Below are 72,089 nucleotides of genomic sequence, written 5' to 3' on the forward strand. Positions count from 1 at the left end.
TTTGTGGATGATGTCTTGCCTCATTGTTTATTCTCTTTCTATGCTATTTTTTTCAGAAATTCTAAATTGGGAATCCAAGTAAAGCAAATTGGTGGTAGTGCTTATGCTACTCTTTAGTTGGAAATTATAAAGTCAAATATCTAATATCAAAGGTGATATCCTATGGAGTCTAGAGTTTACTTAAGACAATATGCACACAGGAAGAAAATAGTGGGTAATCACTGACATCACTGACCTTCAATAACCATGACTGTCTACCATTCACCCATTAGATATTTATTTAAGACTTATTGTGGAAGACAGTGTCCTTCCCATTTTTGTTGCAATTTAAAGGCAATGTCTCTTTCCCTTAAAAATGGAGACTACAAGATGCTTAGTTCCATGTCTCCCTTGAATATAGAACATGATAAAGTCCCAAGTCTGCAAGAGTTTGTGAGTATAAGTATTCTGGAAAAGATTTAAATCTGTAATGAAAAAGAATCACTTTCTCTCTGGCCATGGTTGTCTAGGGATATATTACCTGGAGCTGCAGCACCCATCTTGGGGTGATAAGGGGATAGTCATAGGATGGTAGAAATGCTCTGTGAATGGCAGAAGTGAAGCATGAACAGCCTAAGGTTTGGGGTGACATAAGTGAGTGGTTGAATTATTTGATCCTATATCTGTCTACCTTCATACTTCTTGTCGGGGAAGATTATAAATGTTCTTATTTAAAAAAAAAACTTAATAAACTGTGAATTACAGCTAAAGAATTTCTCAGATAACATTTTCTAATATATTTAATCCACTATATTAAAAAGCATGTGAAGTTTAAAACCAAACAACCAAACAAAAAGAATGACAAATCCTGAACTCAATAAAGGCATTTAACATTATTTGGGGCATTCTATTTCTAGAATTTATAATATGTCACTATAATTTTAACATTTAACCTGCCGTGGACAGATAACATAGCATTTTGTCAACCTGATCTTGCCATGTCTGACATAGACTGAATTGTGTCCCCTCCACCCCTACAATATGTTGAAATTCTAACCTCTAGTTCCTCAAAATGTGACCTTGTTTGGAGATTAAAGCATTTTCAGAGATAATCAAGTTGAACTGAAGTCACTGAGTGGACTCTAGTCCAGTGTGGTTGGTGTCCTTGTTTAACGGGGGAATATGGACAGAGACACTCAAGGAAGGAAGACAGTGTGAAAAATATGGGCAAAAGACAGTATGTACAAGCCAAAGAGAAAGATCTGGAGGAGACCCTTCCCTCACAACCTCAGAAGGAACCAACCCTGCTGTTTCCTTGATTTTGAACTTCCAGCCCCCAGAACTGTGGGACAAAAAATTTGTATTATTGAATCCACACCATTTGTGACTCTGTTAAAACAGCCCCAGAAAACTGATGTAAATGTCCAAATCTGAATTCCTCATATCCTCCCCAAACCACCTCCTTTAAGTATTCCCCATTCTAGTTAATTCTTTTCACTCAAATTCTTCCAAAGCTCTGGTAGAAAACATTGACTACTTTTCCCCTACTCTACTACAATCATGTTAGCACATGTTTCTGGATCTACTGTAAAAGTTATGGGACTCTCTGTTTCTCATTTTATCCACAGACACTACCATCATCAATGTCACTGTTATCTTTTTATTTGCTTATAGCCAAAACTGTCAAACGTGGTCTGACAGAATGTGGTCCCCTGGAGAAGGGAATGGCAAACCACTTCAGTATTCTTGCAATGAGAACCCCATGAACAGTATGAAAAGGCAAAATGATAGGATACTGAAAGAGGAACTCCCCAGGTCAGTAGGTGTCCAATATGCTACTGGAGATCAGTGGAGAAATAACTCCAGAAAGAATGAAGAGTGGAGCCAAAGCAAAAACAATACCCAGCTGTGGATGTGACTGGTGATAGAACCAAGGTCCGATGCTGTAAAGAGCAATGTTGCATAGGAACCTGGAAAGTCAGGCAATCAAGGCAGATTGGAAGGGGTCAAACAAGAGATGGCAAAAGTTAAGGTCAACATTCTAGGAATCAGCGAACTAAAATGGACTGGAATGGGTGAATTTAACTCAGATGACCATTATATCTACTACTGTGGGCAGGAATCCCTCAGAAGAAATGGAGTAGCCATCATGGTCAACAAAAGAGTCCAAAATGCAGTACTCGGATGCAGTCTCAAAAATGACAGAATGATCTGTTCATCTCCAAGGCGAACTATTCAATATCACAGTAATCCAAGTCTATGCCTCAACCAGTAATGCTGAAGAAGTTGAAGTTGAATGGTTCTATGAAGACCTACAAGACCTTTTAGAACTAACACCCCCAAAAGATATCCTTTTCATTATAGGGACTGGAATGCAAAAGTAGGAAGTCAAGAAACACCTGGAGTAACAGGCAAATCTGGCCTTGGAATATGGAATGAAGCAGGGCAAAGACTAATAGAGTTTTGCCAAAAAAATGCACTGGTCATAGAAAACACCCTATTCCAACAACACAAGAGAAGACTCTACACATGGACATCACCAGATGGTCAACACCAAAATCAGATTGATTATATTCTTTGCAGCCAAAGATGGAGAAGCTCTATACAGTCAACAAAAACAAGACCAGGACGTGATTGTGGCTCAGATCATGAACACCTTATTGCCAAATTCAGACTTAAATTGAAGAAAGTAGGGAAACAACTAGATCATTTAGGTATGACCTAAATCAAATCCCTTATGATTATACAGTGGAAGTGAGAAATAGATTTAAGGGCCTAGATCTGATAGATAGAGTGCCTGATGAAGTATGGGATGAGGTTCGTGACATTGTATGGGAGACAGGGATCAAGACCATCCCCATGGACAAGAAATGCAAAAAAGCAAAATGGCTGCCTGGGGAGGCCTTACAAATAGCTGTGAAAGAGGAGAAGCAAAAAGCAAAGGAGAAAAGGAAAGAATAACTATCTGAATGCAGAGTTCCAAAGAATAGCAAGAAGAGATAGGGAAGCCTTCCTCAGCAATCAATGCAAAGAAATAGAGGAGAAAGCCTTCCTTAGCAATCAATGCAAGGAAATAGAGGAAAAGAACAGAATGGGAAAGACTAGAGATCTCTTCAAGAAAATCAGAGATACCAAGGGAACATTTCATGCAAGGATGGGCTTGAAAACGGACAGAAATGGTCTGGACCTAACTGAAGCAGAAATATTAGGAAGAGGTGGCAAGAATACACAGAAGACCTGTTCAAAAAGGTTCTTCATGACCCAGATACTCATGATGGTGTGATCACTCACCGAAAGCCAGACATCCTGGAATGTGAAGTCAAGTGGGCCTTAGAAAGCATCATACAAACAAAGCTAGTGGAGGTGATGGAATTCCAGTAGAGCTATTTCAAATCCTGAAAGATGATGGTGTGAAAGTGCTGCACTCAATATCCCAGCAAATCTGGAAACCTCAGCAGTGGCCATAGGACTGGAAAAGGTCAGTTTTCATTCCAATCCCAAAGAAAGGCAATGCCAAAGAATGCTCAAAGTACCACACAATTGCACTTATCTCACATGCTAGTAAAGTAATGCTCAAAATTCTCCAAGCCAGGCTTTAGAAAAGGTTTTAGAAAAGGCAGAGGATCCAGAGATCAAATTGCCAACATCTGCTGGGTCATGGAAAAAGCAAGAGAGTTCCAGAAAAACATCTATTTCTGCTTTATTGACCATGCCAAAGCCTTTGACTGTGTGGATCACAAGAAACTGTGGAAAATTCTGAAAGAGATGGGAATACCAGACCACTTGACTTGCCTCTTGAGAAATTTGCATGCAGGCTAGGAAGCAACAGTTAGAACTGGACATGGAAGAACAGACTGGTTCCAAATAGGAAAACTCTGTATATTGTCACCCTGCTTTTTTAACTTCTATGTAGAGTACATCATGAGAAATGATGGGCTGGAGAAGCACAAACTAGAATCAAGATTCCAGAAGAAATATCAATCACCTCAGATATGCAGAAGACACCACCTTTTATGGCAGAAAGTGAAGAGGAACTAAAAAGCGTCTTAATGAAAGTGAAAGAAGAGTGTGAAAAAGTTGGTTTAAAGCTCAACATTCAGAAAATGAAGATCATGGCATCTGGTCCCATCACTTCATGGCAAATAAATGGGGAAACAGTGGCAACATTGTCAGATTTTATTTTTGGGCTCCAAAATCACTGCAGATGGTGACTGCAGCCATGAAATTAAAAGATGCTTACTCCTTGGAAGAAAAGCTATGACCAACCTAGATAGCATATTGAAAAGCAGAGACATTATTTTGCCAACAAAGGTCCATTTAGTCAAGACTATGGTTTTTCCAGGGGTCATGTATGGATGTGAGAGTTGGACTGTGAAGAAAGCTGAGTGCTGAAGAATTGATGCTTTTGAACTGTGGTGATGGAGAAGACTCTTGAGAGTCCCTTGGACTACAAGGAGATCCAACCAGTGCATTCTGAAGGAGAGCAGTCCTGGGATTTCTTTGGAGGGAATAAGGCTGAAGCTGAAACTCCAGCACTTTGGCCACCTCATGGGAAGAGTTGACTCATTGGGAAAGACTCTGATGCTGGGAGGTATTGGAGGCAGGAGGAGAAGGGGATGACAGAGGATGAGATGGCTGGATTTCATCACTGACTTGATGGACGTGAGTCTGAGTAAACTCCGGGAGTTGGTGATGGACAGGAAAGCCTGGCATGCTACAATTCCTGGGGTCACAAAGAGTCGGACGTGACTGAGTGACTGAACTGAACTGAAAACTGTAGAGCTCGTGTCTATTGACATCATTATAGTTCTTTTTTTGCTTGTTTGTTTTTAAATTAGAGTACACACTTTGATCTCATTAAATGATAACATTGGGGGACTTCCTTTGTGGTCCAGTGGTTAAGACTCTGTGCTTCCACGGCTGGGGGCGCACAGGTTTGATCCATGGTTGAGGAGCTAAGATCCACATGTCATGTAGTGTATACCAAAAATGGGTTATATCATGATTCTGTTCAAAACCTCCAGTGACTTCTCTAGGACACAGTTCAGTTCAGTCACCCAGTTGTGTCCAACTCTTTGTGACCCCAAGGACTGCAGCACGCCAGGCCTTCCTGTCCATCACCAACTCCTGAAGTTTACCCAAACTCATGTCCATTGAGTCGGCGGTGCTATCCAACCATCTAATCCTCTGTTGTCCCCTTCTCCTCATGTCCTCAATCTTTCCTAGCATCAGGGTCATTTCAAATGAATTAGTTCTTCGTATCAGGTGGCCAAAGTATTGGTGTTTCATCTTCAGCATCAGTCTTTCCAATGAATATTCAGGACTGATTTCCTTTAGAATGCACTGGTTGGACCTCCTTGTAGTCCAAGGGACTCTCAAGAGTCTTCTCCAACACCACAGTTCAAAAGCATCAATTCTTCGGCGCTCAGCCTTCTTCACAGTCCAACTCTCACATCCATACATGACCACTGGAAAAACCATAGTCTTGACTAGATGGACCTTTGTTGGCGAAGTAATGCCTCTGCTTTTCAATATGATATCTATGTTGGTCATAACTTTCCTTCCAAGGAGTAAGCGTCTTTTAATTTCATGGCTGCAGTCACTATCTGTAGTGATTTTGGAGCCCAAAAATATAAAGTCTGACACTGTTTCCACTGTTTCCCCATCTATTTCCCATGAAGTGATGGGACCAGATGCCATGATCTTTGTTTTCTGAATGTTGAGCTTTAAACCAACTTTCTAACTCCTCTTTCACTTTCATCAAAAGGCTTTTTAGTTCTTCACTCTCTGCCATAAGTGTGGTGTCACCTGCTTATCTGAGGTTGTTGATATTTCCTCTGGCAATCTTGATTCCAGCCTGGGCTTCATCCAGTCTAGTGTTTCTCATGATGTACTCTGCATATAAGTTAAATAAGCAGGGAGACAACATATAGCCTTGATGTACTCCTTTCCCAATTTGGAACCAGTCTGTTGTTCCATGTCCAGTTCTATCTTGATCTGCATACAGATTTCTCAGGAGGCAGGTCAGGTGGTCTGGTATTCCCATCTCTTTCAGAATTTTCCACAGTTTATTGTGATCCACACAGTCAAAGGCTTTGGCATAGTCAGTAAAGCCTAAGTAGATGCTTTTCTTGAACTCTGTTACTTATTCAATGATCCAACGGATGCTGGCAATTTGATCTCTGGTTCCTTTGCTTTTTCTAAATCCAGCTTGAACATCTGGAAGTTTACAGTTCACAAACTGCTGAAGCCTGGCTTGGAGAATTTTGAGCATTACTTTACTAGTGTGTGAGATGACTGCAATTGTGCAGTAGTTTCACCATTCTTTGGCATTGCCTTTCTTTGGGATTGGAATGAAAACTGACATTTTCCAGTCCTGTGGCCACTGTTGAGTTTTCCAAATTTGCTGGCATATTGAGTGCACCACTTTCACAGCCTCAGCTTTTAGGATTTCAAAGAGCTCAACTGGAATTCCATCACCTCCACTAGCTTTGTTCATAGTGATGCTTCCTTAGGCCCACTTGACTTTGCTTTCCAGGATGTCTGGCTCTAGCTGAGTGATCATAGCATCGTGATTATCTGGGTAATGAAGATTTTTTTGGTATAGTTCTGTGTATTCTTGTCACCTCTTCTTAATATCTTCTACTTCTGTTAAGTCCATACCATTTTTGTCCTTTATGGTGCCCATCGTAGCATGGAATGTTCCCTTTGTATCTCTAATTTTCTTGAAGAGATCTCTAGTCTTTCCCATTCTATCGTTTTCCTCTATGTCTTTGCATTGATCACTGAGGAAGGCTTTCTTATCTCTCCTTCCTATTTTTGGAATTCTGCATTCAAATGGGTATATCTTTATTTTTCTCCTTTGCTTTTTGCTTCTCTTTTTTTTTTCACAGCTATTCAGCCCTCTAGGACACAAGGGAAAGTCAAAGTTGCTACAAGAGCCCTACTTGATTTTGCCATAAGATCTCTTACTTTCATTTTATTACATTTTTATTCATCAAAAGCATAGTGGTATGCTGTCTACTCTTCAAACTTCCATGCATTTTCCACTATACTGCCTGGATAATTATTTCTTCTAGATATTTGCCAGGTTACTCTTTCAACTTCCTTAGCTATTTCATTTGACAAGATCTAATTTTCCTACTGAGATTTTCCTGTTTATTTAAATATGTAATTGTTCCCTTGTCTTAAATGCAGAATCACCTACTCCTTTCTTGAATTACTGTATTTGTTCCAATAGGATTTGTTACCATTTATCATATTATATTTTTCCTTATTTATTTTCATTGAAGTCTGTTTCTTTTAGTATAATGCAATCTTTTTGTTGACAAGGATTTTTGTCTCTTTTGCATACTGCTCTGTCTCTAGTAATGATAACAGTGCCTAAGATATATCAGTTAAGTTCAGTTCAGTTGCTTAGTCGTGTCAGACAATTTGAGACCCCATGAATTGCAGCATGCCAAGCCTCCCTGTCCATCACCAACATCTGGAATTCACTCAGATTCACATCCATCGAGTCAGCCATCTCATCCTCTGTTGTCCCTTCTCCTCCTGCCCCCAATCCCTCCCAGCATCAAAGTCTTTTCCAATGAGTCAACACTTCACACGAGGTGGCCAAAGTACTGGAGTTTCAGCTTCAGCATCATTCCCTCCAAAGAAATCCCAAGGCTGATCTCGTTCAGAATGGACTGGTTGGATCTCCTTGCAGTCCAAGGGACGCTCAAGAGTCTTCTCCAACACCACAGTTCAAAAGCATCAGTTCTTCAGAACTTAGCCTTCTTCACAGTCCAACTCTTACAACCATACATGACCAGTGGAAAAACCATAGCCTTGACTAGACAGACCTTAGTCAGCAAAGTAATGTCTCTGCTTTTGAATATGCTGTCTAGGTTGGTCATAACTTTTCTTCCAAGGAGTAAGTGTCATTTAATTTCATGGCTGCAGTCAGTATCTGCAGTGATTTTAGAGCCCCCCCAAAATAAACTCTGATACTGTTTCCACTGTTTCCCCATCTATTTCCCATGAAGCGATGGGACCAGATGCCATGATCTTCATTTTCTGAATGTTGAGCTTTAAGCCAACTTTTTCACTCTCCTCTTTCACTTTCATCAAGAGGCTTTTTAGTTCCTTTTCACTTTCTGCCATAAGGGTGGTGTCATCTGCATATCTGAGGTTATTAATATTTCTCCTGGTAATCTTGAATCCAGCTTGTGCTTCTTGCAGCCCAGCGTTTCTCATGATGTACTCTGCAGAGAAGTTAAATAAGCAGGGTGACAAAATACAACCGTGACGTACTCCTTTTCCTATTTGGAACCAGTCTGTTGTTCCATGTCCAGTTCTAACTGTTACTTCCTGACTGGCATACAGATTTCTCAAGAGGCAGGTCAGGTGGTCTGGTATTCCCATCTTTTTCAGAATTTTCCACAGTTTATTGTGATGCACACAGTCAAAGCCTTGGCTATAGTCAATAAAGCAGAAATAGATGTGTTTTTTTTGAATTATCTTGCTTTTTCCATGATCCAGAAGATGTTGGCAATTTGATTTCTTGTTCCTCTGCCTTTTCTAAAACCAGGTTGAACATCTGGAAGTTCACAGTTCATGTATTGCTGAAACCTGGCTTGGAGGATTTTGAGCATTCCTTTACTAGCATGTGCAATTAATGCAATTGTGCGGTAGTTTGAGCACTATTTGGCATTGCCTTTCTTTGGGATTGGAGTGAAAACTGACCTTTTCCAGTCCTGTGGCCACTGCTGAGTTTTCCAAATTTGCTGGGATATTGAGTGCAGCACTTTCACAGCATCATCTTTCAGGATTTGAAAGAGCTCTACTGGAATTCCATCACCTCCACTAGCTTTGTTCGTAGTGATGCTTTCTAACGCCCACTTGACTTCACATTTCAAGATGTCTCGCTCTAGATGAGTGATCACCCCATCGTGATTATCTGGGTCCTGAAGATCTTTTTGGTATAGTTCTTCTGTGTTTTCTTGCCACCTCTTCCTAATATTTCTGCTTCAGTTAGGTTCAGACCATTTCTGTCCTTTTTCGAGCCCATCTTTGCATGAAATGTTCCCTTGGTATCTCTGATTTTCTTGAAGAGATCTCTAGTCTTTCCTATTCTGTTGCTTTCCTCTATTTCTTTGCATTGATCACTGAAGAAGGCTTTCTTATCTCTTCTTGCTATTCTTTGGAACTCTTCATTCAGATGCTTATATCTTTCCTTTTCTCCTTTGCTTTTCGCCTCTCTTCTTTTCACAGCTATTTGTAAGGCCTCCCCAGAGAGCTATTTTGCTTTTTTGCATTTCTTTTCCATGGGGATGGTCTTGATCCCTGTCTCCTGTAGAATGCCACAAACCTCATTCCATAGTTCATCAGGCACTCTATCTATCAGATCCAGGCCCTTAATCTATTTCTCATTTTCACTGTATAGTCATAAGGGGTTTGATTTAGGTCATACCTGAATGGTCTAGTGGTTTCCTTACTTTCTTCAATTTAAGTCTGAATTTGTCAATAGGAGTTCATGATCTGAGCCACAGTCAGCTCCTGGTCTTGTTTTTATTGACTGTATAGAGTTTCTCCATCTTTGGCTGCAAAGAATATAATCAACCTGATTTTGGTGTTGACCATCTGGTGATGTCCATGTGTAGAGTCTTCTCTTGTGTTGTTGGAATAGGGTGTTTGCTATGGCCAGTGCATTTTCTTGGCAAAACTCTATTAGACTTGCCCTGCTTCATTCCACATTCCAAGGCCAGATTTGGCCGTTTCTCCAGGTGTTTCTTGACTTCTTACTTTTGCATTCCAGTCCCCTATAATGAAAAGGACATCTTTTTTGGGTTTTAGTTCTAAAAGATCTTGTAGGTCTTCATAAAACTGTTCAACTTCAGCTTCTTCAGCATTACCAGTTGGGGCATAGACTTGGATTACTGTGATATGGAATGGTTTCCCTTGGAGACGAACAGAGATCATTCTGCCATTTTTGAGATTGCTTCCAAGTACAGCATTTTGATCTCTTTTGTTGACCATGATGGCTTCTCCATTTCTTCTGAGGGATTCCTGCCCATAGTAGTAGATATAATGGTCACCTGAGTTAAATTCACCCATTCCAGTCCATTTTAGTTCGCTGATTCCTAGAATGTTGACGTTCACTCTTGCCATCTCTTGTTTGACCACTTCCTATCTGCCTTGATTCATGAACCTCACATTCCGGGTTCCTATGCCATATTGCTCTTACAGCATCGGACCTTGGTTTTATCACCAGTCACATCCACAGCTGGGTATTGTTTTTGCTTTGGCTCCATCCTTTCATTCTTTCTGGAGTTATTTCTCCACTGATCTCCAGTAGCATACTGGGTACCAACTGACCTGGGGAGTTCATCTTTCAGTATCCTATCATTTGCTCAAAAAAATATTTCTGTGATAAATAGAAGAATGCACCAAAACTCATTTTGCTACTATATCTTACAAACTCAGGAGATCGAGGGAATTTGAAATCATCAGAAAGTTCTTTTACTTTGTAGGATGTTACTCTTAGCTTTGAATATTAAAATTCCTCATGGTATATATATGAAGTTTTAATGCTAGTGAGTAAATTTTTGTGTTTACTATATGTAAATCTCTTTAATACAAGCTCACAGCACTAGTTTTAAGACTATGCACATATTAGGAGATTAGTAAAAATTTGTTTAGGGAGTGAATCAAAAGTACTGTACTTTATTAGCTTAAATATCATACTCCATGACTTTCAAAGTGAATGAACGAAGGAAATGTTATGGTTTTTGCTTTTTTTCCTCTTTTCTTGGTGCTTATTCATAGGACCATAGGGTTGAAAGTTATCTGAATAGAAGGCTACATTAGTAAACAGTTTCCAGTCTTTCACAGTACAAGTAGAAGACCTAAATATTATTGCTAAATAATTAGTTTTATCTCACTGGGAGGAGATAAAATAACTTTGCATATGTTTTTAGATTTTTGCCACAATAGATTTAGTTTGTAACCCCTATGAATGTGAATAGAAATTTCTTTCATTGGTTTCTGAAAAATACATTGTTTAGACATATGTAGGTATTAACTGTAAGCATTTTGCATGAAAATCACATGTATTTCTTTTTCATTTCTTATGCCTGACACTTCAGTTCTTAATTGTTAAGCCCTGTCATTTACCTGAAATCACCCATCAGAGGGAATTTCTTGAGGGAATTCTGACTATGATCATGAACTTAGGTTAATTTATACCCAAGCATCAAACGTAGGTAGATTTTTAGCCTTTCTTTCTTTTTTTTTTTAGGGTTTTCCAGCTAGGCCCAGAAAGTTTACAAGGGCTTACCTTTACTACTGAGTTTAAGTCTTGCCTTTAAAACAGACAAATAAACAAAATCTGTGTCTAGAATAAGTCATTCTTGCTAAAAGTAAATCTATTTTCTATCGTTTAGCCCTTAGTGGATATGGGTGGGCAATGTCACAGGAAGAATAAAAAGTATTTCAAAGTTATACAAAAGACACAAAAGCAAACTTTTAAATTACAAACTTCTGGCAAATAATAGCCATAAATATTCTTGTCAGAGATTTTTGTAATAAAAATATTATAATTATATTTTGAGTAAATCAATAAGGTCAAAGTGTAAAGAATCTACCTGCAGTGCAGGAGACCCAGATTCAATCCCTAGATCAGAAAGATCCCCTGGAGAAGGCGATGGCAAACTAATCCAGTATTCTTGCCTGGAGAATTCCATGGACAGAGGTACAGTCTATGGGTGGCCAAGAGTCAACACAACTGAGTGACTAACACATACCTAAAGTCATAAACAAAGCTAGTGAAAGTGATGGAATTCCAGTTGAGTTATTTCAAATCCTGAAAGATGATGCTGTGAAAGTGCTGCATTAAATATGCCAGCAAATTTGGAAACTCACTGTACTGGAAAGGGCAGTTTTCATTCCAATCCCAAAGAAAAGCAATGCCAAAGAATGCTCAAACTACTGCACAGTTGCACTCATCTCACATGCTAGTAAAGTAATGCTCAAAATTCTCCAAGCCAGGCTTCAGCAGTGTGTGAACCATGAAATTCCTGATGTTCAAGCTGCTTTTAGAAAAGGCAGAGGAACCAGAGATCAAATTGCCAACATCTGCTGGATCATGGATAAAGCAAGAGAGTTCCAGAAAAATATCTATTTCTGCTTTATTGACTATGCCAAAGCCTTTGACTGTGTGGATCACAATAAACTGTGGAAAATTCTGAAAGAGATGGGAATACCAGACCACCTGACCTGCCTCTTGAGAAATCTGTATGCAGGTCAGGAAGCAACAGTTAGAACTGGACATGGAACAACAGACTGGTTCCAAATAGGAAAAGGAGTATGTCAAGGCTGTATATTGTCACCCTGCTTATTTAACTTCTCTGCAGAGTACATCATGAGAAATGCTGGGCTGCAAGAAGCACAAGCTGGAATGAAGATTGCCAGGAGAAACATCAATAACCTCAGATATGCAGATGACACCACCCTTATGACAGAAAGTGAAGAGGAACTAAAAAGCCTCTTGATGAAAGTGAAAGAGGAGAGTGAAAATGTTGGCTTAAAGCTCAACATTCAAAAAACGAAGATCATGACATTTGGTCCCATCGCTTCATGGGAAATAGTTGGGGAAACAGTGGCAACAGTGGCAGACTTCATTTTTTTGTGTTCCAAAAATCACTGCAGATGGTGACTACAGCCATGAAATTAAAAGGCACTTACTCCTTGGAAGGAAAGTTATAACCAACCTAGATAGCATATTCAAAAGCAGAGACATTACTTTGCCGACTAAGGTCCATCTAGTCAAGACTATGGTATTTCCAGTGGTCATGTATGGATGTGAGAGTTGGACTGTGAAGAAGGCTGAGCACCGAAGAATTGATGCTTTTGAACTGTGGTGTTGGAGAAGACTCTTGAGAGTCCCTTGGACTGCAAGGAGATCTTCCAGTCCATTCTGAAGGAGATCAGCCCTGGGTGTTCTTTGGAAGGAATGATGCTGAAGCTGAAACTCCAATACTTTGGCTACCTCATGCGAAGAGTTGACTCATTGGAAAAGACTCAGATGATGGGAGGGATTGGAGGCAGGATGAGAAGGGGACGACAGAGGATGAAACGGCTGGATGGCATCACCGACTCAATGGACGTGAGTTTGAGTGAACTCCACGAGTTGGTGATGGACAGGGAGGCCTGGCGTGCTGCAATTCATTGGGTCGCAAAGAGTCGGACACAACTGAGCGACTGAACTGAACTGAACTGAATATTTAAGAAGATGTTTTTAGTAGAAATTTGTAATGAAGAGAAGGAGACAAGAAAAAGTAAAGAAAGCAGTTGAGCAGAGATGTGGTTTTAGCTGACATCTAGTCCCAGTCTGATCCCCTGGGGTGCTCTGGAGTGTGAATGACAACCAGTGAGCTTTTCCACCTTGAGGCAAGAAGACCACCTTTTGTACCTGTAGGCCATCACCAATATTGCAGACCCTAGGCAATTTCAGGTGAAGATGGCTCCCTTTAGCCATGAGCAGTTTCCCAGAGAATGATAAGGCCATAAGCCCTTATCACCAATACTCTTGGCAGCCAGAAGATGAGGGCACCAAACTAGTAAAAGGAATATGGCAAGGGGTAGATGGCGGGAGGTACTAGTAGGATCTAGTACACAGGCTGTTATGATATGGCTTCAATCTTATATGCAGTTTCCCCCTTATTAATGTTTTACTCTAATGAAAGAAGAGGGGATGACAGAGGATGAGATTATTGGATGACATCACTGACTCGATGGACATGAGTTTGAGCAGACTCTGGGAGCTGGTGATGGATAGGGAGGCCTGGTGTGCTGCAGTCCATGGGGTTGCAAAGTGTTGGACATGATTGAGTGACTGAACTGAATCGATGATTCATAAAACATTTGCTTCCCTCTCCTTCCCTTTTATAATATTAGGATTTAAGAATCGACCACTTCCTTAAACTTCTCTTCAGGAAGCTGGACAATCATTCATTATAAGATTCTCTAGACAACTGGTAAACCCACTCCAGTGTTCTTCCCTGGAGAATTCCAGGGACGGGGGAGCCTGGTGGGCTGCTATCTATGGGGTCACACAGATTCAGACATGACTGAAGTGACTTAGCAGTAGCAGCAGCAGACAACTGGTAAAACCAGTATACATTAACTAAACTACCCACGCATCTGGGTTATATCCTCTTGTTTGTAAACTTGACAACAATTCCCATCTCCTTTTTTCCTTATGGACAAAACTCATGTTCCATTATAGAGGCTGGGGATGCTAGATACTCTTTTTCCAACCTCTCCTGTTTCCAAGCTGTGTGTCTTTTCTCCTTTGCCTGGGTGTTTGTGAATTCCACTGATATTCTGCTCACTTGAATTTTACATAGACTAACAAGGAAAAAAGTATTCTCTTCCACTGCAAAGTTTCATATCCTCTACCCCTTGGTTTTGTGTTATGGAAGGGAAAGAAGAGGAATTAGAATGAGAGTAATGGATTATCATTAAGACTGCTTCTATTTCTGAATGTATGCCGTTACCTTAAACATATTTGGAAATAATTAACTAGATATTAAGTGTTTTTGATAGTTTCATCACATGTATATTTTTTGGGGTCCCTGGGGAATGACATAATTATATGTTAAACATGATTAACAGCATATCTCAAGAGATATATGAAAGAAAATCAACTACTCCAGAGGAAATTAAGATTAAGGATAATATGGGGGCATATTTACTGGGATTGTGATAATTTGTGTGTGTGTCTGTGTTGCCTTAGATGGAAGTGCTCCAGGCCAATTTGGTTTGAAATTTTCTTTTCAAAGGCCTTAGTTAATGTAGAACTTGGGGAGGGATGTGGAGATTGAGAGGAGGTATCTTTTGGGGCTCTTGTGTTCCATCTGACTTGGCCAGCACAGCTGACTTTTGCACTGCTCTGGAGATATATTTCTGAACCAGGAAGGGTTGCCTTATATAAGCTGAGTACTTGCCTTTCCCTCAAATCCCTTCAGAAGAAATAGCTGGAGGATGGGCTGGGGGGGTTCATTTTCTTCTCAAATATATAATTATTCATGCTTTATTTATAGTAACTCTGAAAACCTAATTTTTGGAGACTTAATGTCTGCATTGTGGCTATATAAATGACAAATGACCACAAGTTTAGCAGTTTCATGGTCATATGGTTTCTGTGAGTCAGAAGTTCAGGCACAGGTGGTCCTACTGGTTCCCTGCTTAGGGCCTTAGAATATGGTTGTGTCTCTGTCTCGAGGCTGTGGGGAGGGAATTCATTTCCAGGCTCATTGACTCCAGGTTATTGATTGAATTCAGTGCTATGCAGCTGTCAGCTGAAGGCTGTTCACAGCTTCTGAAGGCCATCTGCATTTGAAAGATTGTGGCCTCCTTCAAGCCAGCAGTGAAGGGTGAAGAAATCCTCTTCACATCTCTATAATTTCTCTGGCTCCCTTTCTGACTCATGTCATCTGCCTTTCTCTTCTGCAACATCTATCTCTTGACTCTAGCTAGAGAAATTTCTCCGCTTTTAAGGATTCGTGTGATTAGGTTAGACTCTCATGGATGTTGTAGTTTCATCTCCCTGTCTTAAGATGCATAACCTTAATTACAACTTGGAAGTCTCTTCAGAGAAGTACAACGATTAGAGCTGAGTAAGCATGAGATGGACAGAGGAGCCTGGTGGGCTACGATCCATGGGGTCACAAAGGTTGTATGTGACTGACCACACACACATGACCATGAGATGGTGTTCTGGGGGACATCTCCTTAAAATTCTGCCTACCACAGTGACATAGTTTGGAATTTAATTCGATGTGAATTTTAATGCTTATATATGGGCGAGCCATTATCCTTCCTCACTAATTCATGAATTTACTCATTTAGCAATTATCTCTGGAAATCCTGTGTATTATTTGCCAGGCACTGATCTGGGCACTGAGAATACAGTGAGGAGTAAGACTAGACCTGTATTATCATATGGTGGCCACTGATCACACATACAGCCAATGTACACTTGATTGTGGTTAACGAGACTGAGGAAATAAATGTGAACTTCAATTTATTGTCACTAATTTAAATTTGAATAGACTTATATGTCTGGTGGCTACCATGTCATCAGTACAGATAGGCTATTTCAATTATTGCAGAAAGTGCTATTGACAATGAAAAATTCCTGTTTTCTTGTTCTTTGTATTCTAGCGTGAAGCCAACAATCTTTTTTTAATCTGTAAAGGGCCTAATAGTATATATTTTAGGCTTTATGGACCAAACAGTTTCTTTTTCAGCTATTCAACTTTGCAATAGTACCTGAGAGCCGTCATAGACATCCACAGACATTCATGAATGAATGAGCATGGCTATATTTTTCAGTAAAATTTGATTGACAAGAGAAGATGGTGAGACAGATATGTCCAGTGGACTGTAGTTTGCCCACTCTGGTTTTAGTGGAAGATTCCTTATTCATTTACCTTCTGGCTATTGCTAGGTCTTCTCCACTTTTGCTCTGATCTTTACTTTTCTTACTAGACCAAGCATTTTAATATCATTTTGTTCAAAATTCTATGGGATTTTAGCCCGTATTAGTGTGGTAGGGCTTCTATAACAAAATACCAGAGACTGGGTGGTTTAAACAACAGAAATTTATTTTCTTAGTTCTGGAGACCAAGGTCAAGGTGTTGGCAGATTTGGTTTCATATGAATCCTCTCTCTGTGATATGCAGGTGGCGGGCTTCTTACTTTCTGTTCACATGGCTCTCCTGTGTGTGCTATATCTTGCTGTTTCTCTGCCAAAATTTCTCTTCTTATAAGGACACCAGTCAGATTGTTGCAGGGCCCACACTAATGGCTTCATTTTTAATGTCATTACTTCTTTAGAGGGCTTATCTCCAAATACAGTTACATTTGGAGCTTCTGAGAGTTAAGGCTTCAATATACAAATTTTGGGGGCTATAGTTCAGCCCATAACAAGCTTTAAATTTTAATATGGTGTTTTTCAAACTTGTCCAAAGTTAGGACCACTTGAGAGCTTAGGTACCCTTTAAGAGATTCATTGAGTAAATTTGCATATAGCCCAGGAGTTTAGATTTTTAACGTTCCTTGGATGAGCATGATGGTCAGCCAGGTTAGAAGCTGTGGTTTTATCATGTATTTCATTGATGCATACCAAGAAATCCACATCTACTTCTGTGATGCACCATATGATTCTTTAGAGGTATAGTGTTTATATCTTTATGCACCAGTTGTACAAATTAATTCAAATTAATTTTTCTCAAGTGTTTTTCTGACCTAAGACCAACCTAGATAGTATATTCAAAAGCAGAGACATTACTTTGCCGACTAAGGTCCGTCTAGTCAAGGCTATGGTTTTTCCAATAGTCATGTATGGATGTGAGAGTTGGACTGTGAAGAAGGCTGAGTGCTGAAGAATTGATGTGTTTGAACTGTGGTGCTGGAGAAGACTCTTGAGAGTCCCTTGGACTGCAAGGAGATCCAACCAGTTCATTCTGAAGGAGATCAACCCTGGGATTTCTTTGGAAGGAATGATGCTAAAGTTGAAGCTCCAATACTTTGGCCACCTCATGCGAAGAGTTGACTCATTGAAAAAGACTCTGATGCTGGGAGGGATTGGGGGCAGGAGGAGAAGCGGATGACTGAGGATGAGATGGCTGGATGGCATCACTGACTCGATGGATGTGAGTCTGAGTGAACTCTGGGAGATGGTGATGGACAGGGAGGCCTGGCGTGCTGCGATTCATGGGGTCACAAAGAGTCGGACATGACTGAGAGACTGAACTGAACTGAAGATAGTTTGAGCAAACCAGGTATATTGGAGAAAGAACAAACTCTTCAAGGGATGTTGCCAGTAGTACAGGATGAAGCAGATTCTTTCTATCTGCTTTTTGGCAAGTGATGCTGCTTTTGTGTATAAAAATGATTATGGTTGTTCAGACAAAAATACCCAATCTACATAATTTTAAAAAGGAAAAAATATTTAAAATTATAATGTACCCTTGCTTCTAAGCATCATTAAAAATTGTGAATAATTGAAACCCTTAGCATGCTATAAAGAGTGTAAGACCAAGTAAACCCAAGCCGTCTGTTCTGCCTCACTTCCTGCCATTCTTATGCAGGATTCAGTTCAGTTCAGTCACTCAGTCGTGTCCAACTCTTTGCGACCCCATGAACTGCAGCACGCCAGGCCTCCCTGCCCATCACCAACTCCTGGAGTCCACCCAAATCCATGTCCATTGAGTCGATGACGCCATGCAACCATCTCATCCTGCCCGCAAGAGAAAACCAAGAAAGACGGTAGGCACAGAGAGAGGGCATCAGAGGGCAGACAGACTGAAACCACAATCACAGACAACTAACCAATCTAATCACATGGACCAGAGCCTTGTCTAACTTGATGAAACTAAGCCATGCAGTGTGGGGCCACCCAAGACAGATGGGTCATGGTGGAGAGGTCTGACAGAATGTGTAATATGCAGGATTGCTAAGTTACAATCAAGCAGAGCTTCTCTCTATGCTCATGTGCATGATTTCCTCTCTATGGAAAGTTCTTTCCCTTACATTGTTCTTTTTTCAAAAGGTCTCTATGGTTTTGGTATCTTCTCTACATCACTAGGGGGTATTAGTTATTACCTCTGCTTATTTTTATCTTCTCTACATCACTAGGGAGTATTAGTTATTACCTCTGCTTATTTTTTTAATAGTCTAACACAGTAAATTTTCAGTATTAAACACACTGTTTATGTGTTTATGCTGCTCAACAGATCAAAGATGTCATCTGCCACCCCCTTATCTCCACATCAACTGTAGACATTGATAATCAGTTATGGCACTTTTTCCTGCTTGGTCTATGTGTGGACTCACTACACAGTTCAGCAAATTACTCTGGGGAACCACCACTAACTGACTATTTGGCTTGGGAGATTATAGTAGCCTCAAGACTTCTCCATCTATATGGCACCGTTGATAAAACATCTCCTTTCGAAGACAATGGGCTGCTTTTCTGGGTGCCTGATGTCCTCTGCTGGCATTCAGAAGTTGTTTTGTGGAATTTACTCAGCGTTGAAATGTTCTTTTGATGAATCTGTGGGGGAGAAAGTGATCTCCCTGTTCTATCGGCTTGGGAGATTATAAATGCTTGCAAGTCATTGAAATGTCTCTTAAGAACAGATTGCCAGCTGGTCAAAACCTGGCAAATGTTAATTGGGTCAATGTAAATAACCTAAAAGAAGACAAATGTAGCTTAGAATTACCATATGACCCAGAAATCCCACCACTAGGCATATAGCCTAAGAAAACATAATTCAAAAAAAACACATGTACCCCAATGTTCATTGCAACAATATTTACAATAATCAGGACATGGAAGCATACCAAATGTCCATCAACAAATGAATGAATAAAGTATGGTACATATGTGCAGTGGAAATTGGAATATTGCTTAGCCACAAAAACAAACACAATTGGGTCTTTTGTGGAGATGTGGATGGACCTAGAGTCTGTCATACAGAGTGAAGTAAGTCAGAAGTGTTATAAATATTAGTCACTCAGTCATGTTCAACTCTTTGCAACCCTATGAACTATAGCCTGCCAGACTCCTCTGTTCATGGAATTCTCCAGTCAAGAATACTGGAGTGGGTAGCCAATCCCTTCTCCAAGGGATCTTCCCTACCCAGGGATCAAACTCAGGTCTCCAGCATTGCAGGCTGATTCTTTACCATCTGGGCCACCAGGGAAGCCCTGAAGTAAGTCAGAAAGTGAAAAACCAATATTGTATATTAATGTATGTATGTGGAATTTAGAAAAATGGTACTGCTGCTGCTAAGTCGCTTCAGTCGTGTCTGACTCTGTACGACCCCATAGACGGCAGCCCACTAGGCTCCTCTGTCCACAGGATTCCCTAAGTAAGAATATTGGAGTGGGTTGCTGTTTCAGATGAGTCTATTTGCAGGGCAGGAATAGAGACAAAGACATAGAGGACAAATGTATACGCAGAGTATATGCAGAAGTATAGGATGAACTGGGAGATTGAAATTGACGTATGTGCACTGCCATGTTTAAAACACATAACTAGTGGGAACCTATTGTATAGTGCAGGGAGCTCAGCTCAGTGCTCTGTGGTAGCTTGGATGGGTGGGATGGGGGTGGGTAGGAAGGAGGGTCAGGAAGAAGGGGATATTTGTATACATATAGCTGATTTACTTTGTTATACAGCAGAAATGAACACAACATTGTAAAGGAACTATATATACCCTAATAAAATTTTTAATTAAATAAGTTACCGGAAAAACAAAATGTACACTAAAAAATTAAATTGTTTCTTTATAGATTCATATGAGTTATAAAGTATAATATGGAGTAAACTCATGTACCTGTCACGCAATTTAGGCCAATTGTAACATCTTGCAAAATTATGGTACAATATCACAACCAAGATGTTGACCTTACAGTTAAGATGCAGAACTTTTCTATCACACCAAACATACCTCATGTTGCCCTTTCATAGCCACTCATACCTTTCTTCCATTTCTACCCTTTTGTCCATCTGTAGCAACTATTGATCTGTTTTCCATTTCCATAGCATTTGTCATTTCAAGAATGTTTTATAAATTGAATATTACATTATATAACTTGGGATTTGCCTTTTTCACTCAGGATAATTCTCAGGAGATTCCTTCATGTTGTTCCTATGTCAACAGATTCTTTTTTGTTTGTGAGTAGTGTTCCATGGTATGGATGTACCACAGTTTGTTTAATCATTCACCCAACTCAACTTATGAGTTGTTTTCAATTTTGGCATATTAGGAAGAAAACTGCTATAAACAGTTGTTTACAGGCTCTTCCTTTCTCTAGGATAGATATGTAAAAGTGCAACTTGCTAGGTCATAAAGTAGTTGCATATGACAGATTTTTAAGAAACTGCTAAACTGTTTTCCAGAGGACTCCACTGTTTGACATCGCCATCAACAATGTATGGATACTGTTAGTTTCATCATACTCTTCTCAACATCTGGTATTGTCTATATTTTAAGTTTTAGCTATTCTGATGGGTGTGTAATTACATCCCACTGATGTTCTAATTTGCATTTCCCTCTTGAGAGTCCCTTGAACTACAAGGAGATCCAACCAGTCCATCCTAAAGGAGATCAGTCCTGGGTGTTCATTGGAAGAACTGATGCTGAAGCTGAAACTTCAATACTTTGGCCACCTCATGCAAAGAGTTGACTCATTGGAAAAGACCCTGATGCTGGGAGGGATTGGGGGCAGGAGGAGAAGGGGACGACAGAGGATGAGATGGCTGAATGGCATCACTGACTCGACAGACATGAATTTGGGTAAACTCCGGGAGTTGGTGATGGACAGGGAGGCTTGGAGTGCTGGATTCATGGAGTCGCAAAGAGTCGGACACGACTGAGTGACTGACCTGACCTGACCTGAACGGATAATAATATGGGAAATCTTCATATGCTTATTTGCATTCCGTATATCCTCTTCAATGAAAAGTTTCTTCATGTCTTTGACCATATTCTGATTGGATTGCTTGATTTCATTTCCTGTTGGGTTTTGAGAGTTCTTTATATATTTGAGCTATTATGATAACCAAGGTCTGTGTTTGGCAAATATTTTTCTCCCATCCTGTATCTTGTTTTTCAATCCCATTATCAGGGTCTTTCAAAGAGCAAATCTAGGAATACACGGAAATTCTCTCTTCTTGATGAAGAGAGTCTGGAAAAACCTTATAAGCTCACATTACACAGTGAAACCTCATAGGCATGAAGATTTCTGTTTTAGGTATTTTTAAATCACAAATACAATTTCCTTAATAATTACAAAAATTACTCAAATTACCTATTTCCTAGTGGGTGAGTTGAGATTGTTTTTGTTTTTTTTTGAGAAAGTGATCTGTTTCCTCTCAATTTTAAAATTCCTGTTTATAGAGTTGTTTGTGGTATTCTCAGTATCCTTTTGCTATCTTCAGGCTTGTGGCTGTTTCTCCTGTTTTATTTCTGTTATTGGCAACATGTGTGTTATCTCTCTTGCTTTTTTTTTTTTTTTCTTTGTCCGTCTTAATTTAGGCTTGGCAGTTTTACTAAACTTTTCAAAGAACCAACACTTTTTTCATTGATTTTCTATATTGGTTTTCTGCTTTCAATTTTATTGATTTTTACTGTTTATTATTTCGTTCCTTCTCTTTGCTTTTGGTTTTATGTGCTCTTCTGTTTTCTTGGTTTTTGAAATGAAAGCTTGAATGACTGATTTGAATTTTTTCCTGTTTTATAATTGCCTGTAGCACTACAAACTTCTCTCTTTGCTCAGCTTTATCTGTGTCCCACAGTTTTGATATGATACATTTTTACTTTCAATCAGTTAACTATACTTTTTGATTTGCTTTGAGAGTTCTCATTTGGTAATAGCTTACTGAAAAACATGTGTGTATTTGCAAAGTATTTGGAGTGTTTTGTTATCTTTCTGTTATTGATTTCTAGTTTCATCTCACATATTTGAAGAATATACTCCAAACATATAGGCTTCTCTAGTGGCTCAGATGATAAAGCATATGCCTGCAATGTCAGAGACCCAGGTTCAATCCCTTGGTTGGGAAGATCCCCTGGAGAAGGAAATGGCAATCCACTCCAGTACTCTTGCCTGGAAAATCCCATACCAGTTTCCTCTGGTAGGTTACAGTCCATGGGGTTGCAGAGAGTCAGACACGACTGAGCAACTTCACTTTCTTTTCACTTTATAGTCCAAACACAATGGAATTATTTTAAATTTATTGAGATTTGTTTTATGATCAGGATGCGGTCTATCTTGGTTTATGATCTGTAGGTGCTTGAGAAGAATGTGTATTCTGCTGTCAGATGGAGTGTTCTGCAACTGTTGACTAGATATGGTTGGTTGATGGTGTTCAAAGTTCTATATCCATACTGTCTTATTCTTTAGTAGTTCTGTCAATTGCTGAGAGAGAAGTGTTGATGTTTCCAAGTGTAAGATATGTCTATTTCTTCTTCCAATTTGATCAATTTTTGGTTCATAAATTTTGTATCTCTGGTATGGTTTATACTTATTTCACTGCTATGTCTTAGAGAGCTGATGCTTTTCTGATAATGATAGTGCATGATGGCATTATAATAATGTCACTTTGGTAATATTTATTACTCTAAAGTCCATCTGACATGGGTAGGCACAATTTTGCTTTCCTTCAATCAGTGTTGGCAGAGTGTATCATTTCCCACCCTTTAGCTTTCATCCAGCCTAAATTATTATATTTGAAATAAGGTTCTAGTAGATAGCACATAGTTGGATCATGTTTTATTTTTATATATTTACTTACTTATTTTGACCATGCCTTGTGGCATGTGGGGTCTTCTTTTCTCAACCACGAATGAACCCATGCTCCCGGTACTGAGAGTGTAGAGTTTTAACTACTGGACTGCCAAGGGAGTCATTGCATCATGTTTTAAAAATTGATCCACCAATCTGTTTTGTAGCTGGTGTATTTGGACTATTTACATTTCAAGTAATTAAAAATTAGGGCTTAAGTCTGCCATTTTATGTTTTTGCTTTCTATTTGTTTCTCCTGATTTTTTTCCCTCCATTTTTCTTGCCTTTTTGGTGAGCTACTTGAATATTTATACACACACACACACACACACACACACACACACACACACAGTATTTCTTAGTATATCTTTTTGTGTGTCTTTTATAATGGTGGTTCTCGGTATTATGTTTTATATGTAACTTACCCGTCTACTAGTGTCACCATATCATCGGTTCAAATGAAGTGTGCTAATCTTATCTCTTTATCTTCACCTATTTAAAATACAAATGTCATAAAAAACGTCCTTTTACATATATTTAGAAACACATCAGGGGCTTCCCTGATGACTCAGATGATAAAGAATCTGCCTGCAATGTGGGAAACCAGGGTTTGATTCCTGGGTCAGGAAGATCCCCTGAAGAAAGGAATAGCTACCCACTCCATTATTCTTGCCTGGAGAATTCCATTTACAAAGAAGCCTGGCAGGCTACAGTCCATGGGATTGCAGAGTTGGACACAACTGAGTGACTAACATACACAGATACATAGAAACACATCAGACAATTTTATAATTTTTGCTTCAATCATGAAACTTAGTTCAGAAGATTCAAGAGAGATGTATTTTTAAGGACAGCATATTCATATACACACCCACAATATGTAAATAAGGGAGTTTATTGTTATTCCGTTTATTATTATTGATAAGCATTGAACAAATACATTTTATTTGCAATAAGATCATTTAAAAACTTACTTTTTAAATTTTTAGGAGATAATCTGAGGAAACGGTAGTGAATTAAAGAAACCATTATAAACCTCTCACTGAGCATTTAAAACTTTATGCTGTGAGTCATCATCATGAGAACCTAATGGCCCCATTGTATGTATCACATATTATTAATTGCTTTGTGTCTACTTGCCCTTATGTTTTGTTGTGCTGACTCTAATGATTCCCTTGGAGAAGAAGTTTTTTCATACAAAAAGTGCTGCATAGAAACACTAAAACAAAAACAGGGCAAATCTTCATACATTCCATGAAGCAATGTTATAATCGCTTTCTCCAGTACACAAAATATATCTCAACTCACAAGTTCTGAATTCGTTATAGACAAAGGTTTTGCAACAGCAGCACTGTGAATATTTTGAGACATATGATTCTTTTGTGGGGGGACCTGTTCTGTGCACTGTAGCATGTTGAATGATACTCCTGACCTCTACGAACAGATGCCAGTGGGATCCCTGGCCGCACTCCACTTAACAACAAACAAACATTTCTCAAGATATTCCCAAGTGTCTTCTAGTGGGCAAACCTGCCCTTGATTAAGAGCTGTTGATGAAGGCCAAATGGGACATCTGAAGTTATCATTTTTTATCCCTGATCTCCTTTATACTCTCTTTTCAATGCAGTGGTAAGGCATTACTCATGACAGTCAGAGTGTCTTCTTATCCTCTTCCCTCCCTACCTACTGATAAACACAGGGAATTCATTTATTTGTTCATTGCTACACTCACTTGTACAAGTCTCACTATTTGGTCATGTGTTTGATTCAAACTGGCAGAGTTAATATCCTTTGGGGAGGCTGTTTTCATCAATGAAACACCGTGTTTATCTAATCATACCTACCAGAATAACTGGTCATCACTCGCAGACGGAGGTACCAGGCTGGGCTCTCTTTTTAAACTCAATATGTTTTAATTTATTCATAAAGTTGGTCCTGGAAATAGTCTCTATTCTAGGATCCTAGGATTTTTACAGTGAATTTTCAGTTCAGTTCAGTTCAGTGGTTCAGTCGTGTACGACTCTTTGTGACCCCATGAATCGCAGCACGCCAGGCATCCCTGTCCTTCATCAGCTCGCGGAGCTCACTCAGACTCACGCCCATTGAGTCAGTGATGCCATCCAGCCATCTCATCCATCCAGTCTTCCCCTTCTCCTCCTGCCCCCAATCCCTCCCAGCATCAGAGTCTTTTCCAATGAGTCAACTCTTTGCATGAGGTGGCCAAAGTACTGGAGTTTCAGCTTTAGCATCATTCCTTCCAAAGAAATCCCAGGGCTGATCTCCTTCAAAATGGACTGGCTGGATCTCCTTGCAGTCCAAGGGACTCTCAAGAGTCTTCTCCAATACCACAGTTCAAAAGTATCAATTCTTCGGCACTCAGCCTTCTTCACAGTCCAACTCTCACATCCATACATGACCACAGGAAAAACCATAGCCTTGACTAGATGGACCTTAGTGGGCAAAGTAATGTCTGTGCTTTTGAATATACTATCTAGGTTGGTCATAACGTTTATTCCAAAGAGTAAGCATCTTTTAATTTCATGGCTGCAGTCAACATCTGCAGTGATTTTGGAGGCCCCCAATATAAAATCTGACACTGTTTCTACTGTTTCCCCATCTATTTCCCATGAAGTGATGGGACCAGATGCCATGATCAACGTTTTCTGAATGTTGAGCTTTAAGCCAACTTTTTCACTCTCCTCTTTCACTTTCATTACGAGGCTTTTTAGCTCCTCTTCACTTTCTGCCATAAAGGTGGTGTCATCTGCTTATCTGAGGTTATTGATATTTCTCCCAGCTATCTTGATTCCAGCTTGTGCCTCTTCCAGTCCAGCGTTTCTCATGATGTACTCTGCATAGAAGTTAAATAAGCAGGGTGACAATATACAGCCTTGATGTACTCCTTTTCCTATTTGGAACCAGTCTTTCGTTCCATGTCCAGTTCTAACTGTTGCTTCCTGACCTGCATACAGATTTCTCAAGAGGCAGGTCAGGTGGTCTGGTATTCCCATCTCTTTCAGAATTTTCCACAGTTTATTGTGATCCACACAGTCAAAGCCTTGGCTATAGTCAATAAAGCAGAAATAGCTGTTTTTCTGGAACTCTCTGGCTTTTCTATGATCTAGCAGATGTTGGCAATTTGATCTCTGGTTCCTCTGCCTTTTCTAAAACCAGCTTGAACATCTGGAAGTTCATGGTTCACGTATTGCTGAAGCCTGGCTTGGAGAATTTTGAGCATTACTTTACTAGCATGTGAGATGAGTGCAATTGTGCGATAGTTTGAGCATTCTTTGGCATTGCCTTTCTTTGAAATTGGAATGAAAACTGACCTTTTGCAGTCCTGTGGCCATTGCTGAGTTTTCCAAACTTGCTGGCATATTGACTGCAGCACTTTCACAGCATCGTCTTTCAGATTTGAAATAGCTCAACTGGAATTCCATCACCTTCACTAGCTTTGTTCGTAGTGATGCTTTCTAAGGCCTGCTTGAATTCACATTCCAGGATGCCTGGCTCTAGATGAGTGATCACATCATCATGATTATCTGGGTCATGAAGATCTTTTTTGTACAGTTCTTCTGTGTATTCTTGACACCTCTTCTTAATATCTTCTGCTTCTGTTAGGTCCATAACATTTCTGTCCTTTATTGAGCCCATCTTTGCATGAAATGTTCCCTTGGTATCTCTAATTTTCTTGAAGAGATCTCTAGTCTTTCCCATCCTGTTCTTTTCCTCTATTTCTTTGCATTGATCGCTGAAGAAGGCTTTCTTATCTCTTCTTGCTATTCTTTGGAACTCTGCATTCAGATGCTTATATCTTTCCTTTTCTCCTTTGCTTTTCGCTTCTCTTCTTTTCACAGCTATTTGTAAGGCCTCCCCAGACAGCCAGTTCGCTTTTTTGCATTTCTTTTCAATGGGGATGATGATCTTGATCCCTGTCTCCTGTACAATGTCACAAACCTCATTCCATAGTTCACCAGGCACTCTATCTATCAGATCTAGGCCCCAAATCTATTTCTCACTTTCACTGTATAATCATAAGGGATTTGATTTAGGTCATACCTGAATGGTCTAGCGGTTTTCCCTACTTTCTTCAACTTGAGTCTGAATTTGGTTATAAGGAGTTCATGGTCTGAGCCACAGTCAACTCCTGGTCTTGTTTTTGTTGACTGTATAGAGCTTCTCCATCTTTGGCTGCAAAGAATATGATCAATCTGATTTCAGTTACCAGGACACATTTTAATACCTAAATTATAAATTTAAGACACTATATTTCAATGTCCAATGAAAAGTATATAAAATTCTTAACCAAATTTTGAGACTCAAGTACAAATTAACTGCATTATGTTATCACTGATGGTAACTTTAAACTTTTTCTTTCATTTTCTTTTTCCTTTTTGTTTTCTATATTTATTTTACATATTTTATTGAAGTGTAAATGACCCACAAAACTGTATTAGTGCCAGATGCTGAACATAGTGGTACAATAGTTTTATATATTGTGAAATGATCACAGAGTGTTTTAGCATCTGGGAAATATTGATGCCGTCCTGAAACACAGAGTTTCAAGAAAGCTGTTTTTTTTTTTTTTAAAGATTGTTTTGATATGGACCATTTTTGAAGTCTTTACTGAATTTGTTGCAATACTGCTTCTATGTTTTGCTTTTTTGGCCACAAAGCATGTGGGATCTTAACTTCCCAACCAGGGATTGAATCCACACCCCCAGCATTGGAAGGCAAATTCTTAACCACTGGACAGTCAGAGAAGGTCCAAAACAACTGAGTTTTAAATATTTATTTATTTGTATGACATTTCAGAAATTAAGTAACAGATAAAAGAAGATGGGAGATGTGTAACTATTAGTTCATGATTTTTAACCTGACATTACCAAAACATGCTTATCTGAACAAAAATGCTAATCTTATCTTTACCAATATGTTCATAGGAGGGACTTCCCTGGAATTTCAGCTGATGAAGAATCTGCCTGCAATGCAAGAGACCCCAGGTTGATTCCTGGGTTAGGAAGATCCCCTGGAGAAGGAATAGGCTACTCATTCCAATATTCTTGAGCTTCCTTGGTGGCTCAAATGGTAAAGAATCCACCTGCAATGTAGGTGTTTGAGCCCTGGGTTTGGGAAGATCCCCTGGAGGAGGGAATGGGAACCCATTCTACTATTCTTGCCTTGATAACCCCCATGGGCAGAGAAGCCTGGCAGGCTACAGTCCATGGTGCAATGTAGGTGTTTGAGCCCTGGGTTGGGAAGATCCCCTGGAGGAGGGAATGGGAACCCATTCTACTATTCTTGCCTTGATAACCCCCATGGGCAGAGAAGCCTGGCAGGCTACAGTCCATGGTGTCACAAAGAGTCAGACACAACTGTGGGACTAAGCACAGCTCAGCACCACATGTTCACAGGAGTAAGGCAATTGAAAAAAAAAACACAAAGATTCCATGATCAGATGATTTGGGAATATATGAATTAGAACCACACTCTACCTAAGAACTTTTTATGCACTACTATATATTAGAAAGAATACTCAGCATATTGATGTATTGATCTAAATTGTAAGGCATACATATATTTAGTCTATTTATTTCCTAATTATATTTAATAAAATAGAGCTAATAGTCTAATGAAGTGAAGTGAAGTGAAAGTTTCTCAGTCATGTCCAACTCTTTTGGACCCCATGGACAATACAATCCATGGAATTCTCCAGGCCAGAATACTGGAGTGGGTAGCCATTCCCTTCTCCAGGACATCTTCCCAACCCAGGGATCAAATCCAGGTCTCCTGCATGGCAGGTGGATTCTTTATCACCTGAGCCACAAAGGTAGCCCAAGAATATTGGACTGGGAAACCTATCCCTTCTCCAAGGGATCTTCCCAACCCAGGAATTGAACTGGGGTCTCCTGCATTGCAGGCAGATTCTTTACCAAGTGAGCTATGCTCTAATGTAACAAAATTAATTGAAGAGAGAGTTCCTTTGGTTTTAAGGGTTAAGAGAATCATTAAAAAAATTTACTTGGAGGGCATGGCAGTTGAGCTGCAATTTGTGGTGGGTGGGATATGGAAAAAGTTCTATGACAAGGCAGTCCTTCAGTTCAGTTCAGTTTAGTCGCTCAGTCGTGTCCAACTTTTTGCAACCCCATGAATCGCAGCACACCAGGCCTCCCTGTCCATCACCAACTCCCAGAGTTCACTCAGACTCATGACCATTGAGGCAGTGATGCCATCCAGACATCTCATCCTCTGTCAGCCCCTTCTCCTCCTGGCCCCAATCCAATCCAGCATCAGAGTCTTTTCCAATGAGTCAACTCGTCTCATGAGGTGGCCAAAGTACTGGAGTTTCAGCTTCAGCATTATTCCCTCCAAAGAAATCCCAGGGCTGATCTCCTTCAGAATGGACTGGTTAGATCTCCTTGCAGTCCAAGGGACTCTCAAGAGTCTTCTCCAACACCACACTTCAAAATCATCAATTCTTTGGCGCTCAGCCTTCTTCACAGTCCAAATCTCACATCCATACATGATCACTGGAAAAACCATAGCCTTAACTAGACAGACCATTGTTGGCAAAGTAATGTCTCTGCTTTTAAATATGCTATCTAGGTTGGTTATAACTTTTTTCCTAAGGAGTAAGCGTCTTTTAATTTCAAGGCTACAGTCACCATTTGCAGTGATTTTGGAGCCCCCCAAAATAAAGTCTGACACTGTTTTCACTGTTGCCCCATCTATTTGCCATGAAGTGATGGGACCAGATGCCATGATCTACGTTTTCTGAATGTTGAGCTTTAGGCCAACTTTTTCACTCTCCTCTTTTACTTCCATCAAGAGGCTTTTTAGTTCCTCTTCACTTTCTGCCATAAGGGTGGTGTCTTCTGCATATCTGAGGTTATTGATATTTCTCCCAGCAATCTTGATCGCAGCTTGTGATTCTTCCAGCCCAGCATTTCTCATGATGTATTCTGCATATAAGTTAAATAAGTAGGGTGACAATATACAGCCTTGATGTACTCCTTTGCCTATTTGGAACCAGTCTGTTGATTCATGGCTAGTTCTAACTGTTGCTTCCTGACCTGCATATAAGTTTCTCAAGAGACAGGTCAGGTGCTCTTGTATTCCCATCTCTCTCAGAATTTTCCACAGTTTCTTGTGATCCACACAGTCAAAGCCTTTGGCATAGTCAATAAAGCAGAAATAGATGTTTTTCTGGAATTCTCTTGCTTTTTCCATGATCCAGCAGATGTTGGCAATTTGATCTCTGGTTCCTCTGCCTTTTCTAAAACCAGCTTGAACATCTGGGAGTTCATGGTTCATGTATTGCTGAAGCCGGGCTTGGAGAATTTTGAGCATTACTTTACTAGTGTGTGAGATGAGTGCAATTGTGTGGTAGTTTGAGCATTCTTTGGCATTGCCTTTCTATGGGATTGGAATGAAAACTGACCTTTTCCAGTCCTGTGGCCACTGCTGAATTTTCCAAATTTGCTAGATTTGTAAAGAGCAATATTACATAGGAACCTGGAATGTCAGGTCCATGAATCAAGGCAAATTGGAAGTGGTCAAACAGGAGACGGCAAGAGTGAATTTTGACATTCCAGATATCAATGAACTAAAATAAACTGGAATGGGTGAATTTAACTCAGGTGACCTTTATATCTACTACTGTGGGCAGGAATCCCTCAGAAGAAATGGAGTAGCCATCATGGTCAACAAAAGAGTCAAAAATGCAGTACCTGGATGCAATCTCAAAAACAACAGAATGATCTCCATTCGTTTCCAAGGCAAACCATTCAATATCACGGTAATCCAAGTCTCTACCCCAACCAGTAACATTGAAGAAGCTGAAGTTAAACAGTTCTATGAAGACCTACAAGACCTTTTAGAACTCACACCCAAAAAAGATGTCCTTTTCATTATAGGGGACTGGAATGCAAAAGTAGGACGTCAAGAAACACCTGGAGTAACAGGGAAATTTGGCCTTGGAATGCGGAATGAAGCAAGAAAAGACTAATAGAGTTTTGCCAAGAAAATGCACTGGTCATAGCAAACACCCTCTTCCAACAACACAAGAGAAGACTCTACACATGGACATCACCAGATGGTCAACACCGAAATCAGATTGATTATATTCTTTTTAGCCAAAGATGGAGAAGCTCTATACAGTCATCAATAACAAGATCAGTAGCTGACTGTGGCTCAGATCATAAACTCCTTATTACCAAATTCAGACTTAAATTGAAGAAAGTAGGGAAAACTACTAGACAATTCAGGTATGACCTAAATCAAATCCCTTATGACTGTATGCGGAAGTGAGAAATAGACTTAAGGGCCTAGATCTCATAGATAGAGTGCCTAATGAACAATGGAATGAGGTTCGTGACATTGTACAGGAGACAGGGATCAAGATCATCCTCATGAAAAAGAAACACAAAAATGCAAAATGGCTGTCTGGGGAGGCCTTACAAATAGCTGTGAAAAGAAGAAAAGTGAAAAGCAAAGGAGAAAAGGAAAGATATAAGCATCTGAATGCAGAGTTCCAAAGAATAGCAAGAAGAAATAAGAAAGCTTTCCTCAGTGATCAATGCAAAGAAGTAGAGGAAAACAACAGAATGGGAAAGACTAGAGATCTCTTCAAGAAAATTAGAGATACCAAGGGAATATTTCATGCAAAGATGGGCTCCATAAAGGACATAAATGGTATGGACCTAACAGAAGCAGAAGATATTAAGAAGAGATGGCAAGAATACACAGAAGGACTGTACAAAAAAGATCTTCACAACCAAGATAACCACAGTGGTGTGATCACTCACCTATAGCCAGATATCCTGGAATGTGAAGTCAAGTGGGCTTTAGAAAACATCACTATGAATAAAGCTAGTGGAGGTGATGGAATTCCAGTTGAGATATTTCAAATCCTGAAAGATGATGCTGTGAAAGGCAGTCCTTCAGTTCAGTTCAGTTCAGTCACTCAGTCGTGTCTGACTTTTTGCGACCCAATGAATCGCAGCACACCAGGCCTCCCTGTCCATCATCAACTCCCGGAGTTCACTCAGACTCATGCCCACTGAGTCAGTGATGCCATCCAGCCATCTCATCCTCAGTCTTCCCCTTCTCCTCCTGTCCCCAATTCCTCCCAGCATCAGAGTCTTTTCCAATGTGTCAACTCTTCGCATGAGGTGGCCAAAGTACTGGAGTTTCAGCTTTAGCATCATTCCTTCCAAAGAAATCCCAGGGTTGATCTCCTTCCGAATGGATTGGTTGGATCTCCTTGCAGTCCAAGGGACTCTCAAGAGTCTTCTCCAACACCACAGTTAAAAAGCATCAATTCTTCAGTACTCAGCCTTCTTCACAGTCCAACTCTCACATTCATACATGATCACTGGAAAAACATAGCCTTGACTAGATGGAACTTAGTCAGCAAAGTAATGTATCTGCTTTTGAATATGCTATCTAGGTTGGTCATAACTTTTCTTCCAAGGAGTAAGCATCTTTTAATTTCATGGCTGCAGTCACCATCTGCAGTGATTTTGGATCCCCCAAAAATAAAGTCTGACACTGTTTCCTTCTTCAGTGATCAATGCAAAGAAATAGAGGAAAAGAACAGAATGGGAAAGACTAGAGATCTCTTCAAGAAAATTAGAGATACCAAGGGAACATTTCATGGAAAGATGGGTTCAATTAAGGACAGAAATTGTATGGACCTAACAGAAGCAGAAGATATTAAGAAGAAGTGGCAAGAATACACAGAAGAACTATAGAAAAAAGATCTTCACGACCTGGATAATCACAATGGTGTGATCACTCATCTAAAGCCAGACATCCTGGAGTGTGAAGTCAAGTGGGCCTTAGAAAGCACCACTGCGAACAAAGCTAGTGGAGGTGATGGAATTCCAGTAGAGCTATTTCAAATCCTGAAAGATGATGGTGTGAAAGTGCTGCACTCCAGATGCCAGCAAATTTGGAAAACTCAGCAGTTGCCACAGGACTGGAAAAGGTCAGTTTTCATTCCAATCCCAAAGAAAGGCAATGCCAAAGAATGCTCAAACTACCACACAATTGCACTCATCTCACCCGCTAGTAAAGGAATGCTCAGAATTCTCCAAGCCAGGCTTCAGCAGTATGTGAACCGTGAACTTCCTGATGTTCAAACTGGTTTTAGAAAAGGCAGAGGAACCAGAGATCAAACTGCCAACATCCGTTGGATCATGGAAAAGCAAGAGAGTTCCAGAAAAACATCTATTTCTGCTTTATTGTCTATGCCAAAGCCTTTGACTGTGTGGATCACAATAAATTGTGGAAAATTCTGAAAGAGATGGGAATACCAGACCACCTGACCTGCCTTTTGAAAAATCTGTATGCAGACCAGGAAGCAACAGTTAGAAGTGGACATGGAACAACAGACTGGTTCCAAATAGGAAAAGGAGTACGTCAAGGCTGTATATTGTCACCCTGCTTATTTAACTTATGCAGAATACATCATGAAAAATGCTGGACTGGAAGAAACAGAAGCTGGAATCAAGTTTGCTGGGAGAAATATCAATAGCCTCAGATATGCAGAAGACACCACCCTTATGGCAGAAAGTGAGGAGGAACTAAAAATCTGTTGATGGAAGTGAAAGAGGAGAGTGAAAAAGTTGGCTTAAAGCTCAATATTCAGAAAACGAAGATTATGGCATCCAGTCCCATCACTTCATGGGAAATAGATGGGGAAACAGTGGAAACAGTGTCAGGCAATCCTAAGGTGAATATAAATGTGGTCAGTCCAAACTGGACAGAATGTGAGTAAGTCACGGGTGACATTTCCTACAAAATTCTTTTGACTGCAATTATTTAGACACCTTACACACTAGTGTAAGTCTTCCCTGGGGGCTCAGATGGTAATCTTCCTGCAATGCAGGAGATGAGGGTTTGGATCCCTGGATTGGGAAAAATCCTTAGAGAAGGAAATGGCAACACACTCAAGTATTCTTGCCTGGGAAATTGCATGGACAAAGGGATTGGCTCACTGAAACCTGGTGAGCTTCAGTCTGTGGGGTTGAGGAGTCAGACATGTCTTGGTGACTGAGAAGATACACACAGACACTAATTCAGACTTATGAATTTCTGTAGGGAATGGAGAAACGGAAGCATTTTGAAGATGATGATCAAGTGCACAGTCATATTTCAAGAGCATAACTCTAAACACTGAATACAGCATAAAGTGAAAGAGTGGAAGAAAGGGACCAAAGAAAGAGAAAAAAAAAATTAACCCAGAAATAATGGACAAATTATGAGGCTGTCAAGTTTGGAAAGTGAAATTGAAAGTGTTAGCTGCTCAGTCATGTCAGACTCTTTACAAATCCACAGATTCTAGCCTGCCAGGCTCCTCTGTCCATGGAATTCTAAAAGCAAGAATACTGGAGTGGGTTGCCACTTCCTTCTCCAGGGGATCTTCCCAATCCAGGGATTGAACCTAGGTCTCCCGCATTGAGAGCAGACTCTTTACCACCTGAGCCACCAGGAAAGCCCTAAGTTTTGTAAGCATGTAGTGAAAAATGAATTGAGGTATGGAGTTAAGAATGGTAAGGACAGAAATCTACATCTTTCCTATAACATGGTTTATATAGGTGGATGTTAATTATAGTTGCTACTCTCTTTCAGCCGTCAATCTAACTTAAGTTAAATGTTCTCCTTTCAAAAATTAGAAAACTCAGAGTTTTGTCAGCATAGGTCAGGTTTATGCTTTAAATCTTGTCTTCCTGATTATCACTATTTAAACTTCCACTGAAACCTTGTTAAATTCTGGCATCTCCCCATTCTTTTAACCTCAATGTACTTTTTAAATCATTTTTTCTATGTCATGTATCACATTTTAATAGGTTTTACTTATTACTTCTGTTGCCTGCCTCCTCTATTAGAACGTAAATTCTACAGGGTAGATATAATTTGAGCTCAATAGAGTTTTGTTGAATGAATAAATGAATGACTGAGCATAATATTTTCATAGTTTGCAAATTGAGGGGTATATAATTGAAATTTGTAAACTAAAGAAGAGACATTATTGTACAAAAGTAATCATAACTGAATTTCAGGCATTCACCTCAATCTAACTTCCCATGGATATTATAAGAACAAAAATTGAATTAAATTCTGCAGTCATTCAAATCTTTCAGTGCTAGTCATTTACCTGTTACATATTAACAAAGGGAATTCTGGGAGAATCACTAAAAACAGATGACCCTTCAGGTTTCAAGCCATGCCTAGGAATGTGTATTCTACAAATATGTGACCATGTGAGTCAGTAGGCTGTGTGGGACCAGATTTTGGCTTACTCAAAGGCAACAAAGGAAGTGAGCCATATGGTATTATTTCAAGGATGTCAAAGGAAAACTTTGTTTGCTCTCAAATGTTTTTCCAATCCATTTGTTGCTGATTTTACTAGGACACAAAATAAATAAAGAAAAACCCACAACTTTCTTTCTGCAAATATATATATGTCTTAAAATGCAAATTTCTCCGGGAAAAGTTGAACCCTGATACTTAAAAGTCCATTAAGATATGAATATTAGCAAGTCTTTCCCTGAGTATGTGTGTTAATGTGGAGATATCAGTGCAGAGGTGCTACAGACCTGATAACGTGGTATTTGAGGCTGCCAGAGCAAGTGTTTAAATACAAAGAAGAAATTGAAGTACATTCAGTGACGTATCTTTGTTCATTGCCATGTAATGAGCTCAGGGTGTGTGTGTGTAGGGTGTGTGTGTGCGTGTGTGTGAAGGAGGGAGATTTACCACCTGTAGTCCCTTATTTTTGTCATCCACAGGTTGGTGAGTAGAACTCTTCATTTCACATTATTTTTATAATAAAGCATTTTGATCTTCAGTTTAGGTGGTAAGTCCCCAAGTAAGCTAAGCATATTTCCCAGGGTTCATAGGATTTATTAAAAGAATGAGACTGAATTCTTTTTGCTTAGATGAACAGAATTGAGAGTAAAATATCATCAGCTCCCATTATCAACTAGTTAACTGATTACATAACCTGAAGGAAATAGGTTTCCTTTTTTCTTTACTTTAAAAGATTTTTAAATTGAAGTATTGATAGTTGATTTACAATGTTATGTTAGTTTCTGCTGTATAGTAGTGTGAATCATATATATATATATAAACATTATCTTTCATATTCTTTTCCATTATGATTTATCACAGGATATTGAAAGTATTTTCCTATGCTACACAGAAGACCTTATTGCTTTTCTATTCTCTATATATAATAGCTTACATCTGTTAACCCTAATTTCCCAATCCCTCCCTCCCTCACTCCACCTCCACCCTTGCAACCACAAATCTGTTCTTTATGTCTGTGAGTCTGTTTCTCTTTCATATATATGTATATGTTAGTTGCTCAGTCATGTCCAACTCTTTGTGACCCGTGGACTCTAGCCCAAAAGGCTCCTCTGTCCATGGAATTATCCAGGCAACAATACCGGAGTGGGTAGTCATTTCCTCTCCAGGAGATATTCCCAACCCAGGGATTGAACCCAGGTCTCTTGCATTGCAGGCAGATTCTTTACCATCTGAGCCACCAGGGAAGTCCTGCTTTCCGTTTCATGGATAGGTCCATTTGTGCTATATTTTAGGTTCCAAATATCAGTGATATCATATAATATTTGTTTTTCTGTTTCAAACCTACTTCGCTTAGGATGATAATATCTAGTTGCCTCCATGTTGTTGCAAATGGCATTATGTCATTCCTTTCTATGGCTCAGTAGTATTCCATTGTATCTATACAACATCTTCTCCATCCATTCATCTGTCTATGGACATTTAACATGTTTCCATGTCTTGGCTATTGTGAATAGTGCTGCTATGAACATAGGGGTGCATATATCTTTTTGAATTACAGTTTTGTCTGGATATATGCCCAGGTGTGGCATTTCTGGACCTTATAGCAACCTTATATTTAGCTTTTTGAAGAGCCTTAATATTGGGAGGGATTGGGGGAAGGAGGAGAAGGGGACAACATAGGATGAGACGGCTGGATGGCATCACCAACTCGATGGATATGAGTTTGGGTAAACTCCAGGAGTTAGTGATGGACAGGAAGGCCTGGCGTGCTGCGATTCATGGGGTCGCAAAGAGTGGGTGGGACACGACTGAGCAACTGAACTGAACTGAATATATTTCAGATTGGCTGCATCAACTTACATTCCCACCAACAGTGTCCTTTTCTTGACACCCTCTCTATTATTTGTAGACTTTTTAATGATGAACATTCTGACTGGTGTGAACTTGTATCTCATTGTAGTTTTAATCTGTATAAGAATTTTTTTTGTGTGTTTCTGAAGCTATTCATGTCTCCATCTACTAATCAGCGGAATAAGTTGGTCTCAACTGGCCTTCCAGTTCTGAGATACTAAGATGTCTTTATTTTTGTCAGTTTATGACTAAAACATTATATCTGAGATTAGTGGAGAGGGCTCTAACAGATTTGTAACTGGAGGATTTTGTTAAATATATCCAAGTCTGAAGTTGCACTGTATTGTGTAACAGTGATTCTTTTGGGGCCTCAACTTCCCTGCTTATGAAATAAAGGTATTAGATTATAGATTCTATTTTCTTTTGATGAAATATTACATGTTTCCATAGTTATGATACTAAAATCAGGTTTTATAGTTCAGGCAAGTTATGCAGTGATTTAATACAGTGAAGAAATGAGGCTAATATTTGATATAATCTTTCCATTTGGTAAAAGTCTTCAACCTAAAATCCTTACTTCTGTTCCTTTACAACTTATTCAAGATGGTAGGAAAAATATCTACAAAATTACAAATTTAAAATTGACAGAAAACCCTTGTATAAGAGAAGCAAGGTGAAGAGTTACTTTCATAGTTCAAAATCTGTACATTTTCACCTTACTATATAAGACTTGTTTTAACATATAGAAATGTAGGTAGATCATCCGAAGTATATTTGAATTGTGTAGATTTTGGAAGTTATTTTATGAAAGTCAACTCAAGGGAAATACATATGTGTCTTTCTCATTTATTTGAGCATTCTCAAATATTTTTCTAGTACATTTTATTCTAGAAAAATGGAATTGTTGCTTTCATTCTTTTCCTCTCTCCTACTTTCACTGGAATTTACAATTTTTCTTAAATCATTGAGGTTACCATTAAACAAAGATGTTTCTGTCATTGTATTTTCCAACATTTCAAGTCTGAATTCTTGTGGATTCTACTTATGAAGGTTACATTTCAACTCTGTCATGTTCAACCTTAATTTATTAACTAGAAACCCTTTTCTGCTGGCCAAACTCCTAGTTGCCAATTCCTTTATCCTTTATTTCATTATTTCCATCTAAGTTGTTTTGTTCCTCTGCCTACTGTAGAAGAAATATCCTCCAGTCAGCAGATTTTCTCCGAATCTATGAACAGAGGTTGAATGATTTAAGTACTTGCTGGCCATGATGGTGATGGAGCAGCGACAAAGGGAGGTCTGTGAAAACAGCAAGTCACCTTGTCACCAGATTTGATCAGCATAAAACCAAGATACTGAAATGTATGAAGTAGCAATATTTGGCTTTCAGTGCAGGTAGAAGAATGAAATCAAAGACTACTTTCTATTAGATTCCCAGAAAATATGAATTAGTGCAGATGCCTGTAATTGCAATGTTGTGTAGCAACAGCACAGTGGAGAATTTTATTGCTCTGTGTCCCTCCAAGCCCCCTTTACATCTCTTTGCTGGATGAATGTACTGGCTGTAATCGAACACATACAGATCTTGGCTTGGCTAATGCTTGCTGAAAGCTTTTTATGGCAGCATCCTTTGTTGTTTGTCTAGGTGTGTTTTTCTGTTTTCCAAAAGTAAGATATTTTGAGGGCAAAGGAGGAAAAGGGCAATGTGCCATTCAGAAATGGGCATATACCAGGCAAATTCCATACCAAGTGCCAGGAAAGTCACAGGTGTGTTCCACCCAAGACAATCCAATCATGTGCTTGTGGGTATGAGTAGAGGACTGGGGTGGAATGAATCCTTTGGGAAGACTTTGTATCAGGTCCATTATGATGATATTTTTCAAATATAAATCAGATTAATAGGTACCAACTTATATTAAAAAAATGCTGATCTATTAGGAATTAGGGAGGCCTCTCTAATCCTCATAAACATCATAATATAAAAATGGTGTTTACAAAAGAGAGAATCATTATTGGTTCTCATTGCATTCTTGCTTCCAGCTGTTTCCAGAAGTTAGCTGATCTTGGCATGTTTCACCCTCTTTCAGGAATAGAGAGGCCTGGCCATTTGTTAAATTCGTACAATTTTACACTAATTAGGTACTCATACTAGATTTAGTAATGCATTGATAATAGAGAGTTTATTTCTTCAAAAACAATTTTCTTTTCTCAAAATAATAATATCATACATGTTTGTATTGCTTTATACTATAAAGCCCAGTTTTAAATGTTCTCTCATTTAAGCAACATAGCACCCTTGGGATTTTTAGTTAGTAAGTGCATTTCATAAGGTTATTAATTTTGTTATTTATTTTATATATTTCCATCAATCACCCCAAAACCTTGAAGGAATGAAGTGGAAATTATATAAATAAATAAATATTGCTAAGGTAGTGGTAATAAAATAATCATGATTGGAATTTGGATTCTTTCATGCTTAATTCAGATGTTCTGACTATTGAGTGAGTGAGTGAAGTCTCTCAGTTGTGTCCGACTCTTTGCGACTCCATGGACTGTAGCCTACCAGGCTTCTCCGTCCATGGGATTCTCCAGGCAAGAATACTGGAGTGGGTTATCATTTCCTTCTCCAAGGGATCTTCCCGACCCAGGGATCGAACCCAGGTCTCCCACATTGGAGGCAGACACTTTAACCTCTAAGCCACCAGGGAAGCTAGGAAGATAATCAGAAGCAATTTCTCTCAATAGAATTTCATTCTATGACTTGTTAATCTCCATAAGAATTGGTAGAATAAATATTTGCATTAATCCCTGAATTAAATGTTTTAATGACTGTTGGGAAAGTTATGATTGGGGGAAGCTGGCTGGATCGTTTCCTGGACCTGAAAGGAGAGTGGCCAGTTTTTCAAGGAGCATCCATTTCCTGAGTCATGGATTCCTCCACCAATTCAGGAGGAATTAAACGTGACCTGTTTTCAAGATAATGCTATATGTGTTCACAACCCAGAGTTATAAAAAAGCCTCTTTATTGATTAAGAATGTAACAGTAATCATGATAAATTGTTGTATTTATATGCAATAGGTAGTACATAGATGGTAGTTAAAGCTTTGTAAGAGAAAAGGTCGTTTAGATAAATTCTGTAAAATGAGAAGGGCTGAAAGTCAAACTCTGGTGAATATCATGATTAATGTTACATTACTAGTTAATAAAGAGGCTTTTTTATATCTCTGGGTTCTAAACACAGAAGCTTCCCTGGTGACTCATGTGGTGAAGAGTCTACCTGCAATAATTCTGGAGTCCCAGGTACGATACCTGGATTGGGAAGATGCCTGGAGAAGGAAATGTCAACCCACTCCAGTAATCTTGCCTGGAAAATTCCACAGATGGAGGAGCCTGGTGGGCTACAGTCCATGGGGTTGCATAGAGACAGACATGACTGATCAACTAACACTAACACAAACACACAACTATTAAATAGAAGAATAGGAAAAATATCGGAACAAATTACGAAATATCAGAAAATCATATAATAGAGTCAAGAGCATTAAAGTAGGTGAGTGGCTAGTTTCCTAAGGCTTCTGTGAAAAAGTATTGTAAACTGGGCAACTTAAAGCAAGAGAAATGTATCCTCTCACAGTCTGGAGGCTAGACTAGAAGTACAAATTTACACTTAAAGTACAAATTTAAAGTGTGAGAAGAGATGTCCTGTCCTTGAAATCTCTAGGGGAGGCTCCTTCCTTAGTTCTTCTGGGTTCTGGAAGCTCCAGCTATTCTTTGGCTGTGGCTGCATAACTCCCATCTCTACTTATATTCATGTGGCCGTCTACCCTCTGTGTCTGTAGATTCACATGCTGTTCTCTGTTTTTGTGTCTGGGTCCATGATTCTCTCTTCTCATCAGGATACCAGGCATATTGCTTTAGAACCCACCTTAATGACTGCCAAAGAATGGATGCTTTCGAACTGTGGTGCTGGAGAAGACTCTTGAGAGTCACTTGGACAACAAGGAGATCAAGCCAGTCAATCCTAAAGAAAATCAACCTTGAATATTCATTGAAAGGATTGATACTGAAGTTGAAGCTCCAATACTTTGGCCAGCTGATGCGAAGAGCCAGTTCATTGGAAAAGACCCTGATGCTGGCAAAGATTGAGGGCAGGAGGAGAAGGGGGTAAGATGATAGGATGCGTCACTGACTCAGTGAACATGAGCTTGAGCAAACTCTGGGAGATAGTGAAGGATAGGGAAGCCTGGAGTGCTGTAGTCCATGGTGTTGTGAAGTTGGACATGACTGAGTGACTGAACCACAACAACAGCAGCTCTGCTTTGGGCAAAGTGAAGAGAGGATTTCTCAACATCATGGGAAGGTAGAGGGAATGAGCCCCTAATTTACCCTTCCTTCTGTGCAATATGAGTAGAAAAAGAGCAACCCTACTTCTCAAAAAGACTCCAGAGGAAATGGTCTAAGTCATAGTGTAAAGAAAGCTGCCAAGCCATCAGGTCTCCAAGTCTGGAAAAGGACTTTGTGAGATTTGAAAAAAAGAGAGAAGATTAAAATAGCATAAGTTCAAAAAAAAAAAATAGCATTAGTTTCAATCTCTCCCTCTCTCTCTACTGCTGTGGAAAATACCAGCAGAAACTATAGGCTCAGTTCAGTCCCCCAGCAGAAAAATAATTTCTTGTTCTTATTTGCTATAGCAAGAGTACCAGGAATGATATTCCATGGTTCTGAATGGCTCTAGGTGATACTCCTAAATCAGACATGTAGATTAGGTTGCTAGAAATCTTTGGTTAATCTTGGAACTGAATGATATGAACAGAAATGAGAGATCAGGGACAAGAAAAACTCTTAACACCATATAGTTTTACAGGCATATAAAGTCCATTACATATATGTCCAGAGTTTGGGGAGCATTAGGAAGGCAGAATGTGACACTGGAGGGGCAGAAAAGAACCAAACATAAATTTCATTTCTTGGCCTGGGATATATGTATAATTTTGTATCAATATGTCCACTTTGCATTCAGCTCAATCATATATAGAACTCAAAGTTTACCAAAGGGAATTCTGAAGGATATCAACAGGTGCCTTCCTGTTGATATTTACAGGTGAAATTGGGCTTAAAGATTTTGTGAATGGATGTTTTTTTCATTCTTCTAGATCCAGAATTACATACTAGTTAGTAGTTATCCTAAAAGAAACAATAATATGTGGTCTTCTGAGTAATAAAAATTTGATCTAATTCAATTTAACAGTTCAATTTAACAGAGCTTCCCTGGTGGCTCAGATGGTAAAGCATCTGCCTGGAATGCAAGAGACCTGGATCCCCTGGAGAAGGAAATGGCAACCCACTCCAATATATGTCCACTTTGCATTCAGCTCAATCATATATAGAATTCAAAGTTTACCAAAGGGAATTCTGAAGGATAGCAGCAGGTGCCTTCCTGTTGATATTTACAGGTGAAATTGGGCTTAAAGATTTTGTGAATGGATGTTTTTTTCATTCTTCTAGATCCAGAATTACATACTAGTTAGTAGTTATCCTAAAAGAAACAATAATATGTGGTCTTTGGAGTAATAATAGTTTGATCTAATTCAATTTAACAGTTCAATTTTACAAGCATCTACTACATGACTGCCATGTAAAACCACTGTCTTAGAAGTTAGGGAACATGATTTTCTCTTAGAAAATATTATTGAATGAATCTGTTGGCATAGAGAAGGAACAGAACTAACAAGTTACATGGAATTGTTGTAGGAAAAGTTCGATAATAGTAAGGATCTACAAAGATGTTATTGGCTGAATAGCTATCAAAGATTTAACTTTAAAATCTCTTCTTGTATCATGAAAATAGTCTAGGCTATACTACAGTAAGGACAATAAAATCTCTAAGTTATGGGACAGGAAGAAACACAAGCTCTGTTTGGCTGACTTTACATGTCCATCTTTCAATGGCAGGTTGCTCTGTTCCATGTGGTCCTTGTTGAGGCCCTCAGGTTTACGTAGGCTGGGATTATTCAGAATACCAGTCAAAGATTAGAAGAAAGACAGGATAAAAAATCATGCAGTGGCTCTTACGAGCTTTCACCTTGGAATGACACGTATCAGAGAAAGTCTCATGGCCATGCATAATATCAAGGGGGCAGGGAAATTGTCCTTCCTTGTACTAGGAGCTGGAGGGAAGTGGGATGTTTGTTGATTGCAGGCTATCTCAATTTCTCAAAGATGGATTAAATATTGAGTCATCAGCTGTTACCATGATTAAGGTATGAGAGAGTTTAGTAACCACAAACACCATTAATGAACATCTATTAAATTTCAGGTATTGTTCTTCCAACACATGATGATTCATACTAGCTTTCCCTTCTCAAGATGAGGAAAGTGAGTTGCACAAGTTATGTAGATTTTCCAATGTCACAAGAGCTAAGACATGGCTATATAAATGATTCACATTGTCCCATTCTAAAAGAGTTCACAAACACCTCAGATCTTACACCTAATAAATGTATGTTGAGTAATATTAGTTGAGTAATTGGGAAATGTCAGCCACTGATCTAAATACTTCCGTTTATTTTCTCACCTAATGAAAACAGATCTGCCCTGATTGCCCCAGCTCTGCAGTCTGCCCTTTCTTTGATGGATAGGTAATGAAGTATTCTGTTGCTTCAGTCTAATACTTAGAAATATATAAGTAGGTCAAAAGAAACCCTCCAGGTAGAGAATATTACCTGGAAAGAGCATTAGACATGACATGGACATACCCTTCTTCATTTCATCTCTATATCTCATTCTCTGAACAAATAACTCAGCCTTCTTTGATCTTAGTTTTCTTTATCCATTCAGATTAATACAGCAAGATGAAGGAGAAAGGGACAGCAGAGGATGAGATGGTTAGATAGCATCACCCTCTCAGTGGACATGAATCTGAGCAATCTCTGGGAGATAGTGGAGGGCAGAGGAGTCTGGCGTGCTGAAGACCCCAAGAGTCAGACATGACTTAGCAGATGAACAACAATAGCAAGGCTGAATCTGAAGCCTCTATCAGTATTGTGAAAGGAGTTTCTAAAACGAGAAGAAAGAGTGACTAAGATAATGGTAAGAATCAGACAAGGCTGCGTTCAGTCTCCAGCACAAGTAACAGTTATAGCGGGGTGCACTTTGTGCCAGGTTTTGAGGAACTAATTTGTGGAGGGGTCATCATGGCTCATGAAAGCAAATCACACTGAATTTTTCCTTGGGTCTTAGAGTGTAGTTGTATAGACTGACCTGCTTTTCAGCTTGCTATAACTTCTCCGGAAGTCTATTTATTTTAGTCTCAGAATTAATACTGAGCAATAAATCTAAATCAAATGAGAATGGAAGTCAGAAGACTTCAAAGAAGAGGTAAAAAAAATCCAGCCTTTCCCTGTGCTCATTTCTAAGTCTTTTGTTCCTTAAAGACTTTTTCTATGTCCTCTGAGTTCATGATTCCTAAGTAATAACTGAAATTGCTTCCTTTTCATGCTCCTAGTGTATTAAAGTACTGCATTTCTAAAATGAGGAGCTATATATATGGTATGAAAAGTAGGCTATTCTGTAAGGTCTAATAATTTGCACCCCACACAATAAGCGTCAGTTCAGTTCAGTTGCTCAATCGTGTTGGACTCTTTGCTACCCTATGAATCACAGCACGCCAGGCCTCCATGTCCATCAATAACTCCTGGAGTTCACTCAGACCCACTTCCATCGAGTCAGTGATGCCATCCAGCCATCTCATCCTCTGTCGTCCCCTTCTCCTGCCCAATCCCTCCCAGCATCAGAGTCTTTTCCAATGAGTCAGCTCTTCGCACGAGGAGGCCAAAGTATTGGAGTCTTAGCTTTAGCATCAGTACTTCCAAAGAACACCCAGGACTGATCTTTAGAATGGACTGGTTGGATCTCCTTGCAGTCCAAGGGACTCTCAAGAGTCTTCTCCAACACCACACTTCAAAAGCATCAATTCTTTGGTGCTCAGCTTTCTTCACAGTCCAACTCTCACATCCATATATGACCACTGGAAAAACCATAGTCTTGACTAGACGGACCTTTGTTGCCAAAGTAATGTCTCTGCTTTTGAATATGCTATCTAGGTTGGTCATAACTTTTCTTCCAAGGAGTAAGAGTCTTTTAATTTCATGGCTGCAGTCACCATCTGCAGTGATTTTGGAGCCCCCCAAAATAAAGTCTGACACTGTTGCCACTGTTTCCCCATCAATTTCCCATGAAGTGATGGGACCATATGCCATGATCTTCGTTTTCTGAATGCTGAGCTTTAAGCCAACGTTACCCTCAGCTCTTTCACCTTCATCAAGAGGCTTTTTAGTTCCTCTTCACTTTCTGCCATAAGGGTGGTGTCATCTGCATATCTGTGGTTATTGATATTTCTCAATATCAATAATTTCTCAGTATCAATCTTGATTCCAGCTTGTGCTTCTTCCAGCCAAGCGTTTCTCATGATGTACTCTGCATATAAGTTAAATAAGCAGGGTGACAATATACAGCCTTGACATACTCCTTTTCCTATTTGGAACCAGTCTATCGTTCCATGTCCAGTTCTAACTGTTGCTTCCTGACCTGCATACAGATTTCTCAAGAGGCAGGTCAGGTGGTCTGATATTCCCATCTCTGTCAGAATTTTCCACAGTTTACTGTGATCCACACAGTCAAAGACTTTGGCATAGTCAATAACGCAGAAATAGATGTTTTTCTGGAACTCTCTTGCTTTTTCCATGATCCAGCAGATGTTGGCAATTTGATCTCTGGTTCCTCTGCCTTTTCTAAAACCAGCTTGAACATCTGGAAGTTCATGGTTCATGCATTGCTGAAGCCTGGCTTGGAGAATTTTGAGCATTACTTTACTAGCGTGTGAGATGAGTGCAATTGTGTGGTAGTTTAAGCATTCTTTTGCATTGCCTTTCTTTGGGATTGGAATGAAAACTGACCTTTTCCAGTCCTGTGGCAACTGCTGAGCTTTCTGAATTTGCTGGGATATTTAATGCAGCACTTTCACAGCATCATCTTCCAGGATTTGAAACAGCTCAACTGAAATTCCATCACCTCCACTAGCTTTGTTTGTAGTAATGTTTTCTAAGGCCCACTCGACTTCACATTCCAGAATGTCTGACTCTAGGTGAGTGATCACACCATCATGATTATCTTGGTCATGAAGATCTTTTTTGTACAGTTCTTCTGTGTATTCTTGCTACCTCTTCTTAATATCTTCTGCTTCTTGATAATAAGCTTACCACACCAGTTTTTCTCAAAGGACAATAAATATACCAAAGAATGGCTTTCTTCTCAAAAGTTTAAAGTTAAGTACATTGCTAAAGAACAGGTTATATGATATTGAAAATGCATGCTGCATCTAAAGTTGTCATTATTTTAATCATAACTTTATGTAGAAAAGATAGATAATATTATATAATTCAGCTACACTGACCAACTAAGTCTTCAAGCCTAGAGACAGACAGGGCTACTTGAGAACATAAGTAAATTCTTTTAAGTCCAATCAATTAGTACCATTGATCATAGTCAAGAATTATATGTGTTAATACAGTCTGTAGGCTCCCATATGCTTTACTGCTTCAGATAAAGTGGGCAGATCTTCCTGTTAAGCAGAAATAATTGGGACTTCCATAATGGTCCAGTGGTTAAGAATCTACCTTTCAGTGCACAGGATGCAGCTTGATTCCTGGTTTGGGAACTAACACATGTCGCTGGGTAAGACCATATGCCACAACTAAGACCTGATGCAGTCAAATAAATGTTTTAAAAACTGAATAATTAGCATTTCTACAAAATCTTACTCTTAATGCATCTTTTTTTCACAGAAATATTTTGAGATGAAGAGGGCATTATTTTAATTATCACTATACAGGGAGTCCGGGCAGAGGGAGATAAAGTTCAGTGTTCAAAGCTCAGGTTGTAGTAGTGATACAAAACCCAGTCTCCAATCTCCAAAATTCAGACTGTATCTCATTGTCACCCATCTACTGCATGTTCACCATTATATTATGCGTTGGAAGAGATAGAGGTAACCAAAGTAGGATGCTTCTGCTACGACTCAGATATAGGGGACAATACAAATAATTCATTCTAGTAATTAACATTTATCAAGTGCTTGCTCTATGCCAGGTTCACAGAAGCAACAACAGACAAGACAGATGAAAGTGTCTGCCTCGTGGATTTTAGTGGAAATAAGTAGGTTAGGGTGAGAAAGTTCAGTTCAGTCACTCAGTCATGTCTGACTATTTGTGACCCTATGGACTGCAGCATGCCAGGTTTCCTTGTCCATCAGCAACTCCTTGAGCTTGCTCAAACTCATGTCCATCGAGTCAGTGATGCCATCCAACCGTCTCAGCCTCTGTTGTCCCCTTCTCCTTCTGCCTCCCATCTTTTCCAGAATCAGGGTCTTCACCAATGAGTCAGTTCTTTGCATCAGTTGGCCAAAGTATTGGGATTTCACCTTCAGCATCAGTCCTTCCAATGACTATTCAGAATTGATTCCCTTTAGGAGTGACTGGTTTGATCTCCTTGCAGTCTAAGGGACTCTCAAGAGTCTTCTCCAACACCACAGTTCAAAAACATCAATTCTCCAGTGCTCAGCTTTCTTTATAATCCAACTCTTACATGACTACTGGAAAAAACATAGCTTTGACTAGATGGACTTTGCATGCTAAAGTAATGTCTCTGCTTTTTAATACGTTGTCTAGTTTGGTCATAGCATTTCTTCCAAGGAGTAAGCAGCTTTTAATTTCATGGCTGCAATCACCATCTGCAGTGAATTTGGAGGGCAAGAAAATAAAATCTGTCACTGTTTCCATTGTTTCTCCATCTATTTGCCATGGATTGCAAAGCAGGGAAAGAAAAGCAATAGTTTAGTTCTAGTTTAGTTCAGTCTCTCAGTCGTGTCCAGCTATTTGCGACCCCATGAATTGCAGCATGCCAGGCCTCCCTGTCCATCACCATCTCCCAGAGTTCAGTCAGACTCACGTCCATCGAGTCTGTGATGCCATCCAGCCATCTCATCCTCGGTCATCCCCTTCTCCTCCTGCCCCCAATCCCTCCCAGCATCAGAGTCTTTTCCAATGAGTCAACTCTTCACATGAGGTGGCCAAAGTACTGGAGCTTCAGCTTTAGCATCATTCCTTCCAAAGAAATCCCAGGGCTGATCTCCTTCAGAATGGACTGGTTGGATCTCCTTGCAGTTCAAGGGACTCTCAAGAGTCTTCTCCAACACCACAGTTCAAAAGCATCAATTCTTTGGCACTCAGCGTTCTTCACAGTCCAACTCTCACATCCATACATGACTACAGGAAAAACCATAGCCTTGACTAGACGGACCTTAGTCGGCAAAGTAATGTCTCTGCTTTTGAATATACTATCTAGGTTGGTCATAACTTTTCTTCCAAGGAGTAAGCATCTTTTAATTTCATGGCTGCAATCACCATCTGCAGCGATTTTGGAGCCCTCCCCCCAAAAAAGTCTGACACTGTTTCCACTGTCTCCCCATCGATTTCCCATGAAGTGATGGCACCAGATGCCATGATCTTCATTTTCTGAAAGTTGAGCTTTAAGCCAACTTTTTCACTCTCCACTTTTACTTTCATCAAGAGGCTTTTTAGTTCCTCTTCACTTTCTGCCATAAGGGTGGTGTCATCTGCATATCTAAGGTTATTGATATTTCTCCTGACAATCTTGATTCCAGCTTGTGTTTCTTCCAGTCCAGAATTTCTCATGATGTACTCTGCATATAAGTTAAATAAGCAGGGTGACAATATACAGCCTTGACGTACTCCTTTTCTTATTTGGAACCAGTCTGTTGTTCCATGTCCAGTTCTAACTGTTGCTTCCTGACCTGCATACAGATTTCTCAAGAGGCAGGTTAGGTGGTCTGGTATTCCCATCTCTTTCAGAATTTTCCACAGTTGATTGTGATCCACATAGTCAAAGGCTTTGGCATAGTCAATTAAGCAGATGTTGGCAATTTGATCTCTGGTTCCTCTGCCTTTTCTAAAACCAGCTTGAACATCAGAATGTTCACGGTTCATGTATTGCTGAAGCCTGGCTTGGAGAATTTAGAGCATTACTTTGCTAGCATGTGAGATGAGTGCAATTGTGCAGTAGTTTGAGCATTCTTTGGCATTGCCTTTCTTTGGAATTGGAATGAAAACTGACCTTTTCCAGTCCTGTGGCCACTGCTGAGTTTTCCAAATTTGATGGCATATTGAGTGCAGCACTTTCACAGCATTATCTTTCAGGATTTGAAACAGCTCAATTGGAATTCCATCACCTCCACTCGATTTGTTCATAGTGATGCTTTCTAAGGCCCACTTGACTTCACATTCCAGGGTGTCTGGCTCTAGATGAGTGATTACATCATCATGATTATCTGGGTTGTGAAGATCTTTTTTGTACAGTTCTTCTGTGTATTTTTGCCACCTCTTCTTAATATCTTCTGCTTCTGTTAGGTCCATACCATTTCTGTCCTTTATTGAGTCCATCTTTGCATGAAATATTCCCTTGGTATCTTTAATCTTCTTGAAGAGATCTCTAGTCTGTTCCATTCCATTCTTTTCCTCTATTTCTTTGCATTGATCGCTGAAGAAGGCTTTCTTATCTCTTCTTGCTATTCTCTGGAACTCTGCATTCAGATGCTTATATCTTTCCTTTTCTCCTTTGCATTTCGCCTCTCTTCTTTTCACAGCTATTTGTAAGGCCTCCCCAGACAGCCATTTTGCTTTTTTGCATTTCTTTTCCATGGGGATGGTCTTGATCCCTGTCTCCTCTACAGTGTCACAAACCTCATTCCATAGTTCATCAGGCACTCTATCTACCAGATCTAGGCCCTTAAATCTATTTCTCACTTCCACTGTATAATCATAAGGGATTTGACTTAGGTCATACCTGAATGGTCTAGCAGTTTTCCCTACTTTCTTCAATTTGAGTCTGAATTTGGTAATAAGGAGTTCATGATCTGAGCCACAATCATCTCCTGGTCTTGTTTTTGTTGACTGTATAGAGCTTCTCCATCTTTGGCTGCAGAGAATATAATCAATCTGATTTTGGTGTTGACCATCTGGTGATGTCCATGTGTAGAGTCTTCTCTTGTGTTGTTGCAAGAGGGTGTTTGCTATGACTAGTGCATTTTCTTGGCAAAACTCTATTAGTCTTTGCCCTGCTTCATTCTGCATTCCAAGGCCAAATTTGCCTGTTACTCCAGGTGTTTCTTGACTTCCTACTTTTGCATTCCAGTCCCCTATAATGAAAAGGACATCTTTTTTGGGTGTGAGTTCTAAAAGGTCTTGTAGGTCTTCATGAAACCGTTCAACTTCAGTTTATTCAGCGTTACTGGTTGGGGCATAGACTTGGATAACTGTGATATTGAATGGTTCGCCTTGGAGACGAACAGAGATCATTTTGTCGTTTTTGAGATTGCATCCAAGTACTGCCTTTCGGACTCTTTTGTTGACCATGATGGCTACTCCATTTCTTCTGAGGGATTCCTGCCTGCATAGTAGATTTAATGGTCATCTGATTTAAATTCATCCATTCCAGTCCATTTTAGTTCGCTGATTCCTAGAATGTTGATGTTCACTCTTGCCGTCTCTTGTTTGACCACTTCCAATTTGCCTTGATTCATGGACCTGACATTCCAGCTTCCTATGCAATATTGCTCTTTACAGCATCGGATCTTGCTTCTATCACCAGTCACATGCACAACTGGGTATTGTTTTTCCTTTGGCTCCTTCCCTTCCTTCTTTCTGGAGTTATTTCTCCACTGATCTCCAGTAGCATTGGGCACCTAATGACCTGGGGAGTTCCTCTTTTGGTATCCTATCATTTTGCCTTTTCATACTGTTCATGGGGTTCTCAAGGCAAGAATACTGAAGTGGCTTGCCATTCCCTTCTCCAGTGGACCACATTCTGTCAGACCTCTCCACCATGACCTGCCTGTCTTGGGTTGACCCACAGGCATGGCTTGGTTTCATTAAGTTAGGGAAGGCTGTGGTCCTAGTGTGATTAGATTGACTAGTTTTCTCTGAGTATGGTTTCAGTGTGACTGCCCTCTGATGCCCTCTTGCAACACCTACCATCTTTCGGGTTTCTCTTACCTTGGGTGTGGGGTATCTCTTTACAGCTGCTCCAGCAAAGCACAGCTGCTGCTCCTTACCTTGGACGAGGGGTATCTCCTTACCACCACCCTTCCTGACCTTCAACGTGGGATAGCTCCTCTAGGCCCTCCTGTGCCTGAGCAGCAACTGTTCCTCAGGTTGCTCCTCCTGGCTGCTGGCCCTGGCCTCGGTCTCGGGGTGGCTCCTCAGGTTCACTGCCCCTGGCCTCAGGCACGAGGTGGCTTCTCTCGGCCGCCCCTGACCTTGGACGTGGGATGTCTCCTCTCGGCCACCACCTCTGATCTTGGACGCGGGGTGTCTCCTCCCGGCCGTTCCTGTGCCATCGCAGCCTGGCACCTTAGGCCGCTACCCCTGACCTCGGATGTGGGGTAGCTCCTTTGGCCGCACCGGCCCGCCGCTGCCGCCAATTTATAAACTACACTTTTATGTTCAATAATAATCAGTGTAAAAGGAAATAAAAAATAGAGAGCAGTGAGCTGAGTAATGAAAAATGCTGATGCTTTTTTTAAATTTTAAAGATCTTTGTTATGTGACCATTTTTAAAGTCTTTACTGAATTTGTTACAAGATTGATTTTGTTTTATGCTTTGGTTTTTTGGCTGCCAGGGATGTGGGATCTTAGTTCCCTGATTGAGGATCCAACTCACACCCCATGCAGTGGAAGGTGAAATCTCAAGCACTGGACCACCAGGGAAGTCCCATGAAGGCTGATGTTTTAAATGTTAAGGAAGATCTCCCTGAAAACATGGCATTTTAGCAATAATTTTACACAAGAGAAGGAGATGAAAATGTAGGTAAACTGTAATTTAAAGGATTATCATTATCATGAACAAAATTGCAAATGTGATTCTGACCCAGCTTCTCAAAATTTCTCAGTCATCCATACCCAGGATGGAGGTAGATGGTAGGATGAGCCATTCTATGAACATCATGGTAGTTTAGAAGGCTCTGGGGAAGAAGGAATCTTTGGGTTGACTCCAGATGATGACAGTGGTGAGTGAAGTGCTACCAATAATAATAAAAAAAGAATCAGAGGGAATCATGTTGACAAAGTGTTCTCTGTCTTGAAAGAAATTATGCTCCTTAAACTTTCCATGTTGAGAGAGAGGTCCAAGACGAGGCTCCAATTTTATTTCTCCTTTTTCTTTCTTTAGATGCCATGTCTTCTTTTGTTCCTATCATCTTTTCCTTCTGATTTCCATATAGTAAAGAAAGGAAAGGGGTATGAGCAATGCTAAGTTATTGGAAAGGAGAGTCAAATCAGAGCTAGAGTTTAAAATTGTTTCTTCTTTCTTTCTTTCCCACCTCCTCCTAATAATTTAACTTACTAGTCATCCTAAAGGTTGTGTTTTTCTTGACTATGTATAGTCAGTATTGCCTATGTTTTTTCCTCCTGCACGTTCATTCTCTTTGACGATTAAAAATATAAAAGCTATGTTTACATGCATAAACAATTTATTCTACTGAGTGATAGATGAGTTTAGTCTTTGAATGATTAAACAAAGCCTTTTTAAATCTTTGTTTTATTTAGTGAATCATAACATTTGAATGAACTATTGAAGCTAGAATGGTCAATTTGAGTAGGGCCGTTGTGGATACATCTTACAAAGTGAAACAATGCCATGCATCTTCACTCAATTTGGACTATATAGATAGAAGTCGACAATTATTTTTACTGTAATATTTCTGGATAATATTGGAAGGTAAAAATTCTCCTGCTTTCTTCCTCCCCCTTCTGCCTCCAACAGGTGTATTCAATAGTTAGACCAGATTACCTTCAGTGACACTGTCCCAGTGAATCATACATCTTGGTTTTTGCCTTTACATTATTAAAATTGAAACGGTGACTATCTGACTTAAAAGTTACAGATGGTGCCTTTTGGTTGGCCTTACTTTCAAAGAAAATTTCTATTTTATCTGAGTCGGGGAAAGATCCTCATTTCACACATTCTCCAAGCTTTTCCAACATTTCAAATTCTTGCCACTGTAGAAATAAAAGAAATGCCCTAGCCTGATTAAAAATGCCAGTACAGTTTAATTCTGGACTTAAATTATGTATAGACTTGAAAATGACTCTTTTGAAAATTAAGAGCTTATACAAGTTTAGAAATGCACAGACTTAGAGAAATTCTACTGGAAAGGTTATTATTAATGGTAGTCATCAATTCATACTCTTATTTGATGTATAGATTCATTATATAACAGTCCAATAGATGGTTGTCCAGTTTATGCTTAGAAATAATAGGATGTCTTTCAGAATATACATGAGACACATGCTGTGTTTGTTTGAAAAAAAGGAGGGGAGAAGAATTAACTAAAAATAGGATACCCTCTACTGTCTCTATAAAGGCAAATGCCTTTGTCCTTACATTTAAACTGTCCAGTCTTCAGTACAAACCTAGATATCCTCATGTATTCTCAAAGATTTTTTAAAGCAACCTTGACTTTTTAACAGGCTATGAATGTACTTTCAAACAATAATAACCAAGAAATTTAATTTGTGCAAAATTATAGTATGGTCTGTTTTTCAAATGCAAATACTTCTCTGAAAAGCATGCTAAAATTGACATTCACTTTGAACATCTTTTCTCTAATTATAATGACAGATGAAATGTGTTTTTAATGAATGTTGAAACTGTTAAAGCCAATATATAAACTATTTAATCCCCTTTGTCTGTTTTAAGCACATAAAATTCTTCATATGCATTTTATTTATCACTTTACAAATATATTGGTCATATTCATTTAAAAATGAATTTCTTCATATCAGAACATGTCTTGAATACCCAGCTCCATCTTACTCCACATGTGGTACTTCTGTACCTTAACTCATTGTCAGTTTGACGTGAAAGTAATAAAGTGAGGGAAAATAATGCATACTTTGTATTTTTAAGCTTATAATTGATGTTTTCTACCATTTTCAGCTGAATCCAAGGATTTAGTGTGTAATAGTCCTGTGGTTACAAGCTTAAGCCCAGGAGTCATGTATCCTGTGTTGAATGTTGGACTGTCTACTTGCTTACTACATGACGTTTGACTAATTACTAAATATTACCCTTCAGATGTAGTAATAATAGTGCCTCTATTATAGGATAGGTTTAAAAGTGATGTTCCATATAAAGTGTTACTTTCTCTAGCCTAATAGGATTTAGTTATCTCATTTCAAGTATGACCCTTAATCATGATTTCCTTAGATGTTTTCCATACCACAATAGGGAGATAAGATGACTAAATAAAGACATGCCATTTAGGACAACAAATAAAATGTAATTTTCCTTATGGGAACTTGTTTCACACCACCATTTGAGTAAGATACAGAAAGAAGTTTTTATGAAGACATGACCAACATGGAATTGGTATCATAATGACTAAAAGACTGTTATTATTGTGTGCATGAATCACATGGATGCCTATAAATGTTTTAAGCCAGAAGTGAACTTGATTTGTATAATGCAATTGGATAACAGGCAAGAAAACCAACAGAGGTAAATAATACACAACAAAATATTTTGTAACTAGAGAATAAGTTTAATTCTTCCTTGAAATGCATTGGAATATTGCAGCTCAGTTCAGTTGGTCTGTCATGTCTGACACTTTGTGACCCCATGAATCACAGCACGCCAGGCCTGCCTGTTGATCCCAACACCCGGAGTCCACTCGAACTCATGTTCATTGAGTTGATGATGCCATCCAGCCATCTCACCCTCTGTCGTCCCCTTCTCCTCCTGCATCCAATCCCTCCCAGCATCAGAGTCTTTTCCAATAAGTCAACTCTTCGCATGAGGTGGCCAAAGTATTGGAGTTTCAGTTTTAGCACCAGTCCTTCCAAAGAACACCCAGGACTGATCTCCTTTAGAATGGACTGGTTGGATCTCCTTGCAGTCCAAGGAAATCTCAAGAGTTCTTGTGGTGTTCTTAAACACCACAGTTCAAAAGCATCATTCTTTGGCGCTCAACATTCTTCACAGTCCAAATCTCACATCCATACACGACCACTGAAAAAAACCATAGCCTTAACTAGACGGACCTTAGTCGGCAAAGTAATATCTCTGCTTTTGAATATGCTATCTAGGTTGCTCATAACTTTCCTTTCAAGGAGTAAGTGTCTTTTAATTTCATGGCTGCAGTCACCATCTGCAGTGATTTTGGAGCCCCCAAATATAAAGTCTGACACAGTTTACACTGTTACCCCATTTATTTGCCATGAAGTGATGGGACCAAATGCCACGATCTTCGTTTTCTGAATGTTGAGCTTTAAGCCATCTTTTTCACTCTCCTCTTTCACTTTCATCAAGAGGCTTTTTAGTTCCCCTTCACTTTCTGCCATAAGGGTAGTGTCATCTGCATATCTGAGGTTATTGATATTTCTCCTGACAATCTTGATTCCAGCTTGTGCCTCTTCCAGCCCAGCATTTCGCATGATGTACTCTGCATATAAGTTAAATAAGCAGGGTGACAATATACAGCCTTGACATACTCCTTTTCCTATTTGGAACCAGTCTGTTGTTCCATGTCAGTTCTAACTATTGCTTCATGACCTGCATACAGGTTTCTCAAGAGGCAGGTCAGGTGGTCTGGTATTCCCATCTCTTTCAGAATTTTCCACAGTTTATTGTGATCCACACAGTCAAAGACTTTGGCATAGTCAATAAAGCAGAAATGATGTTTTTCTGGAACTCTCTTGCTTTTTCCATGATCCAGCAGATGTTGGCAATTTGATCTCTGGTTCCTCTGCCTTTTCTAAAACCAGCTTGAACATCTGGAAGTTCATGGTTCACGTATTGCTGAAGCCTGGCTTGGAGAAATTTGAGCATTACTTTACTAGCCTGTGAGATGAGTGCAATTGTGCGGTAGTTTCAGCAATCTTTGGCATTGCCTTTCTTTGGAATTGGAATGACCTTTTCCAGTCCAGTGGCAACTGCTGAATTTTCCAAATTTGCTGGCATATTGAGTGTAGCACTTTCACACCATCATCTTTCAGGATTTGAAATAGCTCTACTGGAATTCCATTACCTCCACTAGTTTTGTTCGTAGTGATGCTTTCTAAGGCCACCTTGACTTCACATTCCAGGAAGTCTGGCTCTAGATGAGTGATCACACCATCATGATTATCTTGGTCATGAAGATCTTTTTTGTACAGTTCTTCTGTGTATTCTTGCCACCTCTTCTTAATATCTGCTCCTTTGTTAGGTCAGACCATTTCTGTCCTTTATTGAGCCCATCGTTGCATGAAATGCACCCTTGGTATCTCTAATTATCTTGAAGAGATCTCTAGTCTTTCCCATTCTGTTGTTTTCCTCTATTTCTTTGCATTGATTGCTGAAGAAGGCTTTCTTATCTCTTCTTGCTATTCTTTGGAACTCTGCATTCAGATGATGATATCTTTCCTTTTCTCCTTTGCTTTTCACTTCTCTTCTTTTCACAGCTATTTGTAAGGCCTCCCCAGACAGCCATTTTTATTTTTTGCATTTCTTTTCCATGGGAATGGTCTTGATTCCTGTCTCCTCTACAATGTCATGAATCTCAGTCCATAGTTCATCAGGCACTGTATCTATCAGACGTAGTCCTTTAAATCTATTTCTCACTTTTACTGTATAATCATAAGGAATTTGATTTAGGTCATACCTGAATGGCCTAGTGGTTTCTCCTAATTTCTTCAATTTAAGTCTGAATTTGGCAATAAGGAGTTCATTCTCCTAGAAACAGTCAGCTCCCAGTCTTGTTTTTGCTAACTGTATAGAGCTTCTCCATTTTGGCTACAAAGAATATAATAAATCTGTTTTCAGTGTTGACCATCTGGTGATGTGCGTGTGTAGAGTCTTCTCTTGTGTTGTTGGAAGAGGGTGTTTTCTGTGACCAGTGTGTTCTCTTGGGAAAACTCTATTAGCCTTTGCCCTGCTTCATTACGTACTCCACGGCCAAATTTGTCTGTTACTCCAGGTGTTTCTTGACTTCTTACTTTTGCATTCCAATCCCCTATAATGAAAAGGACATCTTTTTTGGGTGTCAGTTCTAAAAGGTCTTGTAGGTCTTCATAGAACTGTTCAACTTCAGCTTCTTCAGCGTTACTGGTTGGGGCATAGACTTGGATTACTGTGATATTGAATGGTTTGCCTTTTTTTTTTTTTTTTTTTGAATGGTTTGCCCTGGAAATGAACAGAGATTATTCTCTTGTTTTGAGACTGCATTCATGTTCTGCATTTCGGACTCTTTTGTTGACCAGGATGGCTACTCCATTTCTTCTAAGGGATTCCTGCCCACAGTAGTAGATATAATGGTCTTCTGAGTTAAAGTCACCCATTCCAGTACATTTTAGTTCACTGATTCCTAGAATTTCAACGTTCACTCTTGCCATCTCCTGTTTGACCACTTCCAATTTGCCTTGATTCATGGATCTAATATTCCAGGTTCCTATGCATGTTGCTCTTTACAGCATTGGACGTCGCTTCTATCACCAGTCACATCGACAACTGGGTATTGTTTTTGCTTTGGCTCCGTCCCTTCGTTCTTTCTGGAGTTATTTCTCCACTGATCTCCAGTATCACATTGGGCACCTACTCACTTGGGGAGTTCCTCTTTCAGTATCCTATCATTTTGCTTTTTCATACTGTTCACGGGGTTTTCAAGGCAAGAATACTGAATTGGTTTGCCATCCCCTTCTCCAGTGGACCACATTTGTCAGGCCTCTCCACCATGACCTGTCCGTGTTGGATGGCCCTACACACATGGCTTAGTTTCATTGAGTTAGACAAGGCTGTGGTCTGTGTGATCAGATTGGCTAGTTTTCTGTGATTATGGTTTCAGTCTGTCTGCCCTCTGATGTCCTCTTGTAACACCTACCATCTTACTTGAGTTTCTCTTACCTTGGATGTGGGGTGTCTCTTCATGGCTGCTCCAGCAAAGCCCAGCTCCTACTAGAATCTCAAGCTTCCTACTATTTTGCAGTTTAAACTTGTCCTCTGTTATCTATGTTACTTGGACAATTAATCAAGAATGTAGTTACCTAATAATAAATATTCTATTAGATTGAACCATATGAATTGATGATAATTACCCACTTTAGCCTATGAGATCAGTTAAACAGTAGCAACTCCCAATATATCATACATGTTAACTCTGAGTCTTAAAATAAATGACCAGATAAATATATGCACTCTCACTTTCTGATATTTCTTAGTTTCCTCAAAGCATTTGGCCTTTTAAAATCAGTGTGTATTTATTTGGTAGAATACTTGCAATTTTGAGGGAAATATACAATACTTGTATTTTAGCTAGCACCAACAAGGACATCTGTGCCAGAATTAATCTCTTTGACATAGCACTGTGAGAAAGCAATTTGTTTATCTCTTCTACAGTACATGTTTGTACAAAATTCTTTTGTTAATGTAACACATAGACTCATCATCTCTTTCATTAAGCACTTTGAATGTAGTCAGATGGTGTGGTGGTGATGGAGTAACAGATCTCTCTAATACATTATGAAAATAAAAAATAGCACAGCTAGTATTTCTTCTTTGGCACTTTCACTTTTATAAGAATGTTCCATGGAATATTCTCTTATTCAATTTTCACATTTTCACTCCTATAAATTTTAGCAGGAGCTGAGAATATTAATGAAAACATCCTTTGATAGTATTTTTCCAACCCCTTAATTTTAAGCTCTCTAGCTATTTATTTGATATTGGAAACAAACTATAACTTTGATGTGTTAATGATGTTAAGAAACATATACAAATCCTATATTTAATACAAGCATTCTCCTACTTGTATATTACATTTTGTCCAAGGGAGATATGCAAATGCCATCTACAGAGATGTTTATTTTTGGTTTGTGATACTTTATAATGTAAATAATTTGCTCTTAAATTGATGTTTAAATTTCTATGATAAAGTGCATTCTAAAATCACTTCCAAATTAAACCATTTTTCTACTTTATTAAAAAGTAGATTTCTTTTATGTTTCTAGGTCTTAAATAAAGAGAGGATTAAAAATGAATATGATATCTTTAATTTCATATACTATTAATTAGCACATCTCAAAATCTTGTTCCACTAAAAGTAAATTTTGTTGTCAGAAAGGAGTCAATAATAAAGAAAAGAAAGAGAAAGGAAAGGAAAAGGAAGAAGAAAGAAAAAAGAAGGGAAAGAATAAAGGTAGAGTAAAGAATAGAAAAAGCAAAAAATAATAAAACTAAAGCAAATTCAAACCAATAAAAATGATGGCAGGAATTATACCCCAGTGTGTTGGAGAGTTTGGTCTACATGCTTTCTGCATTGACTGCCTCTGTGGTAGACTAGAAATGGCAGGTGACACTGACCTGGGTCATGTGTGGTAAGAGATGATAAATGATGGGAACAAAGCCCTCCCTTGTTGCCTTGGCAGGCCTTCACTCTGCATCACCTTGAATCCAACTTTTGTTTTTAGAGGAGAATTTTAGGTGAAAGCAACAAATCTGAAGTTACAGCTAAATATGAATCAGTGGGAATTACTATTGTGATGGCTACCTAATTTTCACATATCTGGACATTTGCTCAGGGCAGGTGATCTCAAAGATTTGGCTTTCGTTGCATTTTTCTTTTTTTCAACTCTTGAGGGAACTGGAAAACCTACCAAAAATAAGACAAGGCTAAGATTTAGGATCTCTAGAGAGCTAACCAACTACTTTCTATTTGCTAATAAGTGAGTCATTTCATGTCTCACAGCCATCCTAGTCTCATTGGTCTCAGGGAAGTCTTGGGGTTTAGATGAAAGAATGTGTGCAGAAGTTCTTTAGCAGCTACCAAATAATAGGCAGATGAAAGGTGTGAGATTACAATTGTATTAATAGCTAACTCGAATTCATTGATCTATAAAAATCTTTGAAAAAGCCAAGAAAGCATAAATTTATAGAAAGTGAACTAAATCATTTGAACTCAAAAAATCTGTATTCTTGGGGACTATATATGTGTTTTAAAGATACAGTTTATGTCTCTGAGTCTTAAACACACAATGTACCCAATACACTTAAATATACCCTGACCATATTGCTTATGATTCAATGTAAGTGCATTTTCACAAACCTGCTGACTCTGGTGAAGAGATTAGCATGAAGTAGGACTACCCAACTTTCAGGTTCATGAAGAATATATATTTGCCTTTGCTGCAGGAGATGTGTTTATCTCTCCTCATATAACATTGGGCAATATTATGGACTGCATGTTGTGTCTCATTGAAATTCGTATAGAGAAGCCCTAATAACCCATGCGATGGTGTGTGGAGATGTGGCTTTGGGAGGGAATTAGATCAGAAGGGTGGAACCCTAGTGATGAGATTAGTGTCTATACAAAAAGAAACAGATAGGTAACTAAACATGGCAGAGTAGAAGGAAATGCTCTCAATTCTCCTGCAAGAATTCCAAAATTACAACTTGCTGCTGAACAACCATCCACAGGAGAACGTTCAGGAAGTTCAGTTCAGTTCAGTTCAGTCGCTCAGTGGTGTCCGAATCTTTGTGACCCCATGAATCGCAGCACGGCAGGCCTCTCTGCCCATCACCAACTCCCAGAGTTCACTCAGACTGAAGTCCATCGAGTCAGCGATGCCATCCAGCCATCTCACCCTCGGTCGGCCCCTTCTCCTCTGGCCTCCAATCCCTCCCAGCATCAGAGTCTTTTCTAATGAGTCAACCCTTTGCATGAGGTGGCCAAAGTACTGGAGTTTCAGTTTCAGCATCATTCCTTCCAAAGAAATCCCAGGGCTGATTTCCTTGAGAGTGGACTGGTTGGATCTCCTTGCAGCCCAAGACACTCTCAAGAGTCTTCTCCAACACCACAGTTCAAAAGCATCAATTCTTCGGCACTCAGCTTTCTTCACAGTCCAACTCTCACATCCATACATGACCACTGGAAAAACGATAGCCTTGACTAGATGGACCTTAGTTGGCAAAGTAATGTCTCTGCTTTTCAATATGCTATCTATGTTGGTCATAACTTCTCTTCCAAGGAGTAAGCGTCTTTTAATTTCATGGCTGCAATCACCATCTGCAGTGATTTTGGAGCCCCCCAAAAATAAAGTCTGACACTGTTTCCACTGTTTCCCCATCTATTTCCCATGAAGTGATGGGACCAGATGCCATGATCTTCATTTTCTGAATGTTGAGCTTTAAGCCAATTTTTCACTCCCACTTTTACTTTCATCAAGAGGCTTTTTAGCTCCTCTTCACTTTCTGCCATAAAAGGTGGTGTCATCTGCATATCTGAGGTGATTGATATTTCTCCTGGCAATCTAATTCCAGCTTGTGTTTCTTCCAGCCCAGCTTTTCTCATGATGTACTCTGCATAGAAGTTTAATAAGCAGGGTGACAATATACAGCCTTGAGGTACTCCTTTTCTTATTTGGAACCAGTCTGTTGTTCCATGTCCGGTTCTAACTGTTGCTTCCTGACCTGCATACAGATTTTCAAGAGGCAGGTTTGGTGGTCTGGTATTCCCATCTCTTTCAGAATTTTCCAGAGTTTATTGTGATCCACACAGTCAAAGACTTTGGCATAGTCGATAAAGCAGAAATAGATGTTTTTCTGGAACTCTCTTGCTTTTTCTATGATCCAGAAGATGTTGGCAATTTGATTTCTGGTTCCTCTGCCTTTCCTAAAACCAGCTTGAACATCTGGATGTTCATGGTTCATGTACTGCTGAAGCCTGACTTGCAGAATTTTGAGCATTACTTTACTAGCTTGAGAGATGAGTGCAATTGTGTGGTAGTTTGAGCATTCTTTGGCATCGCCTTTCTTTGGAATTGAAATGAAAACTGACCTTCTCCATTCCTGTGGCCACTGCTGAGTGTTCCAAATTTCCTGGCATTTTGAGTGCAGCACTTTCACAGCATCATCTTTCAGGATTTGAAATCACTCAATAGGAATTCCATAACCTCCACTAGCTTTGTTTGTAGTGATGTTTTCTAAGGCCCACTTGACTTCACATTCCAGGATATCTGGCTCTAGATGAGTGATCACACCATCGTGATTATCTGGGTCATGAAGATATTTTGTATAGTTCTTCTGTGTATTCTTGCCACCTCTTCTTAATATCTTCTGCTCAGTTAGGTCCATACCATTCCTGTCCTTTATCGAGCCCATCTTTGCATGAAATGTTCCCTTGGTATCTCTAATTTTCTTGAGGAGATATCTAGTCTTTCCCATTCTGTTGTTTTCTTCTATTTCTTTGCATTGATAGCTGAAGAAGGCTTTTTTTATCTCTTCTTGCTATTCTTTGGAACTCTGCATTCAAATGATTATGTCTTTCCTTTTCTCCTTTGTTTTTTGCTTTTCTTCTTTTCACAGCTATTTGTAAGGCCTCCTCAGACAACCATTTTCCTTTTTTGCATTTCTTTTCCATGGGGATGGTCTTAATCCCTGTCTCCTGTACAATGTCACGAACCTCATCCCATACTTCATCAGCCACTCTATCTGTCAGATCTAGGCCCTTAAATCTATTTCTCACTTCCACTGTATAATTATAAGGGGTTTTATTTAGGTCATACCTGAATGGTCTAGTGGTTTTCCCTACTTTCTTCAATTTGAGTCTGAATTTGGTAATAAGGACTTCATGATCTGAGCCACAGTCAGCTCCTGGTCTTGTTTTTGTTGACTGTATAGAGGTTCTCCATCGTTGGCTGCAGAGAATATAATCAATCTGATTTCGGTGTTGACCATCTGGTGATGTCCATGTGTAGAGTCTTCTCTTGTGTGATTGAAAGAGGGCGTTTGCTATGACCAGTGCAATTCTTGGCAAAACTCTATTAGTCTTTGCCCTGCTTCATTCTGCATCCCAAGGCAAATTTGCCTGTTACTCCAGGTGTTTCTTGACTTCCTACTCTTGTATTCCAGTCCCCTATAATGAAAAGGACATCTTTTTTGGGTGTGAGTTCTAAAAGGTCTTATAGGTCTTCATAGAATAGTTCAACTTCAGCTTCTTCAGCATTACTGGCTGGGGCATAGACTTGGATTTCTGTGATATTGAATGGTTTGCCTTGGAGACGAACAGAGATCATTCTGTCTTTTTATGAGATTGCATCCAATTACTGCATTTCAGACTCTTTTGTTGACCATGATGGCTACTCCATTTCTTCTGAGGGATTCCTGCCCACAGTAGTAGATATAATGGTCATCTGAGTTAAATTCACCCATTCCAGTCCATTTTAGTTCGCTGATTCCTAGAATGTTGATGTTCACTCTTGCCATCTCTTGTTTGGCCGCTTCCAATTTGCCTTGATTCATGAACCTGACATTCCAGGTTCCTATGCAATATTGCTTTTTACATCATTGGACCTTGCTTCTATCATCAGTCACATCCACAGCTTGGTATTGTTTTTTCTTTGGCTCTATCCCTTCATTCTTTTTGGAGTTATTTCTCCACCGATCTCCAGTAGCGTGTTGGGCACCTACTGACCTGGGGATTTCCTCTTTCAGTATCCTATCATTTTGCCTTTTCATACTGTTCATGGGGGTTCTCAAGGCAAGAATACTGAAGTGGTTTGCCATTCCCTTCTCCAGTGGACCACGTTCTGTCATGGAAGTGGTCAAACAGGAGATGGCAACAGTGAACATCAACATGTCAGGAATCAGTGAACTCAAATGGACTGAAATGGGCAAATTTAACTCAAATGATCATTATATCTACTACTGTGGGCAAGAATCCCTTAGAAGTAATGCAGTACACATCATAGTCCACAAAAGAGTCTGAAATGGAGTTCTTGGGTACAATCTCAAAAACAGCAGAATGAACTCTGTTTGTTTCCAAGGCAAAACATTCAATATCACAGCAATCCAAGACTATGCCCCAACCAGTAACGCTGAAGAAGCTGAAGTTAAACAGTTCTATGAAGAGCTACAGGACCTTCTAGAACTAACACCCAAAAAATGTCCTTTTCATTTTAGGGGCCTGGAATGCGAAAGTAGGAAGTCAAGAGATACCTGGAGTAACAGGCAAGTTTGGCCTTGAAGTACAAATTAAAGTGGGGCAAAGGTTAATAGAGTGTTGCCAAGAGAACACACTGCTCATAGCAAACACCCTCTTCCAACAACACAAGTGAAGACTCTACACATGGATATCACCAGACGGTCAATATCAAAATCAGACTGATTATATTCTTTGCAGCCAAAAAATGGAGAAGCTCTATGCAATCAGCAAAAACAAGACTGGGAACAGACTGTGGTTCAGATCATGAATTCCTTATTGCAAAGTTCAGACTTAAACTGAAAGAAGTAGGGAAAACCACTAGACCATTCAGGTATGACCTAAATAAAATCCCTTAAGATTATACAGTGGAAGTGAGAAATAGATTCAAGGGATTAGATCTGATAGAGTGCCTGAAAAACTATGGACAGAGGTTCTTGACATTGCATAGTAGGTAATGATCAAGACCATTCCCAAGTAAAGAAAATGTGAAAAGGCAAAATGATTGTCTGAGGAGGCCTTACCAATATCTGAGAAAAGAAAAGAAGCAAAAGGCAAAGGAGAAAAAGAAAGATATATCCATTTGTATGCAGAGTTCCAAAGAATAGAGAGATAAGAAAGCCTTCCTCAAAGAAATATAGGAAAACAATAGAATGGGAAAGACAAGAGATCTCTTCAAGAAAATTAGAGATATCAATGAACATTTCATGCAATGACAGGCACAATAAAGGACAGGAATAATATGGGCATAACAGAAGCATAAAATATTAGAGGTGGCAAGAATACACAGAAGAACTATACTAAAAAGATCTTTGACTCAGATAACCATGATGGTATGATTAGTCAGCTAGAGCCAGATATCGTGTAATGCAAAAGTGAAGTGGGCCTTAGGAAACATCACTACAAACAAAGCTAGTGGAGGTGATGGAATTCCAGTTGAGCCATTTCAAATCCTAAAAAATGATGCTGTGAAAGTGCTGAACTCAATACGGCAGCATATTTGGAAAACTCAGCAGTGGCCACAGGACTGGAAAAGGTCAGTTTTTATTCCAATCCCAAAGAAAGGCAATGCCAAAGAATGCTCAAACTACTGCACAATTGCCCTCATCTCACAAACCAGCAAAGAAATGCTCAAAATTCTCCAAACCAGGCTTCAACAGTACATGAATGATGAATTTCCAGATATTCAAGCTGGATTTAGAAAACACAGAGGAAACAGAGATCAAATTGCAAACATCCACTGGATTATCGAAAAAGCAAAAGAGTTACAGAAAAACATCTATTTCTGCTTTATTGACTAAGCCAAAGCCTTTGACTGTGTGGATCACAACAAACTGTGGAAAATTCTTAAAGAGATGGAAATGCCAGACTACCTTACCTACCCTCTGAGAAATCTGTGTGCAGGTCAAGAAGCAACAGTTAGAACTGGACATGGAACAACGGACAGATTCCAAATCGGGAAAAGGTGTACGTCAAGGCTGTATATTGTTACCCTGCTTATTTAACTTATATGCAGAATACATCATGAGAAATGCTGGACTGGAAAAAACACAAGCTGAAATCAAGATTGCAGAGAGAAATATCAGTAACCTCAGATACGCAAATGACATCACCCTTATGGCAGGAAGTGAAGAAGGACGAAAGAGCCTCTTGATGAATGTGAAAGAGGAGAGTGAAAAAGTTGGCTTAAAGCTCAACATTCAGAAAACTAAGATCATGGTATCTGGTCCCATCACTTCATGGGAGATAGACAGGGAAGCAGTGGAAACAGTGACAGACTTAGTTTTGGGGGCTTCAAAATCACTGCAGATGGTGACTTCAGCCATGAAATTAAAAGATGCTTACTCCTTGCAAGGAAAGTTATGACCAACCCAGACAGCATATTAAAAAGCAGATACATTACTTTGTGAACAAAGTCTGTCGTGTCAAGGCTATGGTTTTTCCAGTAGTCATGTATGGATGTGAGAGTTGGACTATAAACAAAGCTGAGTGCTGAAGAATTGATGCTTTTAAACTGTGGTGTTGGAGAAGACTCTTGAAAGTCCCTTGGAGTGCAAGGAGATCCAACCAGTCCATTCTAAAGGAGATCAGTCCTGGGTGTTCTTTGGAAAGACTCATGCTAAAGCTGAAACTCCAATACTTTGGCCGCCTGATACGAAGAACTGACTCACTGGAAAAGCTCCTGAATCTGAGGAAGATTGAAGGCAGGAGGAGAAGGGAATGACAAGGATGAGATGATTGGATGGCATCACCACCTCAGTGGACCTGAGTTTGAGCAAGTTCTGAGAGTTGGTGATGGACAGGAAATCTGTTCTGCTGCAGTCCATGGGGTCACAAGGAGTCAGACATGACTGAGAGACTGAACTTACCGACTGAAGAGGAAATAAGAGAGCTTTGTTTTGTTCTCAGCCTTGTGAGTGTGCAATTAGAGTACTGCCTTTTGTAAACCAGGCAGAAGGTTCACACTAGAACTTGGCCATGCTGGCACCCTGACCTTGGACTATCAAATCTCCAGTGAGAAATAAATTTTTGTTATGAAAACCACCAAGTTTGAGTTGATAGCAACCCAAATTGACTAAGATGGGCAAATTCCTCTATTGTTCTTTCATCCATCCTTTCTTTCTTCCTTCTTTCAATATTATCTATTATGCCAGATAATGGTCACAGCTTTAGGAAGAAAAATCAACCAGATTGAAATTGTCCTTCCTCCTGAAATTCTAATGTTAGTGATAGGAAAGCATACAGTAAGCAAATAAAATTAAATAGTGATTCATACTGGAAGAATATAAATGCAGGTTTCAATAGAGAATGGTCATAGTATTTATCTTTATTCATTACTACTATAATATATAATATATAATAGTAATGCATATGTATATACATTATACATATACAATATATATACAATATATATGTGTGTGTGTATATATATATATATATTGCTATTAACATATATATAGTGCATATACATATATATCATCTTGCCTGAGAATCCCAGGGATGGCAGAGCCTGGTGGGCTGCCGTCTATGGGGTCGCACAGAGTCGGACATGACTGAAGCAACTTAGCAGCAGCAGCAGCATTGCTATTAACAATATAGTCAGAGTTAATAAAACTGCAAGATTATTTGGCCACTGTCCACATTTATGATGTCCAGTCCAAGAGCATTTAGTTCAGTTCCATCCAGTTGCTCAGTCATGTCTGACTCTGTGAGGCCATAGACAGCAGAAGCCTGGCCATCAGGGAAGGGAAGTCACCAGCTCCTGGAACTTGCTCAAATTCATGTCCATTGAGTCGGTGATGCCATTCAACCATCTCCTCATGTGTCATCCCCTTCTTCATTGCTTTGAAAGATTTGAAAGTAAAAGTCGAAATTTTCAGAAAATACCTCCCTAAGAGTTGGATAAATGAATCCAAACCCAGAGGCAGCTGTAAATGTGGTGTTTTTGCTGGAATTAAAGGTTAGGACCTTTCCAAGGCATGGTCAGAATAAAGCAATGCTTTCTAACATGTGAGACAGGCCCACTGATGTTTTTCAGTGTGTTTTTATAATGACTCATTATATTGAGTCAAAGTAATAATAATAATAATGGCTAACCCTTATTGAATATTTGAATATTGAATGTTTCTAGTAAATATTCAATAAGGGTTAGCTGTTCATTTATGTTGATTCGTTTACCCAACAAATCTCAGGGAGGTATTTTCTGAAAATTTCAACTTTTACTTTTATATTTATGAACACTTTAATAAAGTCACTCCTGTCGGTAAGGCCTGGGAAAATTCCTCTTATTCCTTTTCCAAGATGGAGTTATAAGTTGAGAGTCTCTAATTATCATCCCCTGCTCACAGCCTTGGTGCTCCTGGCTCAGCATCTGAAATGAACACATTCACCACTGTAGTTTGGTTGATGCCTCAACCATGACATTTGAGTCTTACAGATTAAGGAAAGAAGCAACCCTGATGTGCTGCTTGTGTTAAATCTCCTGGCACATTTATTTTTGATTTATTGAATATAAGATTGCAGGTCTTCAATTTACATGTTCCTGGTAAATAGATAGTATCAGAAGATTGTTTCTTAGCATGCTCCTGGCTCAGCATCTGAAATGAACACATTCACCACTGTAGTTTGGTTGATGCCTCAACCATGACATTTGAGTCTTACAGATTAAGGAAAGAAGCAACCCTGATGTGCTGCTTGTGTTAAATCTCCTGGCACATTTATTTTTGATTTATTGAATATAAGATTGCAGGTCTTCAATTTACATGTTCCTGGTAAATAGATAGTATCAGAAGATTGTTTCTTAGCATGTCTGGAGTTGTATGTACATGAAACAAAGGCAAATTCAAATGGCAAAGCTCAGAGAAGGAAACTAAAGACAGAACATAATTGTTAAACCCAGAAATGTTCTTCCCTTTCTGTTGCAGAAGTGTCAGAATACAAAGTGGCCTCATTTAAAAATATCATGTGGGTCATTTCCAAAGTTATTCATTGACAGTATTATTTTGTTTATGCCTGGATTGAAAGCAATGGTTAGGTTTAAAAAATATACTTCCCTGGTGGCTCAGATGGTAAAGCGTCTGTCTACAATATGGGAGACCCGGGTTCGATCCCTGGGTTGGGAAGATCCTCTGGAGAAGGAAACGGCAATCCACTCCAGTACTATTGCCTGGAAAATCCCATGGACAGAGGAGCTTGGTAGGCTACAGTCCATGGGGTCGCAAAGAGTCGGACACGACTGAGCGACTTCACTTTCACTTTCACTTTATTGTGAAAGATAAAATGACAGAGAGGTCTTTTTTTTTTTTTCCTAATTCATGTCAGTGTTTTAATAGTGCTATGATGAATGCTACCAGAAAAGTAAGAATGAATTCCCTCATTAAAACCATTCACAAAAGAAGGCTCTTTCTCATTTTTTCCCCTTTCAGTTAAGAAGTACTATGTAGATAATAGAATTACCTATTTTTATGAAGTTTCTTACTTTGTTATTGAATAATAACTTAGATGATTGGATTCTTACTAACCTCCGCCATTTAGGAGTTCAACTATTTGAGCCAAGTACAACCTATCAGACTCAGTTTCCTCAACTGGAAAATGGGCATAATAGTAATTGAGTTATCAGCTCTCTGGTAGATTTGCTAAGGGAATTGAATGAGAAATTTTATGTGAAACTAATTTGTAAATTCTATAGGACTATAAAATGTACAGCAATATTGTAACACATAAATTATATAAACATATAAATTATATCATTTATATAAATTAGCACATATTACGATGAACTAATGACCATCGCTATTACCATACAGCTTCACACATTAAATAGTGACCAAGACGCATAAACACTCTTTCAATTTCAAACTTAATCATCCACATATATCTACAAGGGCACTGATACATAGTTGTTCTACTGTTTTGCTCTTTAATACTATTTCTGAATTATTTGTGATTAACATGGATTTTAATACTGAATTGACTAGTACAGTTGCTTAAAATTTTAACTTCTTATTTTGTACTTTTGAAATAGCTTTTGCCAAAGTAGCCTTGTTAAATTGGGCTATATAAACATGCAATTATTTATACCAACTCACGTTAGGGCCACACTTTAAGGACTGCCAATTTTCCACCAATGTAATTATAGCTGTAACTGGTCTTCAGTTATTTGAACTAAAGAGTTCAGTGTCTTGGAATCATACTTTTGATTTTTCCTTGCAAGTTATACATTCATTAGATTTTTAAAGGTAAAATTACTTTGTATATATGTTATATGTACAGACATTTAAACTGTGTATGAAATGTATTCACAATTCTTAAATAGTTGATAATTCTGAGCTTGAATATATGTTTCAGAAACAGTAAATGAAACTTTCACTTAGAAAAGATGTTCTTCATACTTTAAAATAACTTTAATTTCCTTGGAGGTGAGTAGTATGTAATTAAGTAATCCTTGTTATACAGGAAAAAAAGTGTTAGATGTAAATACATAATTCTGCTACCACAGTTAACAGAAATGTTATCATTAAGTGTTTTCTACATTTTGAGGAAGGTAATAAATATTCTTAGGTCTCTATGTGTGTCCTTTTTTAATTTTTTGAAAGAAACATTAAACATATTAACTATCCAGTTCTAGCAGGGAAATAGAAAAACACAGAATACGTAGTATCAGATACTTTTTGAGGGCAAACTTGTTAGTCAACTTTGTCTATCAGAAATAGCATTATTAACTGTCTCACTATCATAAAGCAACTCTGATAGCTCTCATAATTCTTAATTCTCTAAACTGAAATAGATGTACTTCGCAAAATGTCAGTTCTCAAGTTGATCTCTGGGGTTTTGTGCGTGTGTGTGTGTGTGTTTAATGGATAATTTTCATGAACTCATTCAACTTGCTATATGTGGCACAGCTAGTTTCTGGTGAACTGACTTGGTAATAAGTTTGATCTCTTGACTACTTCTAAATTATCAATACAATTCACGTACTTGTGTCTAGGTAAACTCAACACCCACTGAATTTAGAGTTATGTTTTCACCATTAATTCTGGCAAAAAAATTTTATAGCAGTGTGGAATGTTGGCAAAACTAGACTTTTCAGAGTGGATCAAAGAATTGTGTGTCTGAGAAAGGAAAGGTTGGCATGATGTACTGTTACAATTCAGAGCCAAATATGTACATCAGACCCATTTTCAACAAGCCCTAGCCACCTTCACAATGTGTCTGATTTTGATCAGAGATTTTTTTTTTCTTTTCCCCCCTATTTTTGATCTCTTTTCCTCTTTTCCCCTCCAGAACTTGGCCTTACTTATATCTCTCAAATTTTTCTTAGGACAAACTAGCTGAAAAATTCCTGAAGAAAAGTTATGAAGCTCTATTAATTACTAATTCAACATATTTAATTGAGCAGTTTTTCTGAAAAATCAAAAGGGGAAAGAATATGCTAGAAAAATACTTGTGGGTCTATGTGGTTTTCCAACATCTCCTGAGTGAATTGTCTTGATTGTGTTAGATAAATCATTTGGAGGCATACATAAAAGAAATTTGATGTAACGATTTATAGGCAAAGACAATATTTATGCTCAAATTTGAGGTAATTTTCTCTATGGTTTTGTTGCTTTCCACTTGTAAAAGATTATGTTTAATTCATTCAATTCAGATGATTTCAGACTTTGTCCCTGTAAGTAATATTAATTGTATTTGAATTGCAAATGACCACATAATCTCATTTTAAATTTCAAGCCCGAGGACCAAAGCCCAAGTACTAAAATCCAAACAGATGTTCAACATGAAGAATGTTTACAGACTTACTGAATGAAATGTTTTTGGTCACTAAACTTTTTTGGCATTAACAAAGCGTTTTTTAAAAAAGAAACCCATTTTTGTGTGTGGCCTCATTTACACAGCAATTGTGTGTGCAATGGATTATTACAACTCTTTAGTTTCTATATTACAGTGTTTGTGATATACAGAATTGTGTTTGCGAAGTAAATAACTCAACTTTTACTTATTAGAGGTGAAAGGGAC

The sequence above is a fragment of the Capra hircus genome, chromosome 2 (assembly GCF_001704415.2).
Source record: "Capra hircus breed San Clemente chromosome 2, ASM170441v1, whole genome shotgun sequence".
NCBI classification, from domain to species: Eukaryota; Metazoa; Chordata; class Mammalia; order Artiodactyla; family Bovidae; genus Capra; species Capra hircus.